This window comes from Saccostrea echinata, unplaced genomic scaffold (assembly GCF_033153115.1).
Source record: "Saccostrea echinata isolate AGI-Se365-2 ecotype Australia unplaced genomic scaffold, CSIRO_AGI_Sech_v1 ptg000007l, whole genome shotgun sequence".
NCBI classification, from domain to species: domain Eukaryota; kingdom Metazoa; phylum Mollusca; class Bivalvia; order Ostreida; family Ostreidae; genus Saccostrea; species Saccostrea echinata.
In genome coordinates, this window is record NW_026889756.1 from 5,222,148 (window position 1) to 5,294,236 (window position 72,089).

The following is a 72,089-nucleotide window of genomic DNA, read 5'->3' on the forward strand; positions in this document are numbered from 1 at the left end:
TGGCAAATCAAAATACAATATCGGGTAAATATTTCCCTTTCCTATTTCACAGGAACTTAATACATCAAAACAATGCTAAAATTTCAGGTGACAGGTCAAGGAAATTTTCAATTTTCAAGTGCGCCCAGGTTCCTGCCGAATGCCAATCAAAAGCGCCCTCGTTCTTTACAAACACCGATAGATAACGATAAGATAATCCGTGTCAAACACTTTTGCCGTCTGGATTTATCAATATAACTTTTTTGGACTCAGAACATTGTTTTAGTGAGCTCAGATTTTTTTTTTAGAATTTCATTCATATCAGTTTGTAATTAATATTGTTGATCAAGATGAGTATGACATAGAAAAATATCCAAAACTTATTTTTGATCTATTTTTTTTTTTTTTACCTGTTTTGGTAGTGAAGTTGTAAAATTTATAATAAAAAAACTACATATATGCCCCATCTAACCCACCTCCCCTTTGTTTTTGTTTTGTTTTTTTGTTTTTTTTTTTTTTTTTTTTTGGGGGGGGGGGGGGGGGAGACATACCGGTACAACAAGGAATGTGTTTAAGAGAGATTTGACAGATATATCACCGCAAGAAATTGACTGATTTACTTTTAATTCGTTCAGAGGTTTAAATGCCGTGTTTATTTATCTATTTATTTATTTTTTGTTTTAATTTGAAATTCAATATTCAGAAATTATTCCGTATTGAAAATCTTCTCATGTTAAATCACTTATTCCTCATTTAATTCCTGAGTGGCACTGGTCGGACAACAAAGGAGCAGAGTGATAATGTCCAAAGACAGTGCTTTTTAAAAGAACTTTTCCCCAAAAAAGTATCATTATTTTTCTGTGTTTTTTATGTCCATGCCATCAAAACATTTTATAACTTTACCTGTAACACTTTTACTCATTATTACCATATGCCATTTTTAAATCTGTTCAGTTCTTCTTAAATATGTAGTAGCCTTGTCGCATTTTACTGTCCCTCGTTCCCCTTTACGCTCTTACCATTTCTACTGAACAATTTGGAGACAATGGCCGCATCCGACTGGTTACTTGTTGTTTCATGTTAATCATTGCCATCGCTGGGACTTGTTAATAAATTCGAAAACCACATTCCTCGTTACTTTGGACATTTCACTGTCAACATTCTCTCTTTTTAGTTCAACAACATATCTTTTTATACCAAAACTACGGATACACAGCCCAAAGTATGTGATCCCATTATATCACACGGACATATAGCTCTTTTGAAACATTTATGAGAAGGCAAGAAATATCGATCGGTGAAATTGACACCCAGTCATCTTTCCTCAGAGGTCAATATTCGTCGTCACAGTGCTATATATGGGCGTATTTGACATGTGATGCACAGGAATCGTGTTTATGAAACATTTAAATAATTAATTAAAATATCCATAATTTGGTCGGCTGACCACAGCTGGACAGGCTTTACAGAGTTACACACATAGGAAAAAGCATTGGCGCAAACAATGCACAGCCAAAATTTATAATCCTCTCCCATGTTCGAAGAGAGCAAAATGCGGACTCCGGTGTAACAACGAAAAGTGACCCCCGTAGAGTATTGACCAAGGTGTCATTTTTCTACGAAGAAAAATGACCCAGGTCAATATTCTACGACAAGAAGGGTCATTTTTCGACCGTAGAAAATCCTTCCAGGCCAGTAATTCTACGACTCCGGACCGTTGCTCGAGACGATAAGGAAAAAGTTGCATTTTCATTAAAATACCTCTTCAGTTTATCATTTATGTTCGCTTATCTTAATAATTACGATAACATAGTAACACTGCAAATACATAATAACACCAGTAAGATAATAGGGTATAGTCAAATGTATTTTCATCTACATGTGCAAGTATATCAAAGTTTCAAATTGGTTTCGCTCTCAGTGCTACTGAACTTATACATATTTATCTACATGTATTTTAGAACTTTCATAAACCAGTTTAATAGGTAACATTTTGAACCACATGACTCATTTAGCCAATTTTCAAGTTATTCTTCAGCAAATCAGAACAACAATATTTGGAAAATATTTCCTTTTCCTTTTTCAGAAGAACACAATACATAAAAAGAATGCTGAAAGTTTGACTTTCAAATACGCCCAGATTCCTGCCAAATATCAATCAAATGCGCCCTCATCCTTAATAAGTTTAAGGTATATTTACTACTTTGTGACCACGGCCTTCAGTTTGAAATTGCAAAACTCTGAAGAAGTTCAAGAGAGAAAACGTGTTAAATACTAACAGGGCGTAGCTTCCATTGTAGTACGGAAGCACGTGCTTCCACATTGTTCGGTGGGAAAAATGAATTCATAAAAAGTTAAAATGCTTTTCAAAAATAAATTTAAAACACTCTCCGAAGAAAATACTGAACACTGAACTGTAGTAAAATTTGGCATTATTTGTTTAATGTTTTAATTTTTCAATTTATATTAATTTATGAATATCATTTCTATATACAATTTATAAGACTCGAGTTCATGAAAACATGCATGTATGATTGAAATTTCAAAAGCATTACATGTATATAAAGGATAATACATACTTGTGTAATATTGAATACATGTAAATTGCATATAGGCCTATAACATGCAGTCTAATAATAAGGACATCAGGGAGAACCAAGATTTTTTTTCTCGCTGAAAACGCATTTATGACAATATATATCATTAATAATAACTACAAAAGGTATTTAGAAAAAAAAAGTATTGATTAGTCTTTAACATTTTATGGTTTAAAATGTTATAAATCTTTTTAAGTCTATCGTCACTTATCTAAAATGTACTAGCTTCCAGGGGCTTCGTACCCAGAGTCCCCTGGACTTCGGCTTGGTCCCATCGGGGCCTTATGCTCCCCCCCCCCTCCCCGCCATTTTATGCTTCCACATTGATCGACCCCAAGCTATGCCACAAGATGCTAATTTGGAGTTATAAAAGGCCTGTATGTACAAGTCAACCAAATTACAGAAATTCAGTGTATAACAAAAACATGTATATCTATGGCCATATATGGCACGAAAACAGACACCAAATAAATAAACACCGTGCGTTTCATAAGTCTACCCAACCCAAATTTTGATTTATAAATTAGGGTCCCCATTTTTCTCTGTTTGTGTATGAGGGACTGAGTTTAGGTCCCCAATTCTGTTTGCTTATGAGAAGATGGGTCCCCTAATTTTACACAGAGTCCTCAGATTGGCACTTCCGGGTCCCCATTTTCTAAATTCATGGAAATATCATTCAATCTCAAAGACTCACTCCATCTACTTAAACCAGGATACCTACGAAGTAAAATGAGTTAAACAATACCAAATATGTCATGAAATCGCTTAGTCCCCATTTTAAGTTTTTATGACAGAGTCCCCAGATCGGAGTCCATACACGTATGTGTGTGTGTGTGTGTGTGAGGGTGTGTGTGTGTGTGTGTGTGTGAGGGTGTGTGTGTGTGTGTGTGTGTGTGTGTGTGTGTTGTTTTCACATTGAAGCAAACATGACTGCATTATATTTATTTGAGCTGTCTGTCCATCATGCAGTACAAATATCCAGTGATAGATTTAGAAAAGAAATACTGAAAACAATATTCTCAAAAAAATGTGTTAACTATATCATCAATATCATCAATATTATGATTGATTGATTAATTTAATATTGTTTTACGTCCCGTTCGAGAATTATTCACCCATCAAATTCATGTACCGATGAAGGGGTTCAAATGTGAACCTAATCTCGGCAGTCAGGTCCACTGAGCAGTGAGGGATCTTTATCATGCCAACGCCAGTCGTGACACGCCTGGTCTCGGTTTTTAAGGTCTTGTCCGAAATACACGCAACGTTTACTTCAAATGGCCTAGACCTTGGCAAAGGAACAGTTGCTTCCTATTTTTTATCGAATTAGGTCAGTCGCGGTCGGTTTTCGAACTCACGATCTTATGATCACGAAGCGAGAGCTCTACTGACTAAGCTACCCTGTTGGTTCAATATTATGAAGAAATGGGGGGGGGGACACTGATGCTCATCGGGACGCGGAATTTGAGATAATCATAGAGAAGGGCTGTAAAAAAATGTATTGATAACAACTAACCATTTCTGCAGCTCTGCGATGAACAAGATCATTAAACTGCTGCCTACAATTTTGTCTCACGTACGGACATTTGTTGAGCCAACGAGAGTGTTCGACCTAAAAAGAAATGGAATAGGTAAATATATATCCATTTTTTACAAAGACATATGTACAGAGCTTCTTTTCATAAAGGAAAAATGATTTTGATCAGGTGCTTGACGAAATAAGGCGTAGTCTAGAGACTTAGGGGGCTCGAAATTGATCCCCACTGGGCCCCTCACCGGTGCTTTTAGTGAAAGATGCTCGTGATCGGAACTTTCCTCTGTTGGCGACGTTTCCACGCTCTGACAGCGTTCAGAAGACTCTATTCTCTTGTTATCAGGTAACTCGCTAATAAACTTTAGAATTTCATGAGCAGAAACATTCTGTTTACCTATGAAAAATAAAACTTTCACTATAATTTATAATGGAATAGTACATATATGACAAACCTGGAACAACTAGAACTATAAAGTTTTTTGATGATAAAAATATATATAAATGATCAAAAAAAGAAAGAAAGAAAAGCAGAATGACTATATTTTTGGTGAAATGACAAGGAAGGAAAATATCACATGTAGGGCTCATCAATTTTACTAAGTAATAAAGAATCAAATTTCAGTTTAAACCAAATAAAGTCTTTAAGCAATTTCTATATTTAATCTGAACCTGATCCCACCTCTCAAAGGTCTGTGTTTGCTATGATCACAATAAGTATTGTTTAATTGCCCTTTTGAGCTGTTCGTTACCTTCACATTTCATCTTTATAATTAGGCATTTCAGAATAGAATCTTTCCAATGAATATACAATTGGTTTTTGTTATCTTTCAATATTTCAAGTAAACAAAAATCAGTATATAAACGGTCAATATTTTTTGTACCATTTGTTTTTCATCTTAGTTGTTTTTTGTGCTTCTTATGTCTTTTATTTTCACATATGATGAACCAAAATTTCCTCTACCTTTACAAAATAGAAAAATGATCCTTGGTTTAGTCTCTTTTTGTGATAAGTTATATTGAAATCAGACTAAAACTGTGGAAGGAGTAGCCTTTTAAAATAATTTGAAAAGAAATTTCTAATTTAAGTTACCATGGCAACATCGTTCATCAAAAATCAAAACAGATATACAGAATTATGTACCTTAGTGTAAGCCTACTTGTGTGCACAGCTATATTGAAATCAGACCAAAACTGTATGAGGAATAACATTTTGAAAAATTGTCTTCAGACGGACAGACAGCTAGACAGACGATGAACACCTAAATATCGCATAACATGTATAAGCTCTTCTGGTCTCTGACCAGTAGGGCTAAAAAAAGAAAATAGGAATGCAGTGCATCGAACTTACCGAAGTGCTGGTGAGGAATAAATTTGCTTTTTTCAATATAATTTATTTCATCTGATAACTTAATAATGCATTTTAAAACGAGGGGAAAAAATCACTTAACTGAAAGCGCATTTTAATCAAAATTCTAAAAAAAAAAAAAAAAAAAAAAAAAGAAAAAAAAAAAAGAAAATTACTAAAGTAAATAGAAACTAACAAATTCGGATTAGCCGGTATCCTTTTAAGTAAGTTTTCAAAACTTAATAGGATTATCTAATAAACGTTGTGAGGCATTACCTTATTACGCAAAATGAAATTTTAAAACAAGAGGCCCAAGGGCCTTAACGGTCATCTGAGTATGATACAACAATTTAAAGGATGCATAGAGTATAAAATGAACTGAAAGGTGAAACTTTGTTGCCAAAAAGCAAGAAAAATAGGGTGATAATGATCAACAAAATAATTGGTCTTAATATTCATTAACAGTTTATAAATTATGTTCTATAAATCTGATCCCCATTTATCACTATCACCATACAGTATATTAACAAATTATCAATGCTTCTGTACTATTTTAATCCTTTGTTGAAATTTCTTACATTGGCCTCTCTTGGTCCTTGATGAACATTTAATAAGACAAGTTATTTTTGTCTCATTTTTATTTATCTACTACTTACAAGTCTATCTGATCATTAAAACTATGAAAGTACTTTTTGTATTATACAATAAAAGTTTTTGCATAATTATCTTATTCTATTTACCTTTCAAGTACATTATTTACAGTGATAAATTATCAAAAGTAAATGGCAAAGGGGAATAACTCCTCTCAGTAGAATACAAAATAATAGAGCCCTGGCTAGGACCAGAACATTTGACCAAATGGTCCAGATGTTCAAAAATCTGGTAAAAATAATCTTCCTTATTAAAACTTTTACTCTTTTTGCCTCTGATATGCCCAGGTGCGGAGAAGATTTCTAAAGAAACAAGAGGCCCAAGGGCCTTAACGGTCACCTGAGTACAATACAACAATTTAGAGGATCCATAAACTGAAAAATGAAGCTTTGTTGCCCAAAATCAAGAAAAATAGTATGATTAGCATCAACAAAATAATTGGTCTAGTATCTATCTGCCTATCTGACTTTCCAAGTCATTAAATCTATGAAAGTACATTTTCATTATACAATAAATTATCTTGCATAATTCTCTTATTCTATTAAGCTTTCAAATACATTATTTACATTGATTAATTATCAAAGGTGAATGGCAAAGGGGAATAACTTTGCTCAGCAGAATACAAGTTAATAGAGCCCTGGCCAGGACTAGAACACTTGACTAAATGGTCCAGGTGTTCAAAAATCTGGTAAAAATACCCTTGCATATTAAAACTTTTACTCTGTTTGCCTTGAACATCCCCAGAAGCATAGAAGATTTTCAAAGAAATGCATTTTCACCATAAAATTAAATAAATAAAGCCCCATCCTTACCCAGAACATCTGACCCATTGGCCACGAACTCACAATTCTGGAAGAAGCACCCTTTCTCATTATAACTATACACTTGTTTCTTTACTTTATAACCAGTAGTAGAAAAAATATTTTGAAAGAAATTATGCATTTTCACTATATATAATCAATAGAGCTCTTTCCCCCTCACCAGAACCCCTGACCCAAAGGCCATGAGGCATTCTTCCTTATCATAACCATGCACTTCCTTTGTTTGAAAAATACCCAGGCGCACACAAGACTTTGAAAGAATTCATGCCAATTCCCTATCTAATCAATAAAGCCCCGCCCTAACACCAGAACCCCTTACCCAGAGGCCATTAAATTCATAATTTCTGAGGCAGCCATGCTCATCATAACTATGTACTTAGTTTATTTAATATCCAGGAGCAGAGAAGATTTTCAAAGAATTAATGCAATTTTACTATATAATCAATGGAGCCCATCCCTAACACCAGAACCCCTGACCCAAGGGCCATGAAACAATTTCTGAAAAGGCAGTCATGCTCACCATAACTATGTTCTTAGTTAGTTTATTTAATACCCAGGAGCAGAGAAAAAGATTTTCAAAGAATTAATGCAATTCTACTATATAATCAATAGAGCCCTGCCCTAACACCAGAACCCCTGACCCAAGGGCCATGAAATTCAAAATTTTGGAAGAGGCACTCTTGCTAATCATAACTATGTACTAAGTTACTTTATTTAATGCCCAGGAGCAGAGAAGATTTTCAAAGAATTAATTCATTTTAACTATATATTCAATAGAGCCCTACCCTAACACCAGAACCTCTGACCCTGGGGCCATGAAATTCACAATTTTGAAAGAGGCACTCTTGTTCATCATAACTATGTACTTAATACCCAGGAGCAGAGAAAATTATTGCAATTCTACTATATAATCAATAGAGCCCTGCCCTAACACCAGAACCCCTGACCCAAGGGCCATGAAATTCAAAATTTTGGAAGAGGCACTCTTGCTAATCATAACTATGTACTAAGTTACTTTACTTAATGCCCAGGAGCAGAGAAGATTTTCAAAGAATTAATTCATTTTAACTATATATTCAATAGAGCCCTACCCTAACACCAGAACCTCTGACCCTGGGGCCATGAAATTCACAATTTTGAAAGAGGCACTCTTGTTCTTCATAACTATGTACTTAATACCCAGGAGCAGAGAAAATTATTGCAATTCTACTATATAATCAATAGAGTCCTGCCCTAACACCAGAACCCCTGATCCTGGGGCCATGAAATTCAAAATTTTGAAAGAGGCACTCTAGCTCATCATAACTATATACTAAGTTAGTTTATCTAATACCCAGGAGCAGAGAAGAAGATTTTCAAAGAATTAATGCCTTTTCACTATATAATCAATAGAGCCCCACCCTAACACCAGAATCCCTGACCCTGGGGCCATGAAATTCATAATTTCAGAAGAGGCACTCTTGCTCATCATAAATATGTACTAACTTAGTTCATTTAATATCCAGGAGCAGATAAGAAGATTTTCAAAGAATTAATGCATCTTCACTATATAATCAATAGAGCCCTGCCCTAACACCAGAACCCCTGACCCTGGGGCCATGAAATTCACAACTTTGGAAGAGGCACTCTTGCTCATCATAACTAAGTACTAAATTAGTTCATTTAATAACCAGGAGCAGATAAGAAGATTTTCAAAGAATTAATGCATTTTAACAATATAATCAATAGAGACCCGCCCTAACACCAGAACCCCTGACCCTGGGGCCATGAAATTCACAATTTTGGAAGAGGCACTCTTGCTCATCATAACTATGTACTAAATTAGTTCATTTAATACCCAGGAGCAGATAAGAAGATTTTCAAAGAATTAATGCATTTTAACTAATGTATATAATCAATAAAGCCCTGCCCTAACACCAGAACCCCTGACCCTGGGGCCATGAATTTCACAATTTTGGAAGAGGCACTCTTGCTCATCATAAATATGTACTAAGTTACTTTATTTAATACCCAGGAGCAGAGAAGAAGATTTTCAAAGAATTAATACATTTTCACTATATACTCAATAGAGCCCTGCCCTAACACCAGAACCCCTGACCCAGGGGCCATGAAATTCACAATTTTGAAAGAGGCACTCTTGCTCATCATAACTATATACTTAGTAAATTTATTTAATACCCAGGAGCAGAGAAGAAGATTTTCAAAGAATTAATGCATTTTCTCTATATAATCAATAGAGCCCCGCCCTAACACCAGAACCCCTGATCCTGGGGCCATGAATTTCACAATTTTGAAAGAGGCACTCTTGTTCTTCATAACTATGTACTTAGTTACTTTATTTAATACCCAGGAGCAGAGAAGAAGATTTTCAAAGAAATAATGCACTTTCCCTATATGATCTATATAGCCCCACCCTAGCACCAGAACCCCTGACCCTGGGGCCATGAATTTCACAATTTTGGTAGAGGACTCAATGCTTATTACAATGATGCCAACAGTTTGACTGCTTGATGTCCAGGAGTAAAGAAGAAGATTTTTAAAGATTGCATTATTTTTGGTGGTTTTAGCCCCACCCCTCAGGCCCCAGGGGGGCAGGGACCATGGAATTCACAATTTTTGTTCCCCTTCACCCATAGGTGCTATATGCCAAATTTGGTTGAAATTGGTTAAGCGGTTTCAGAGAAGAAGCTAAAAATGTTCAAATGTTAACACACGACGCACACCGCACGACGCACGACGCACGCCAACGGACGAGAACGGATAGCAATAGGTCACCTGAGTGACTCAGGTGACCTAAAAATGCATTTTTACCACAGATTCACTATATTATCAATAGAGCCCCCCCCCCCCAACACCAGAGCTTCTGACCCTGGGACCATAAGTTTGCTCATCATAACTAATCACTTTGTTTATCTGCTTAACACCAAGGAGCAAACAGGATTATTTAATAGAATTAATGCATTTTTACTATATTATCAAGAGCCCCACCCTCACACCAGCACATCTGACCCAGGGGTTATGAAATTCACTACTCTTGAAGAAGCACTCTTGCTCATCATAACTATACACTTAGCTTCATTGCTTTTTTAACCAGAAGCAGAAAGGAATATTTTCAAATAAATTTTGCTTTCTCACTTTATAATCAATAGAAGCCCCCCCCCCCCCCCCTCACCAGAACCCTTAAATCTTGGGTCATAAAATTCACAATTTTGGAAGAGGCATCCTTGCTTATCATAACAATGCACTAAGTTTGTTTAAACAATACCCAGGGGCAGAGAAGAAGATTTTCAAAGAAATAATTCACCTTCACTACAGGATCTATATAGCCCAACCCTAGCACCAGAACTCCTGTCCCCGGGGCCATGAATTTCACAATTTTGGAAGAGGCATCATTGCTTATCATACCAATGTACTTAGTTTGCTTGAATAATACCCAGGGGCAGAGAAAAAGATTTTTAAAGAATTAAAACATTTTCACATTAAATCAATAGAGCCCCGCTCTAACACCAGAACCCCTGATCCAGGAGCCACGAATTTCACAATTTTGGAAGAGGCATCCTTGCCTATCAAAACTATGTATTTAATTTGTTTCAATAATACCCAGGAGCAGAGAAGAAGATTTTCAAAGAATTAAGGCATTTTCACTATATAATCAATAGAGCCCCGCCCTAACACCAGAACCCCTGACCCTGGGGCCATGAAATTCATAATTTTGAAAGAGGCACTCTTGCTCATCATAACTATGTACTTAGTTACTTTATTTAATACCCAGGAGCAGAGAAGAAAATTTTCAAAGAATTAATGTATTTTCACTATATAATCAATAGAGCCCCGCCCTTACACCAGAACCCCTGACCCTGGGGCCATGAAATTCACAATTTTGGAAGAGGCACTCTTGGTCATCATAACTATGTACTTAGTTACTGTAGTTAATACCCAGGAGCAGAGAAGAAGATTTTCAAAGAAGTAATGCATTTTCACTATATAATCAATAGAGCCCCGCCCTTACACCAGAACCCCTGACCCTGGGGCCATGAAATTCACAATTTTGAAAGAGGCACTCTTGCTCATCATAACTATGTACTTAGTTACTTTATTTAATACCCAGGAGCAGAGAAGAAGACTTTCAATGAATTAATGCATTTTCACTATATACATGTAATCAATAGAGCCCCGCCCTAACACCAGAACCCCTGACCCTGGGGCCATGAAATTCACAATTTTGGAAGAAGCACTTTTGCTTATCATAACTATGCACTTAGTTACTGTAGTTAATACCCAGGAGCAGAGAAGAAAATTTTCAAAGAAGTAATGCATTTTCACTATATAATCAATAGAGCCCCGCCCTTACACCAGAACCCCTGCCCCTGGGGCCATGAAATTCATAATTTTGAAAGAGGCACTCTTGCTCATCATAACTATGTACTTAGTTACTTTATTTAATACCCAGGAGCAGAGAAGAAGATTTTCAAAGAAATAATGCACTTTCACTATATAATCTATATAACCCCTCCCTAGCACCAGAACCCCTGACCCTGGGGCCATGAATTTCACAATTTTGGTACAGGAGTCAATGCTTATTACAATCATGTCAACAGTTTGACTGCTTGATGTCCAGGAGTAAAGAAGAAGATTTTTAAAGATTGCATTAATTTTGGTGGTTTTAGCCCCACCCCTCAGGCCCCAGGGGGGCAGGGATCATGAAATTCACAATTTTTGTTCCCCTTTACACATAGATGCTATATGCCAAATTTGGTTGAAATTGGTTGAGCGGTTTCAGAGAAGAAGCTAAAAATGTTCAAATGTTAACGCACATCGCACGACGCACGTCGCACGACGCACGCCGACGGACAAAAACGGATAGCAATAGGTCACCTGAGTGACTCAGGTGACCTAAAAAGTGAAGTATCTCGTCGTTGGGAGGGTATGTTAAGGCTTCGCCCAAAAATTCCACTAACCTAACAATAGGACGTCATAGTAAGCTGTATGACGTGAAATTTAGAGGTAACATAGTCTTAAAATCTGTATTTTAAGGAGGGATTCTTGTCTGGTTTCTGACTAAATGAAATATTCAAAGTATATTTGCTTATATGTTTTGTATATTTAGATGTAAGGGATTTAAAAGATCATATTTTTCTTTCCTCGACATAACTGTACAACTTTAAATAGAAATGGTAAACTGAGTTTGAAATCTAGCAGGGACAATTTTTTGGCGGAACGGCGGCGTATGAAAATATTTCCTTTTCTGCTTCTCAAAATTACTACAGAACAATGAATTTAGTTTTAAAAAATTTTAAACAATCAAAGACTTAAAGAAAATTTCAAATGTAAGTAAAATTAATTAAAAAGGACTGAAGTTTTAAAATATAGTAAATAAATGTGATTTTCCTAACAAACTACAATTTTGTAAACTCTTAAAAACTTCCAATGTAAGTACAGATTTGAGCAAAAAATCCGTAAAAAGTGGTTTTTTTCTTTTAGTAAACGGTCAAAACTTTTTGTTTTTGTATCAATTTGTATCTTTATATGACTACTTTATCAAATGTGAAAATAAGAAAAATTTAAACATTCGAAGCATATCGAATTAGCTAAGATAATTTAGAAATCTAACAAAAATAGAGGAAATTCGGATTAGCCAATATCTATTTGAGTTAAATTATTTATGTCAGTTTGGTAGTATCATCTAATACACCCTACACGTTTATTTCTTTTTATGCATAAAGAAAAACATTTTATCTTTTGAATAGAAGTAGGCATTGCATGATTGGCAACAGTAATTTTTTATTCTTAAAGTCAAGGAAAAAGAAAATGACCTTGACCTGACCTTGCTATCAAAATAAAAGGACCAAATTTAATCTTATTGATACTATTACTTAATGATAATGTCTTCTTGAATCTATGAAAATTTCATTAATTTTTAAATACAAGAAATATAAGAAGAATCCCTCCTTAATTTTTTTTTCAATTCCTGAAAATAGATGAAAACACGCAAAACAAGAAACAAGCTAAGCTAAATCTGGTCATTTTTGGATAATTTAATTTAACGAAGTATTTGTCAGCATTTGTTTTTGGGAGATATTAAGCATATACTTTAAATAGCATGTGTGATTCATAAGGATTTAAAGTTTAAGAGTCAGGTCAGATTTATTTTCGTCATTTTTAATCTTACAATGAAGGCAGTGTTTGAAAATCCCGATCAGCCCTTCCTATGTTATTCTTAACAACACTACGCCGCATATTTTGAAACATAATAAATCTCGATATCGGAAGCTTGTTTTCTACAGTACTTAGAAAGTGCCACTTGAATAGTGTGTTTAACATGGAATACTGATAATTCTTCGATCGAGTGTACAAAAATTAAAAATTTTGGTAAGGTTGCATTTGAAAGTGTGGAAACATAATTTCTGTGAGAGAGAATAGGTTCCTAGTGCCACTTTTAATTTTACATGATTATTGTAACAAACAAAAATGAAGTATCCTAGGAGTAGTTTAACTTTTCACTATTTCAAGAATTCCAAGGCATATTTTTCTATTTAGACATCACATGATAACATCGTAGTGGTGTGCTTCTTTTAGCCTACATGTAAGACTCATTGACTACAACAAATAATAATAGGAAATGTTTTATCCGTGTCTTTTCTAATTTATCAATTTTATATATCATAAAAAGTGTAAATTTGCCGTATAATGTCCTCGGTGCTGCCTGAACATACCTGCATGACCAGTAACTTTTCATCCTTAATGTTGAGGTAGATTGATTGATTATATGTTAATTGTTTTACGTCCTATTCGAGAACTTTTCTCTCACATAGAGACTTCACCAAATACCGGTGAAGGGCTGTACTCGGCACTCGGCATTGAGCAGTGAGGGTTCTTTATCGTGCCAACGCCTACCGTGACAAGGCGCTTGGCGAAGGAACAGTCACTAGTTATGTTTACGTCTTAAGTTTTACGCGGCGCGGCGAACGAGAATCGATCCCGGTCCTCCGATCACGAAGAGAACGCCCTACCACTAGGCAACCGTGACCGGTTCTTAATGTTTAGAAAAAATATAATGACTTTAATCTAACCTTGCTACTAAAATTAGTTGGACAATTTCATTTCAACTGACATCTCCTGTTATTCCTAGTGATATTGTCTTCTTAAATGTGTTAAAATTTAAAATATAATAAATATCAAAATACACCCTAAAGTGGTAATGATGACTAAAGGGGTTAATATTCGGGCTTACCTTTACGTTGCCTGGTCTTGATGGTGTTTATTGCTGCCTTTATATTTTCAGCACTGTACTTTTTACCTTTTACAGCAGCTGAATTCTTAATTTTATTTTCTTTAGAATTGGGATCTGTACCAAGATATAAAAATTTATTACATGGTGTACACTATGTTTGCTCACTTACTATATATATATACTTCAAATGACACAGAAAATGAAATCACAGACCTACCTATGAATGTAGTATGAAAAAAAAAGTATTTCGTTCTACAAACACACTGTCTGGCTACTCTGACGTTCAATAACTGATTTTTTGCTGATTTCTGTAGTTGTTTTTGGCAAATACGAGACTCCTTTTCATTTCGATCCATTGTTTTCCCTACTTTCCATTTAAATCATAATTAGCCATATGTTGGTACGATATTTGGAATAAATTTGATCAGGTTTGGTATTTTTTATGCTATGATATTTATATAAACAATTACCTCCTTTGACTGGGAGTCTGTGCAGTGCTACGCGATCTAGACTGTCAGGGTAGCCAAGTCACAAAAGTAAGTTTAATGCTTATATTGCTTTTATTATTTGTCCTAAACTTTGTTTGATTTTATATCTATACATACGCAATGTATATGCAAATGTATTTTTTAATTTATTCTTACGTGTAAACATTTATAACCTTGTCCTGTTTGCTTAGGTATTTAAGTTGTTGCTTTTTATGCTGGTGAAATGAATTAATTTGGTGATGTTAATTGAACTTGATATATTTTTGAGATGTGAAACAAAGTATTTAAACAAGTTATTGTTAATATGTAGCTTCTTAGCATTAACAATAACTATCATTAAATGATCAAGAATTGGTCTAGACCCCTTCTCCTGAAGTGTGAGTTCACCTCAAAATGAAGTATTCGGGTTTTCCCCCTTGAACAATCATAGAATTGCTTACATTTTTTCGACCAATCAAATTGGGCGTTTTAAAGCATGTGTCGTTGTGAATGTGAACAAGACACAGGCTAGTACCGAAGAGACTTTTCTCTTGTATTAGTAAATAGTTCAGTATTTATTGTTTTATAATATTGTTTTCCATTTTACACAGTGGTTAAACTGTTGAAATGTAATTGTAATGTGTTGTTACAGTACCTATTATTATGGGTGTTTATTTTTGTTGGAGACAAGAACTAAAATCTGAAAGTATTTTAAAATTCCTGATTATTTAATAAAGCGATTATTGACATTTGAGTTCAGTCTACTCGTGACCATAAGGAGTTGGTCTTCGGCCTCAGTCAACCAATACCTGACGAGGTCCTTATAATCACGAGCAGACCTCATCAAAAGTCAATAGTTGTATAATGTAGACCTACTTTTGTTCAACAACCACTGTACAACATGCAATACATTCAATAGTAGAGGGCATGGTTTTTAAAGCTGTAAAATATGCACAGGGCAGAGTGTTTGTTTGCGTATTTACATTGTTCAGCATGTTCAAAACTATACATGTAATTTGATACCAAATATCTAACGCCATGATATACATTACTATAAAATAAACCAGGTTAAGATAAAAGAAAAGAAAAGTGGCAAATTATGTATGCAAATGTATGTTACCATTGAGTAAGCCATGCATATTTTGTGAATTTCAGAAACGTTGCACAAACATGTCATCCAATCTCTCTCTCTCTCTCTCTCTCTCTCAAAACAATTGTTTGAAAGGATTTCCGACATATTATGACATTTAAAAAAACGTGCAGATCCTCTAGCCATTCGAATCACATGAAAGTACAATTATAGTCACTTTCCTAAAAAATCAGAAAATATGAACTTTTGCAAATAGATTCTGTATTTACCATTTTTTGAGTTGGATATGTTCTCTGAAGACTTTGATTTTCTCAAACTCTCTGTGATGGGGCCTGAGACTTTGGTTTGTTGTTGTATTACAGAATGAGGAGGCTCGGGACTTTGTGTGTTGTCTATATTATTGTCTTCCAGCTCATTGATAACTTCAAGAATCTCTTGTGTAGATACTTTTTGCTTTTCTGCAAAGGGGTATTTTGATTTTAACTATATATGTATTTAATAAACATTTTCTTTTAAATTAAAATCCAATGTACTTAAAAAACAACAACAACAAAACGTGTGCACCTTTCGAGAGACGTTGTTTCAATGTGTTGACAGCTTTCATGATTTTTTCTTTGCTATACCCTAGCTCGGTCAGAGTTAGTCCAGCACGGGATTTCATTATCTTTTCTTCCTCTGCTTTCTTGTCATCGGTAGTCTCTAAAAGTTGAACAAAGATAAAGTATAAACAAAGCTCGTTGCAAAGCGTCAAGTAAGTCTGATTTCAAAGAAAATGCTTCATTTTTAACTACTGCCGGTTTATACCAGAAGGACTTCCTTTAGATTAGTTATATCGACGAAAGATTATATGCTTTTATTCATTTTTTAGAATCTCAATTTTAAATCTCTTTCGGTGTCGACCAAAAATGATACAAAAAGCTTATTAAATAACCCATTTAGAAGTTCTATATCCTCTGAAGCTATCGTGATTTTGCGTTTAAGAAAACATAATATATCAGAGATAACAGAATTCACCTCAACGGACGTTGTTTTCAAGTAAGGCAAAGTCCCACACTAGAGTAGTTATATATAGTGTGCATCCATATATGCAACAATTTTGATATGTTAGTGCTTGGAGTTACTTTGGATTGGACTGATATAAAAACGTTAAACTAGTCATTTATCAAGAAAATTTCACTCAAATCCACCATCTGAAGGAAGTTTGAAAATGTTCATTCAAAGAATAAATGCAGCTTAATGATAGGAATATCATTAAGCGTTGCAATTGCAACGCTTATTGCCATAAATTATTGCATTAAAAGTTGACATTCTCAACCGCTATTGCTAAATCGCCACTTAGTGATAGAATTACATCATAAAGGTACTTGTTTACTCGCTATATTTTAACAACAACGGGTCGCCGTAGTTATAAATGTCGTAAATTTAACAAGTTGTGTGAATGAATAGTTTTATATGTTAAAACTATATGTAAAGGTTACATATAACATATACTACTAATATTTGTGTCTTTGTTTTTTTTTTCTAATATTTATGATATATCGGAAATATACTGTTTACGACAAATGCCGTTTATAAGCGCGGTTAAATGTAAACAGTCGACTGTCATGTCACCGATGCACCCACTGAAAGAAACAAGGTTTTTTCAAAGAAAATCTTTCAGTACAGAAAAATTCTCACTCTCACAAATCGCTGGGCAGTTAGTAGGATTGGTTTAGATCATCATCCCAAGAAATCCCTTCCGTTTTTTTTCTTTGAGCTGAACTCAGTACAAGTGCTACTAACGCTAATCACCGATGATTCTAGACAATTGATAGCAGAATCTTAGAGAGGTGGATCTAAGAAAAAAATTACTTTTACAAATATTTTCTTCGGATGTCATTGATAATCATAGCATTCATTTCCTTTAATATGATCAAATATTTTGCTAACGTGTTCTTCTACTTTTTGTTGCATGTGAAATTTATTTTAATTTTGATTTAGAATAAATTAAATTAATCTTGGAATTAAGAGATTTTTTGAATGATAACCTTAAAATAGTTCTGAATCTAGGGAGAATCCATAGTGTGCTAGTCCCTCTCCGACACCGCGAGTTACCCTTTAGATATCACAGCGGTGATTGTCCAATCAAAATGAACTCAGTCAATTGTAGTTCAATACATTTAAAATCTTTTTTTTCTTTTGAGAATTTTTTTTATTTTCTTCCAGCCCATTTTTACAACTTTAGTACCTGTGCCTAGTAAATTTTATGTACTTTGTAAATAAAAAAGGGTTTTGACAGAAACTATTTTTCTTAGGGCATAGGAGGCTACTTCCTGAGGTGCACTCGAGATGTTTATATACAAATTGAAAACACGTGGATGATCAGCCTATTCCACCCGTATCATCCCAAGACCTATATTTATGGGGAAAAAAACCTGTGTTTTTAATTGGCACTACTTGCGTGCTCAATGAAATGGGGTAAAATTAGTAACCTATGACATACTTATACTTTCTAACATCAAATTAAGGGTTACAAATTCCAACATTAATTTCCTTTTTTTATTTTACTTTCTTTATTGTTTAGTCCTTTACTTTCTATAATTATATGTTTCATTTTAAATTCATTATTATTATCGAGCACGTAGGATATTGAAATCATGCCCCCAACTCCAACCCAACCCCCCAACCCCCCCCCCCCCCGAAAAAAAATTGAAAGGTCTCATATTCATCGCTTTGAAGCTTTAATTTTAAATCTGAAGAAGTTCTGGATCCTTCCCAGTACTACAAACATCATTTGTCTCGCATCACTCTAATGGGTAATATAAAGATTAGCGTTAATTGCACTTTGATTGAATTCAGTCTCAAGCTAAACCGGAGAAAATCCACAGAATTTCTTCCCATGAATTATGTTGTTAATCGATCAACCGAGGATGAAACTGGACATGATGACAACATACGTGTAATTGTTCCAGAACCGGCAGGTAGGGACGTTCCCGTCTCCATAAGTGACTCGGAAAATTCGAGATAATGCTTTAGAACATAAATTATTAGAAACTTTTTTCTATAAGTGTTTATTCATAAATCTAACGGCAAAAATATCATATCCTACATAAAGAGTTCGAGGAATATAAATAACCGAATCCATCAGCTGTTAATCAAGTAACCTGCACAACTGCTGAATCGTATTCACTTTTAATGCATAAATAAAGTATAGTTTAAAATGAGTTGAATTTGTAATAATTGCTTTGACTGCCATATATTTTTATTTCTTTTTATAGGATTATAAGAATGATTCAATATTTAATTTCATGATTGATCAGTGCATAATTGTTATTGATCATTTAACTCATTGCAAAGAACACTTTTTCTGAAGATATGACACCGCGTGGAGAGAAGGGTGGTTGAGTTAGCATGGTCTCTCAGGTTGTGAAGTTTGTGGCATTCTTCTCCATCTTTCTCATAGCATGGGAATATTAAATTGTGGATTGGGTTCTTTTCTAGAAGTCCAGTTCAAAACACAACATGTCAGCATGTAAATAAAATAGAAACTGGAAAACGCCGTGTAAAAGATATGGGATGCAAATACCAAGCTTGCCACAGGTACATACATGTATTTTGTATTGATTATTCAATAACAGTGCATGTATATTATGAAAGGACCAGATTAATTTCCTGTCATGAATGTATTTTAATTTTCATAAATACATCTGAATTATATATATTAGGAATGGTGCATACAAGCATGGGGCCTTCTCAGGTGAATGCACTTTTAACATCATTGAATATCCCCCCAATCAGTTCTAGGACACTGCAAAACAGACAAAATGAAACAGGAACAGTTATGGAGAAAATTGCAGTAGAAAGTACCAGAAGCAGCCTTCATGATGAAATTCAGGCAACTGTAGAGTATGTACATGCAGAAAAACACATCCATTGTAATAGGAAACTTTGGGTTTTGAATATTTAGGATACTAAAATATATGTGCTTTAAACGAAGTTCCAATGTGTCTTTTAGAATGTAAATGGATAGATGATTTCATTTAAAATTTTAATATCTCTACTCTCAAATATATGTATCCTTAACCTATTACATATGTATACATGTAAGCAGTAAATCATATCATTTTCAATTAAAGATTTTAGGATAGTCCCCAGTCTTCCTTAATATACACTACACAGTAGCCTATTATCATATAAAATGTACATTTTAAGAGATTTAACACAGTTAGGTAGGGAAAAACCAATTGCTTCATGTTTCTGATGGCTTTTCTGTGATTTTTAATGTGTGAAGGTACAGATAAGCTAAAAGTCAGTGTTGATGCTAGTTGGCAGAAACGAGGCAGTGGGCAATCCTTTGACAGCCTCTCTGGTATGTTGTTCATATTTTTTAGAGGAGTAAAATGCTTAACAAAGTTAAACTTCAATTGCTATTTAGATCATTTTGAATTATAATTTTTATACCTATTTTATACAATATTTATATATTTTATAACAAATATATTATATAACAAACATATTATTTATATATTTTATAAGAAATTCATTCCTTGCATGACTTTTTATTGGAAACAATATTTTTAGGTCATTGCTCAATGATTGGATCTCAGACAGGCAAAATCATTGATTATGAAATACGCAAGATTTGTGAGACTGCTGCAAGAAATGGAAAAGACCCCAAGGATCATGACTGCCGAAAAAACTGGGAAGGTATTTTATTTTATTCTCTAAGAGAGAGAGAGAGGAGAGGGAACTGACCCACTTTTCCTTTTCTCTCTATTATTCTCACTCTCAATAATAAGAAATCAGCATGCAAATGCTTAAAACTACTTAAAAAACTGCTAGAAAACACTTGTAAAACCAGATAGGGTCATTTACAAAAGCTCGCCAGTGATTTCAGAAAAGCACGCCTTTGCGCTAACAAACAACAACACATCAAGCTAACACAACTTCTCACAACATGCAATCACACTAACACAACATGTCGTCGCGCTAGTACAAAACACGCCATCGCTCTAATACAATCTGGAATCCTATGGAAAATCTTGATGAATTATGCAAGACATTTAACCTTTTCTACCAGCTTTTATACATTTGTTTAATGCCACAAGCAGTTTGATTTTGAATTTTTGAAACACTACAAATATTTTTTGCATTGAATTTTGTTATTAAAAATACATTAAAATGCATTTTATGAATGAATTCAGTTGTTACCTTTGTTATGCAATATAACATAACAGTACTTTGGGCAGGTTATAAAGCATGAAGCTGTTTATAAAAATGTGTAAACTGTCACAAGTTATATTTTACTTGTATAACATAGGTAGCTTTATTTATCAAATTACTTTTATTTGATAATCCCATGCTTGACTTTATTTGAGGAAATACTGAAAAATAACCCATTTAAAATGATCCCAGTTGTAGAGTTTATGTTGTTTAATATATAAACAGTTCTAGTAGCATATAAAATATTTTACTTACAAAGAGAATTTTATCTCAATTAAGCTTTACTGGTCTTCTTTTATATAGGAAGCTCTAATGATATGGGGGCTAAAATGGTTTCCAGAAAAGTGGAAGAAGGGGTGAACATATAACAAATGAGGTTGCGGATGAGGACACCGCTACCTTTTGCCATTTGAGAAACGTCCACAAAAACATTACAAAGATTAGTGATAAAAACCATATAAGGAAATTTTCTCTTCAAATTTGTATGGTTTACAATTAAAACATAGATCACTGAGTACTTAAGTTATTCGGTACTTGGTAAAATGTTTTAATAACATGATATCACAAAACAAAGGGAATCCAGTGGAGAGGGATGTAAGCACTAAGCAGACACCCTTTTGGAAATCACAGTGCTTGCAATGAATCTTGGTGTTCCCATATGAACAATCCGAAACAGAAATATGCTGCATTACCATATGGGAAACCACTCAAGGACAGCCATCTTCAAGAGTCCATTCAACTCATCTGCTCCAAATTGCTGAAGGACACTTCCAAACTTTCAAGGTTAGGAATTACACAAGCAAATGAAGCCTTCAACAATCTGTCTCCCTAAAAGCTCCAAAAAATCATCACTTTGGTGGATCTGCAAGCCTCAGTTGCAGAGTTGCAGCAAGTGTTGCAGAGAAAAATACAGGACAGACCTATCTGGTTGAGGTAAGTTGTATATAGTTATGCAGTTGAGTGATGACCATAACTTAACATTTCACAGATTGAATAGTAAGGACACCAGTGAGTCAGTGATATATTATTTATTGAGCTTTAACATTATAAAATCATACTTTTAATAGATGAACAGAAGAGTTGGTCTCTCTCCGGGAAAACACACCAGGCAATTCTGCTATCTGCGTATTTCTCGATGCAAAAACGAAGAATGCAAAGAGAAAAAGAATGCAACTAAAAGCCATGAAGTGAGATTTTTAAATTAAATTTATTATAAGTATTAGTCCACCTCCAGCCTCTTGGTGGGGCTTGATTGTGTCAGACTCCTCCGTCTGTCACATACCTAGAGCTTTACTATATCATACTTTTTGTAAGGTGGATATAATAATATTATTAAATGATGTCAAAAAAAAATTAGTTGTGCAATTCATGCATACTTATATTTACTTACTTTGCCCTGCTTGCTTAAGTTTTGAAAATGAGTTTCAAATAGTTCAGTTATTGATATTTAATAGTGTTGTCAACGAGTACCCGGTTAACCGTCGAATGATGCGAGTATCGGTTAGTAAATTTTTTTATTTTTAATGACCCCATTTTATTTACCGTTATTTAACGTTAGTCTCGACCTAGCGTTTTACAAATGCGATCGATTTGTTTTGATTAGTATTTCACACTTTATCTAATTGATGGCTTTGATTGCCAAGGTGTATACAAGAAGGCTTGATTTAATTATAATTACCTCACATAAACCTGTGCTAGTCTGCAGTACAAGATTAAAGATGCCGCCACATGCATCGAAATATTCTTAAAAGAATGGCTGAATTTAAATCCGTGAAGTGTAAATTATGTGAAATGGAATTAACGGGTGGGACAACTAATATGTTTAGGCACCTCAGACTGAAGTTTAACTGTGAAACCAGCGACATATAAAACGCAAAACAGCCAACGATTACGGGGTGTTCGAGAACAAATTTATTTAGAAGATATTGTGTATTCGTAATTATAAATAAAGTTCATGTGCAGTGCATTTGTGTTTTGTATATACTGATATATAAATGACAAGATAAATATAGAAACTGTAACGACATCACATACAATATACTCAGTATATAACAGCTGAGTATATATACCGCGAACAAGAATGTTTCGATGTCTAAAGAAAAATCATCCGAGTAACCAGTTGCTCGATCGGAAAAGTAAGCGAATAACCGGTTACTAAAAATCGTCCGATTTGACAATACTAATATTTAAAATTTTATTGTCTTTATAGATGCCAGACTAAATCATGTAAAGAGATAAGAGAGGGTCTTACATATCAGTCTGGAGATGGAATCTCTAATTCCAATACCGTAGTTGATGAAATTCCACCCATCTCAGTTTAGCACATTCTAGAAGTCCTGATGGAATTTATGATCTATTCACTGAGCAGTGTGACAACAAATCTGTCGTAGTTACGAAGTGCAAGAAAATTATTGATATTGTTACACAGTTTTTCATGTCTTCAAATGAAAGTTAAATGTCTATATGTGGAATCCCTGAAGTGTTGCATTCCTGTATTTTCCTAACAAACATTGAGATCATACGTACAAAATATATGAAAGGAGCTGATTATTTAGTTACATGTATGTTATATGAAACTTAATATGTTGCGGTGAAATGACCTATGTTAAGTCATGTAAGAAAAAAGTACGTAATTTTACTTTGTTCATGTAGTAATTCGATTTTAATTTATGGATCATTATATATATAATTCACATTGAAACGCATTGCGTAAGTGATGGATTAAACAGTTTTCAATGTAATACACTATCAGTTGGCAGATCATTTGTGTATGCCATTGTGCTACTGAATATAATAATTATTGAAGTTTTTCTAGCCTAGAGAAGTTCTTAAAGCTCTGGATATTTGAGAGAGAGAGAGAGAGAGTTAACTTGTTCCGGTCATTACTCGATGTCAAAGGACAAGATAAAGTAAGACCCCTTTTTGGCCCATGGTTTAGGATTTCTCTTAGCAATAGTCTATCATTTAACACATGTTGTCATCTCTGTTACAAAATGAGAACTATTTCCAGGTTATGGGATACATGAAAGTCCAAGGAAGGTCGGTCAAAAAATATGACAATTTCCAAATCTTCTCATTTTAAACTAAATTTTCATAAATTTTACAGCACATTTTTTTAAAGAACTTACAAAGCACAAGCTTTCCTGTCAACCAAATTTATATATTTCACTAATATCAGATGCGTTTTTTTTTTTTTTTTTTTTTTTTTTTTTTTTTGTATTAAAACCTCAGATAGGCAAGCTTATGTACTATGTTTCCCGAAGTGAAAAGAATCTCAAATATGACGACGTTACATATACATGAGATTGGAGGAAATTTGGAAAAAATGTCCTACTTTGGCACCGTCTTTTAGACTCCATGTATACGCTTTAAATCAAAATAAGTTGTTTTAAAACAAGCATCATTTAAAATTCTTAACTGCAAAGTATCACAATTTTAACTACTCGTATGTTTTAATTTTTTATCAAAATTGGCGTCACCATATCTTGTCCTTTGAAAAAGGATTGTGGAGAGGGACTCGATTGTATTTCAACGACATGGAGAAATATTTCTCTGGAACTTTTATTTTAAAATATTAAAATTGATTGATTGATTGATTGTTGGTTTTTTTACGTCCCGTTCGAGAATTTTTCACTCATATAGAGACGTCACCAAATACCGGTGAAGGGCTTCAAGTTTAGACTTTTACTCGGCACTCGGGGCCATTGAGCAGTGAGGGGTCTTTATCGGGATAACGCCTACCGTGACACGGGACCTCGGTTTTTAAGGTCTCATCCGAAGGACCCGCAACTTTCATTTCAAAGTGCCGAGCGCTTGGCGAAGGAACAGTTGCTACCTATTTTTTATCGACTTAGGTCAGTCGCGGCCGTGATTCGAAGATTCAGGGAGCGAGCGCTCAACCGACTGAGCTACCGTGAGGGAAAAATATTAAAATTAGTTTTATGATTGATTATAAGCATAGAATTTATAGTAATCAATCAGTTCACACAAAGCCTCGTAATATTTTTATACAATTAAATAGCGCCATGAAAAGTGCGGGTTAAAAATTTTCATGTCATGTGAGAAAGTACTTGAAATGAGATCAATGTAAATCGCAAGATGAAAGAATTTCACAAAAAACAACATCCAGACTCCACCACCACACCAGTACTTCTCAAATATTTCGATTAGAGGTTTTCAAGGAACACAGGTGTCCCCTGCCGTACCATCATTAAAGATGAAATAAATTTAGGAGTTGCCAGTTATCTATTTGCATTGAACAGCTTTAATCATAAAATATGACAATCAAATGGAAATATGACTCCTCCACCCTCAAAATTAAAATGAATAATGAAATCTAAATTATTAGAAATAATAATGTCTTACTTTATTCAAACGTGTTTAATTCGATTCATGACTAGAAAGATTTCAGTTTGCCTTTACTGCAATTATCAGTCTACAACGATCCATTTCGGTATATCTTCTGATTTCTTAAATTACAGTTTTTGTGGTAAATGTATATCACACAGTTTAAAATTACAATGTCTTAAGCTAAAAAATATGCTAATTATCGAAGCACTGCCTCTAAAAATTCAAAAGACATCAATTAAATAAATTTACCGACTGAAGTATTTATAAAAATATGTCAAAGGTCAGGGTCAAGAGACCGTGACGTTAACGCTGGTATTTTTCATAATATGTGTATCTTATGACAAACAGACAAACAGTGCACATGCTAAACATTAGTGACCTACCTAACAAATGTATAAATATACTGTATATCAGCTCCATTTTCTATTGAGAAATAGGTCAAAGAGTCAAGTTCAAATGTCAAAGTACATACAATGTGGGAGATGTTGTACTGAAAATTGATTCAGCTACAAAATTGGGTCAAAGTTCAAAATTAAAGTCTCCTTGGAAGGGTCCATATATCATAACTGAGCTCAAATCTCCTGTTTTATTTAATATCATTGATAAGAAAAACAGAGAAACTGTAATACACCATGATCGTATCAAACTCTGTAAAGATCTAGATCATCCCGGCTGGGTAAAAAGATTCAGGAATAATTTTTCAATCAAAGTGATGGGTCTTCGAAGCAGACTAATCGTCCTTCCCCAACTACAACATCTGAATCTGACGATGTGCTCACGGATGTTGTAAATCTTTTTAAGGCTAGGGATGATGCGTCTGATATTTTACAAAAGCCAAAGTACCAGCAAAATATCAATTCAATACTTCTTAAAGTTCTCGAAATATAAGGTATGACAGACAGCTAGACAGACAGACGCCGGGTAGTTTCCTAGGTGTCGTTCTGCTCTGCAAGCGACACAAAAAATTTTGGGTTTTAATACGAGAATATCAGTAAAATTAATGGGTTTTTTAAAAATTGATAAAATTATATTGTACATGTGTGAAGGTGTGAATATTAAACTCATTAATTTCAACACTATTTATGCCCTTTAAAATGTACTCATACAAAAGATACGTGTCGTTTGTTTGTTTGTCTGTGAATAGTGGATAACACACTGTAAACGTGGAAATTTCCGGGGGGGGGGGGGCAATTTGACCTAAATAATTAAAATAATTACCAACTAACTGATTAACTAACTAACTCATCACTAACTGGTGATTCATTTTTAGAGAAACATCTTTTATAATGCGACATGATACACACGCATATTGGATTCGCATATTTAGTAACACTCTTATATGAAACTCCTGCTGATGTCAGTATGAAATGTTTTACAGACGGACAAACACACATAAACTTTGTCTTCAGAGCGTGTAACAGGAAGGGAGAGAACATCATGTAGGTAGCATCGGGTGGGGGGGGGGGGGGGGGATTTCTATCATTAAGGATGCAACTGTAACGCTTAATGATGCCTAAGTTTGTATCATTAGCGGTCGATCATGTAGATATTTGCTTGACAATGTTTCATTATGCGTTGGGGCTGCACTGCATTTTTGACGCTGAATGATTTGATTCTGTCATTAAGCAGCGATTTAGCATTAGCGGTTGAGAATGTCAACTATTAATGCAATAATTTATGGCATGCAATTGCAACGCTTAATGATATTTCTATCATTAATCGGAGTTTTATCATTAGCGATTGCTACAGGACCGACAAAATAATATTTTATGTTTACCTAGAAAATTTCATATAAATTAAAAAATTATTAGAAATAGATATACGTGCTGACCAACTTTGGATGTACTTGTATTAATTATTGCTCAAAATAAATAAAATAGTGACTCACGAGCATTAATCCGAAGCTGTCGCCATTTCTGCAACAAAAACAAGAGGCCCATGCGCCACATCGCTCATCTGAGCACTTTAGTAAGAGAAATGCAGACATATGTTCAGTATTGAAAAGATAAACTATATGTGGTCCAACCCTACCCCGGGAGGGGTAGTGGGTCATCTATTACATGTAACCAAACTAGAATCTACACTACCTGAGGATGCTTACATATAGATATGATTAGTCATAGCTTTGCTGTTCTTAAGAAGATTTTTAAAGATTTTTCCTATATATTCTTGTATAAAACTTAAGTTTCCTAATGTTGCCTCCACCTAACCCCGGAGGCCATGATTTGAAATTTGCATCAACTGTATGAAATAAAGATTTCACTAAATTTTCATTTTTAAAAAATTTAACTTTTTCTTAAATATCTCCCCTTGAAAGTGGACGTGGCTTTTTGAACAAATTTAAATTCCTTTACGCAAGGATGCTTTGTGACAAGTTTGGTTGAAATTTGCTAAGTGGTTCTTGAGAAGAAGTCAAAATTGTGAAAAGTTCCTTTATATTCCTTTATATTCCAATGTTAAACTTTGGTCGTCCATCATGGCCCCGGGGTTCATGATTTGTACAAACATGAATTTACACTACCGGAGATTGTTTACATATGAATATGAATAATTTTGACTTCGTTGTTCTTGAGAAGATGATTTTTAAAGATTTTTTCTTACAGATTGATATGTAAAACTTAAATGCCATCTGTGGCCCCACCCTACCTCCGGACGTTATGATCTGAACAACTTTGATTCTACACTACCCTACCTAAGGAGGCTTCCTTATTAATATGACCAACCATGGATAAGCTATTCTTGAAAAAAGTTTTTTCATATATATTCCGATGAGAACTTTGATCGCCCATTGTTGCTCTGCTCTAGCCTCTGGGGTCATGATATGAATAAATTAGAATCTTTACTATGTAATAAAGCTTCCACATAATTTTCATCTTTTCTGGTTCGATGGCTATTGAGAAGAAAATTTTTTTCAAAGATGTCATTAATTTTTCACTAATTCTTAATTATTATCTCCCTTGGAAAGATTACGTGGCCCTTCATTTTAACAAACTTAACTTTCCTTCACCCAGGGATGCTTTGTGGCAAATTTGGTTGAAATTGACTCAGTGGTTCTTCAGAAGACGTCAAAAATTTGTTAAAAGTTTACAGACGACAGAGGGATACCCGTCACTCTTCGATCGGAAAATCTTAGGATCTAAAATCTTAATATTAAAAAGCTTTTAAAATTGGCATGTGTCTTATAATTTGACATTCTTTTTTTTCAAGAGTTTGTAAATACTTACCTCCTCTATAGCGTCTAAAAACTGTGACCCACGATGATCATTTACGAACCGACAATTAGGGGACCAGCGAGCGTGCTCCACCTGTTAATATTTAATGCAAATATAACAACGCGAAGGTAACACACAGAGAAATTATCCTGTTGAGAATATAATATATCGTAGTTCTATGTACAAAATAGAATGCTGTTCCCTTTCAGTTTCAATAATTCTTCAGTTATAATGCTTAATACCGTTGATAGTATTTAAAAAGTACATTATCAAAATGCATCTTAAAGAAACGTGTATATGATGACTCCGCTCAATTAGAATTTGTTTCTGTCCCTTCTTCATTTACATCTGATACAATGTAGCAATTTCATATAAGAAAAAAGGTAAAACTTTAATGAGATTGGAAAGTGCAATGGAAATCTCGAGGCGACTTAGAACAGAAATATATTGTTTAATGAAGATGTTCAATACATCAACACAAGAAACATCTTAAGCCAGTAAATACACTGTACTTGCATATTAGGTTTGTAAACTGTCGAGCAATACTTTAGAGCATTTTGGTATTAACCGGGTACAATGACGGGAAAACGAGTACAATAAACGATTCACTGCAACAGTTCTTGCATTAAAAAAAATGTTGACTTATTTATCAGGTAGTTTTCAGTTTCAAATATTTATTATCTTGCAAAGCATGAGTAGTATATGACTTACCCACGGGTCATCCTCGGCATCCCAGTTTCTTAACCCCACTCCACAGTCAAAACAGCGGGTAGAGTCCCCGTCACCAGCGTAGAAGAACCCCGCCAAAGCCAGATCACGAGGGGTCTGCGTCTTAGATGCCGGCCAATCAGTGAAGGAACCGATTCTGTCCTCTAAGTTGGAGTAAAATGGATACTTTAAACGGCAAAAGTCTGTCCAGCCGATATCTGTCTTTAATTCAAAATTGAGGGATTCTCGTGCAGTACTTGTGTTTGATTGTGTCCTCACGATTGATGGAACAGTATCCTTCTGGTGAAGGCTGTGTGTTTCAGGAGCTTTTCTGTCATAATCTGGGTGATTATTGCCTCTACGTGCATCGGGGGTTGATCCATGAGAGAGATTAATATTATCAGTTTCCTCCGACGAACGCCTTCTTACTTGGGTGTCAATTGAATTTCTACGAGAGGTAAATGTTGATGCTCTTGTGCGTGATAAATGAGATATATGCTTATTTTCATCAGTTATGTTCTCTTCTCTGTCAGATGATGGAATGGAAACAGGTATGGCATTGCATTCAGCTATTAAATGGGGTGTCTCCTCTTGGATAGGAACAACATCCGTCATCTGTATAATTACATTGTAAAAAAAAAAAGATCGATCACTAAATGTTTTTACAAATACACTTGACATACACTCAAACACACATCCTCTCACACCCACCCTCACACACACACCCATACAATACACACACACATCCTGCCACACACAACCTCATCCTCACACACACACACAGAGATCGAGAGAGAAAGAGAGAGAGAGAGATCAGTTCCCTCTTTAATTGAGAACTGGTTGAGTTGTGATATCTTGTGCTATTTAGATTAAAGGATGCATAATTATCATATACTTTGACATAGATTCAAAACTTTCCTCGAAAAGTTTTAACATTTTTTGTATATTTTTAGACACCGTCAAAGAAAGGAATTAAAGTATAAACAATAGAAATGATTTAAATAAAAATGATTTTCTAAAATCATACTGTGAAAATTCATAGGTAGGAAAAAATGTTTGTGTTTCATGGATCCATGTACCATGGTTCAGACCATGTATTTTCGGGATTTAGAAAATTTTGACTCATCTGCCTTAAGCTTGTCCATGAAAGTTTGTATCTATTTTTCAATACATGTATGTCATTATTCAAAATATCAATACATACTTGTTGCATGTTGTCATTTTCCATCAGGACATTTGAAACGGACCTATTTTCCGAGAAGTTGTAACTCTGTCTGTTATTCATTTCTTGATCTATAGAGAACATTCTACAAAAAAAATCAATGCTTCAAAACCTTGTCCAAAAATTATGAAGAGAATCATTGCTTTCTTCCATGCACAAGAATTTAAAATTTTATCTAAGTGTTACCATATTTGTTATCAGACAAATGAAGTAATGTTTTTATACTTACACACACTGATGATTATGAAACATTCCAGGGTTATCCCCACGTCTCCATCCATTATGCAGGGCCTGACAGAAGTAACACCTCGTCGTATCATTAATTCCAGTGCTATACCAGCCATTCCGAGCAAGTCTTGTGCTCAACATATTCCCAGGAAAATTGACAAATGTTCCGAATCTAAATGCGTAGCTTTGTTGGATAAAACATTGATCATCATTATCTGTGGGTTGTTGAATCCTTAAAAGTCTGGATAAAGGTTGTTGGTCAGTCTCATCTCTTTCGGAAGTCACTGGTAAGATAGCATTTTCTTCCTGGTTATATCTGCTGGATGGTATTGCAAAAACAAAGCAAGAGCCGCGTTGTATTTCACTTGTATACTGGTATTTGGATATCTTTTTTGGAGAATGTCGGGAAAAATCATAATTTATTAAAGACGTTTTATAACAACGTTTCCTTTTTGTTCTTTTTGTCATTTTCATACTATTCTTAGGGATATTTTGTTGTTGGCTGTCACTTTTAATGTTTATATGACTCATCTCTTCTCCTGAAAGTCGCACTAAAGCTAAAGGTAAAAATAATTGAATTTAATAACTTTCGGTATCCAAACGTGTAGAACAATAAATAGTTAATGACTTACATATCCAAATCATTATGTTTTATAAGTCCACACACAGGCATGAAAAGTATATATTTCTAACTTTGTTTCGTATATCCCCTCCTCAGAATTCGCTGTGGAAGTAACTTGTTTTCCTCGTCACAATCGAATTTCCCAAATATGTTCCGATAAATTTATTCTGTTTTACCAGTTTTTACATGTGAACAAATACAGTTACAAATTTGAATTCCATACAATGAATTATTTTTAATGTCAAATGTAAGGTATTAAATGTTTTTATACATTGTATTTGTTAAATATATGTTTGAAGAAATATGCTTCTATAAATGTGATATCACCCAATATTTTTTTATTGGTCGGGAGGAGGAGGATATGTCATTATGCTCAGTTTTAACTTACACCATTGTCGGAAACCCAGTCTTTCTTCTCTTGTCGCACAAGGGAAACAAGGCTGAAAGTTTCTCTCGACCCATTCATATGTGTAACCTAATATGCCCTCTTGAGGGCCAATGAAAATCGACGTTATCAAATACAGAGTAGACAAACAGTAATGGCGGCGATGGCGCCCATAGGAAAATCATATGTTGCGATGATTTGATATGTTTGTGGACTCTGCCGGCCTCAGCACTTGTAAAAACAATATTCCTTTAACCTAGTAAGTACCATTACGAATCGAGGATGTTGAGCATTATCCTCAAAAACATAAGCCATATCATAAACGAGTAGTACAAAAAAAAACAATGTACATTTTTCTGTAGTTGGAAAAAATGATTGTTTGATATACTTGTCAATTTTTATAATAAATAAAAATGTCAATAAAAAGCAACATTTACATGCTTCTAATAAACAGTTTTAAAATATTAAGGAGGTAGTAAACAGAGAGGAAGGTGATAGCAGGTTGACATGGCCATTAACCATGTTAACTCAATTTGTTTATTTAGACTTCCAAGTGATATTAAAGTAATCAACTAACTAATATATGCTTTGAGAAAGCCAAATCTATTCAATTGTGAATTTCACTGTTCACTGCAGGGGATGCTCCCTTCTCTGTGACACCTGTTCCCACTTCTAAATTTTGAGGTCCGTGTTTGCTTTGCTCCAAATTTGCATCGTTTCATTGGACTTTCGAGATTGAATACTGTTCGCTATCTTCATATTTCATGCATAATGGAAAGTAGAGATGAGACGATCAAAACCGAGATCGGGTTGTCGTCGTTAATACTAGCATTATAGACGTGTGAAAACTCTTGCAGCAAATACTTTTCCCTCCTCCAGTCTTGATAGGATTTTAGAGAAACATGAAATTTGGAGCAGAGCAAACATGGAACTCAAAATTTAGAGGTGGGATCAGGTGCTATGGAGGAGTGAGCATCCCCTGTCGACCGGTCACACCCGCTGTGTATCCTTGTCATGATCAAAAGAAAAAACGGAAAAATCCGTGGACAGATCAGTGTATAAATAATGGCCTAACAATAAGTATGAAAAAAGTCAGTCAGCATTTGACTTAATGATGAATTGTATTTGCTAACAAGGTCATTGTATCGACCATAGAACTTGCCAAATGATGACTTCAAACGAGACTGTTGATATCCTTGTTTCATCAACTTGTTTGTCAATAGATTGTCGCGTTTTAGGAATTGTTCTTAAGTAGAACATGCTCTTGCGTATCGAATCAACTGAAAGACATAAACCTCATTTGCAGGTGATAAGGGTATATTGCTACATAAGCAAGGGAAGTTGACGATTGAAAAGTAAAAGTCATCACGTTTATCGTAAAGCTTTATTGTTAGGTTACCATTAACGTCTTTTTCAAGTAAAATATACAAATATGAAACAGATGCAAATGAAACCCTTGATGGAAAAAGTTCCACCCACCCAATGTATTTCTTTGCAAAACATGTAGAGGAAATATATTATCTTTTAGGGCAATTAGGGTGTAACTCTCATTCTTCAGATGTCTTTTTCATACAGTCTTTATGAATATAAATAATGTATTTTAATGAGATTGTGATTTTTTTTATGTGATTTGAAATGTACACTCCAGGATGGTGGCTGAAGCTCTGACATCTCCATGTAAACACCTAAATGCCAAGTCTGGACTTCAAAAACAGATTCTGAAAGTTTAACCAGCATTATGGTAACACTCTTTAAAAAGAAATCAGATTTTCTGATCCCATTGCTTTTAGACTTGCAATTACATATATCATGTAATGATGTGCATTATATTTCAATCGCTAGAGGAGAAAATGTTAAATGTTACATGTATCAGTAAAATAAGTAATTTTTTTTACCTCAAGGACAAAAAGTATACACTTCGAACAGACACAAAAACATATAGGTCCATGCCAAGCTATGAAAGATTTATACTGAGGGTAAGTTCTATTATTATTATATAGAATTTAATTGTCAGACATATGGTTATGTCTAAAATTTTACTGTTGTATTTACATAAGTGATAAGCAATATTTTGCACCTGAGCTGATTTACACATAATCACAATTTTTTTTTAACTAATTAGGTAACCTGAATCAGTCATGACCTATTGCTATCTGTTTTTAGCTCACCTGAGCTGAAAGCTCAAGTGAGCTTTTCTGATCACATTTTGTCTGTAGTCTGTCTGTAAACTTTTCACATTTTCGACTTCTTCTCCAGAACCACTGACCCTATTTCAACCAAACTAGCCAAGAACCATCCTTGGGTAAAGAGGATTCAAGTTTGTTCAAATAAAGGGCCACACCCTCATTAAAGGGGAGATAATAAAGAAATAGTGAAAATTTAGTGGGATGTTTTAAAAATCTTCTTCTCAAGAACCACTGGGCCAAAAAAAGTTGAAACTTATAGGAAACCTTGTATGTCAAAGTGTAAATTCAAATTTGTTTAAATCATGAGCTCCGAGGGTAGGTTGGGGCCACAATGAGGGGTCAAAGTTTTACATAGGAATATATAAGAAAAAATCTTTAAAAATCTTCTTCTCATGCAAGGACAGCAGAGCCTTGTTTAGTCATATTGATAAAGAAGCATCATCAGGTAGTGTAGATTCAAGTTTGTTCAAATCATGACCTCCAGGGGTAGGGAGGGGCCACAATGGGGGATCAATATTTTACATAGGAATACATAGGAAAAAACTTTAAAATTCTTCTTCTCAAGAATAGCAAAGCCATGAATAGTCATTTTGAAATGGAAGCATCCTCAGGTTGTGTATATTCAAGTTTGTTCAAATCATGATCCCCTGGGGGTAAGGTTGGACCATAATGGGGGATCAAAGTTTTACATAAGAATATATGGGAAAAAATTTTCTTCTCAAGAACAGAAAAGCCATAAGGCCTAAGGAATGGAGCTAAAACCATCAAAATTAATGCAAAATTAATGCAATTTCTTTAAACCTGGACATCAAGCAAACTGTTAGCATGATTGTAATGAGCATTGAGTCTTCTACTAAAATTGTGAAATTCATGGCCCCAGGGTAATTTAAGTGATTCAGGTGTTAGGGCAGGGCTTCATTGATCATATAGTTTTATTATGTATCAATCGATTCATTGAAAATCTATATAATGCTCCTCCTGAGTTTAAGGCAAACAAACAAAGTTCATACCTATGATGAACAAGTTTTATATTTTCTGAGTTCACTCGCAATACTTCAATTTTAAATTTGTCAAGTAGAGAATTATAAGGTAGATACTTGAGGATTCTGAAAAGTTTAGTTTAAATGACCAAGGTTATTAATACTATAATAAACTGTAGTTGTTCGACTCTATATTTTAGTTCTGTAGGGAATCAACAAGGAGTCATAATTATGTGGAAAATAATATTGATTAAAAAATTGTGTTTTTCCGTATGCAAAATCATTTAATATTTTCTTTTTCTTTACAGATAAAAGGGAATTGCAGAAGAATAGATTGATGTTAAAAACAATTCAACATTAAATTTGGCTTAGATTTGAATATGTCTTTTGTTGTGATTGCCTTAAGAGCAAGAAGGATCAGGAAATTTGAGGTGAAGGATATCCAGATATGTACCTTCAAAATGGGGATCAATCAACAGATGAAAAGAAAATAAGCCTTTGAAGAAAATTATGTCAAATGCATGAATTGAATCATTTTTGTTTCACTTGTGAAAAAAAATGTTTAATGTATGGTATTTATACATTTATCATATGAGCACTTCATTTAACAAACACGTTAAACGCATGTTTCTCAAAACATGCGTTACACACACATTGCACACATGTTATTCATACGTAAACCGTATGAATAACGTACGTGTGCAACGTGTGTGTAACGTATGGTAGTCAATACGTATGTTTAACGTACGTGTCACGCATGATATTCATACGTGTGAAAACATACGTTTAACGTACTTGGTGCTTTTTTCATGTGATACGTACGTGAAGTCACATACGTATCACATACGTTTAACGTACGTGATACGTATGTGGCACATTTTGCTGTGTAAAATATCTAAATATGAAAGAGATGTGCCAGAATCTGTGGTATCTTTTATTTCAAGCTCACTGGGATATATCGAGTCGACATATGAATGAAATTAACTATTGTTAATTGATAATACATCTCTTTTCTTCCCAAGCGCTGCCAAGGACACACTTTGAATGCTTTTTAGCTTGTTTATTTGTAGGGTGTTTTTTTTTTCATTTCACCCCAAACGTCCCAATATTGTTAGAAAACACCTACCAGAACAATAGATTGCAACGTTGCTTCTTACTGGGTAATGTATAGTTATATGCATCCCAATACGGAATCGTCATGTAATCAATGAAAATGTGGTATTTATAAGAGCGAAAATGACAGCCTTGTGTCCCATAGGCGGTAAGAGAAGTGAGACCAATTTGGGTTTCCGACGATGAACTTACACGCAATATTAATTCTTCTACATTCACAAATACAGAAAATTGGCTCACTGTCCCCAGAAAAAATTGTGACCGACGAGAGAATTAATACGGTATAGATTAATTTTGCTTATTCATAGATTAAATCAATGCTCTGTTAGTATGTGTTTGAAATACAACCTGTTACTTACCTCGGTATATGCGATATAGTTGCAACATGATGAAAATCTGCAGAACAAACTGGCTGTGGAAAAATATTTCATTTACACTATTTAGAAGTTTTGTCTGACTACATGTTAATTATAATATACAGTACATTTTTTTTAAGTAAAGGTCAGATACTCGTTTGGCCCTGTCCAAGAAATGCTTGTGTAGTGGTATTCTTTAATTAATTTTATTGCTGGGAATTCTGTGTCGTTGTTTTTCCTTTTAAAGGAACTTATTTTTAATAGCAAATATCTGCCCTGAAAATCAAACTTCGATGGGAAATCTTGTTGTAAGACAGGTTGATATATATACATGTATATATACATTTAACATATACAGCCATTGTGACGTCAAAATTTCACTAAATTTGAAAGTTAATAGTGCATTCTTCGCCGATAAATTAACTGAAAAATGCTAGGAATTCCTCTTTTGATATAAAATGTAGAATGATTATATCAATAAAATATGTGAAAAAGGTTACTAAGCGAATTTGAGTTTTATAACCACTAAAATAAAAACTAAATAAAATGTGTTCATTTTTCTCTCTTAAAAATAAAATAACGGAAAAGCTCAATAGTTTTAGACGTCAAAGGACAGAAATGCAAACATTTTCCCCCAAGAAATAATGTATTTTATTAATTCAGATTAGTTTTACACAATATATATATAATGCACATTTCAAGGTATTTTGAAAATTTAATTCTATGGAGGTATGGATATACATTCACAGTATATATTTTTGGGGTAATATTTGTATATTTAGCGGTATAATTTAATCATATATTCTTACCTTAGCATTGCTACAAGCAATATGAAATAATCCATCTTCTTTCAATTCTGTTTTCCTGATTAAAAAATAGACAACAGACAATAAATACATGTAATATATTTTTACTCTAGCATTCTTTACATTTGTTAAAATGTTTCAAAGAATCCTTAAATCAAAAGAACAAACTATCATTTCTTGAGATTATATATGACTGACAGAAATTTCCTCCTAAACTAAAGCTAATGCTTAAGTTAAACTATAAAATCAGGCCTATAGAAACGGAGATGTACTCTCAGCTCAACCTTGAAATGAACAAACCTTGATATAAATCCAAGATTAAAAAGTTATTACGTGAGAAGATTGAAACAGCTGACACAACTAGAAAGTATCTCCGTCTGAAGAACTTTGCAATCGGTTGGCGTTTTTATAACGCATCTCTACATTTCAATTTCTAAATGTTTAGGTCTATGAAGCACATCTGAAATCACTCTTACAAAAAATGCGATAGTAAAATAGTTTACTATAGTAAACTGTAGTTAATTATAGTTTACTATAGTTAACTATAGTGAATCAAAGTTTCAAAGTTTTCACTATAGTAAATCAAAGTTCAAAAGTTTTCACTATAGTAAATCAAAGTTTCAAAGTTTTCACTATAGTAATTATAGTAATTCAAAGTTTCAAAGTTTCAGAAAAGTAAATCAAAGTTTCAAAATTTTAAACTATAATTTATCAACTTGTTACACTATTTTAATAATTTATTGCTTATTTTGCCGTTTTTCTGTGGAGGTAGGTTGATGGTTGTTGTATATCTTAATTTAAACTTACAAATAAGCTAATTCAGAGAAACGCTGTCCCCCGCTCAAGGAAAAAGAGTATGTGGGAATCTAGGGGAGGGTAAGGGGGCACTTTAAGAAAGGCGGCCGGGGCCATAGGGAGTAATGGTATTAAATTTTATTGCAAAAAGCTCAAAAGCTTCTTGAGATATCGCCCGGAAATGAAAGTTTTACACACATACACAGAATGTTTGAATTTACGACCTTGACTTTCGACCTTTTCATCTCTAAATATAAGCGGTCTTCCTTGGGCCAAAGGCAGTTGTGGTATAAAATTTTACTGCAAAAGTTCAAAGGCTTCTCGAGATATCGCGCGGAAACGAAAATGTTAAAACAGACAGAATTTATTAATTTTTTACCTTGATCTTTGACTTTTTGACCTCAAAATCAATAGGATTCTTATTTAGGCCATAAGAATTTTTTTTGTAAAATTTCATTTCAAAAGCTCAAAGGCTTCTCGTGATATCGCGCGGAAACGAAAATGTTACAGACAGACAGAAATACAGACGGACGGAGGACAGAGAGACGGACGGAAGAGCAGACAGACCGAAATTAGTATCCCCCACCTTTAGTGAAAGCGGGGGACAATTAGTTTATTCAATTGCAATATTTAGATTTAAAGTAAATTATTTTCCTTTCTCCATAAAACAAAACTTACATTATATCAGCATTAAATTTAAATACATTTGAATAAATGTTGCTTATCTATCGATCTATCGGCACGAGAGACAACCTCACATTAAAAATCATCTCATACTATAATTTTTCAAAAATTCTCTAAAGCTTTTATGAATTTAGACCATGATATATCATAAAATGTCAAGAATCCAAAATAAAATTCCAAGGTATAGAAGCGTTCAAAGTTTTCACAATAGTAAATCAAAATTTCATAGTTTTTACTAAGGTTATTTAAAGTTTTACTGAAGTTAATCAAAGTTTCAAAGTTTTTACTATAGTTAATCAAAGTTTTAAAGTTTTTACTTTAGTAAATACAAGATTCAAAGTTTTCACTATAGTAAATCTAAGTTCTAGAGTTTTCGCTATAGTAAATTAAAGTATCAAAGTTTTTACTATAGTAAATCCAAAGTTTTTTTCTATAGTAAATCAAAGTTTCAAAGTTTTTACTTTGATTCTATAGTTAACTATATTAAACTTTAGTCAACTATAGTCTAGTATAGTATATTTGCTAGGGTAATTACATAAAATAATGGGGGAAAAACAAAGTGTTTATCTTTGTGACATTTTTTCGTTCATTAACGTATGGATAACTTGATGCTTATAACATTTTGCCATTTTCTTTTATAGGCTTTTTGATATCATAGACACCTGCTTCTTTAAAATTAATAAAAATGAAACTCGGAAATTATCATATCTTGTGATTGGTCCCTGCATTGTAAAAAAAAAAGCCACTCTTCTTCTACACACAAGTACTTTAACATTGATATTTTAAGGCTGCTGGGGTTCCTTAAAATTTATGTAGTCTTTGGAGGCTAGGTCTTCCAACAGTCTGTTTGAATTCGGATGAGCTCATTTATTTACCGGCCCGTTTCTATATTCCAAAGAAGCAGAATTTATTCAAAAAACTTCTACATGAGAAGGAGAAAACACTTGCTGTAGCCCTCAACTCGATATTCAGATATATCATCGACGTTTTTTTTTCAATTAACAACAGTTACTTCCATTCGTGAGACAACTTGACATATGTCAGAGAACTCGAAAGACATCATTGAGTCTGCCACCTCTATTTCATATTTGGATGTTTTTATAGGCTATAAATGATAATGGTCAACTTAATTGTATGACAAAGGAGACACTCTGTTTTTTTCTCCATCGTCTACTTCCCTTTTTGTAATAACGTTTTGCTAAACAGTGTTTATATCTACCAACTTATGTGATACCTAAGAGCCTTCTCGGAGTACGATTTATTCTTTAACCAAGACATTTCAACCACCACGTTTTAAGTCAGCATTTTATTTTGGTCGTTATGATGACCTTGTTAGCAAATATAACCTATCATTGAGCAATATTTTGACTGACGTGTTTCATATCAATTGTTAGGTTTTTGTTTTTGTTTATTTACTAAATGTGACTAAATGTGACTAGGGAATATTCCGTCTACCTCATCAAAACATAAGGCTCACGGCGGGTATGACCGGTCGACAGGGCATACTTATTCTTTGTAGGCACCTGATCCCACCCTTGAATTTCCAAGGGTTCGTATTTTATGCCCTGTTCATAGATTTGTAGTCTTTGTAGGTTTTTCGAGATCGTTCGTTATCTTCACCATTTTCAGAGATAAAAAAGAAAGCAAATTTTGGTCAGGTGAATAACTTCTTTCTAGGATAATAAATTTGATAGAGTGTGTAAGCCTAATTTGACAGAATGATATCAAATTTACTGAAAGATAGCCAGTAGAGTCAATAATAAACAATTTTTTTCCCATAGACTTACAAGAGTCTATCATGATATACTATTTTATTGCAATTAAATTATTCTTAACGTATACTAAAAGGAAAAAGAAACGCAGGGTAACATACTATGCAAAACATTTTTCACCGCATGACCGAAAATTACGAAAACTGGCCAGATGAGAATCTTGGTTACTGTGCACTAAAATCAGTACTCAGAATCACTCAACCGTGAAATGTATGACGTCACGTAGAGAAAGTGGTGAAAAGTAAAAACACGTGCAAATTGATGACGACATGTTTGTCAACGATTTTGTTGTAGAATTTGATGCACTTAAGGTATACATATTGTTTTTCAATATCTACAGACGATATGAGTTTCTTGCAATCATGGTACACTTCACGGAAGTTCCATGTGATCTGGCATTTACATTGTCTAAGTAAGGACAAAGGCAACAACGAGTTGCTGTGATGTTTCTTGTAAATTTTTCCACCATAGAACGTCTTTACCTCGTCAGAAAGGGCCTGGAATGGTTTCCAACCAACCCTGACGATGACGTTGACGCGTAACAGAGCCACGTCAAGATCGGATTATTCATCCTTACACCTGTTTAATCGCAACCCAACTACCACTAAAACTGCTATTAATACAGTAAGCTATCATAATCATTACATTCACCCTAAAAATGAAAGAAACAGATTGCGCGATTTGGGTTTTTGAGCTGCACGGTCAACTTTACGTTGGTGTTCCTCTCAATGGCGTATGTGCTCGTCGTTTGCCTGATTTTGTCGGCGTTTTTACCCCCGGCCCAATGTAGCTAGGGTTTGTCAAGACTTTTCTCGCAAACAATCACATTTACCCACTCGACTGCTCTCCATAAAGTCCATTTTTTCTCATTAAATATTTGTGGGACTAAGTGGATGATAAGGTTCGAAATGCCCTAGTTTGTCTCTTTCAACTAAGGGTTGTCTTGTTGAAAGGGTTGAATAATATCTCTATTTGAAGGATAAACACACTGATGACCTCCATGCAAAGGAGAATCAAGGCTGTGGCAGATGCGCCAGGGAGACCTTGAAGATAATGAGAATTTTCGATTTTGACTTTTGGGGATACTGTCATATGAGTTTCAATAAATCTGAATTATAGAACAAAATCAAATGAGATTTTGGCTACATTTTCATTAAAGATGATTTGAAACGTTTGATAGGAGTAATGAAAAATACATAAGGAAAAATAAAATTATTTCACCTCAAAAGTTTACCCTGCGTTTCTTTTTCCCTCCAGTATATAAACTTTTTTAAAAATATTGTACATGACAAACGTGACAAAAGTTGATAAAATTTGTTGATCGACACTGTACATGAATTAGGAAGTCAATTTAGGACGGGGTTGTGATACCAGGATATTTTTTTTATTTCTCTATTTACATTTCCAACTGTTTTCTTTTTAATAACTCTCAAAAAGTTAAGCATGTTAATTTGAATATCAATCTCTACTTTTGTAGATGTGTGCTAATTTTTTACCTGTAAAATTTGAAGAAAAAAAAAAAACAAACAAAAAAAAAACATAATTCCACCCAAATGAAAGAGATGACTTTTGAAAATTCCACCAAAAAAAATGACCAATTATAATTCTGGAAATTCTGAACACATGATACTGTGTTTGCGTCGAGGGGGTGAGGGTTGGGGTGTAATTATGATATGTAAGCATATCCTGATTTCATAGTGATGTTATTGATGTCTTAATGGACTTTTGCTAGAAGCGCTGACTTTTACAGTGGACGGCTTACTTTTACACCAGTATATGGAAGCTCTTTTGCGATATAAATATTAAGCTTAACAGTTAATTAAACAAAAATGATGGGCCATTTCAAAGCATATATTACGTTGCCTAGGACGGGAACGGAAACCGATCCCCTCCATTCCCACACTGACCAACTCTTGCTTAGTTTTCCTTCCGGGATGTTTTTTCTTCCTTGTTTGATTCCTTCAGAAAATGAGATTAAAAGAAGGCACTAACCCTCACAAATTAGGTAATTTAAGCTATATAATTCTGCCTCCCTTCATCTCTTGCATTGATTGCATACCAGGTAATTATGTTAGTGCCCAAACAAAACACCTATAACCACTATTAAGGTTTTCTTATCTATTATCAATTCCGTACCTCCGTACATAAGACAGGTTTAAATGTCAAAGTAAGCCGTCGACTGTAAAAGCAAAAGTCCAGTATTGAATTCCATCATTAATAGCTAGGGAACGTTAATAAAATTGAATAACTTCAAAAGATAATCAATTCTTACAACAAAATCACTCAAGTATTAACCTACAATATTTTTAATCTGTCCCTTTAATGCACCCAATATTATTAAACATGTAGTTGCAAATTTTCTGCTTTGTTTGGATTTTTTTTTCAGGACAGGTGAAGTATGAAGATCAAATGAATTTGTGAATAAGAAAACCTTTATTGTCTACATGTTTTAGAAATAATGAGAAAATTTATGTAGGAAATTCAAGGATGATATATTTTAATTTCATTTAGTTTTAGTCTGATCCCACCTCTGTTTTCAAAGGTTGTTGTTTACTTTGTTCAAAATTTGGTTTGACTTTGCCCAGGATTACTGTTCGTTATCTTTATATTTTAGTTCTGTCATTCAATTCTGTTAAATTTCAAAAAAAAAAAAATTATAGAAAGACTTCTAGGTGTTCTTTTCAAAAATCCAAACTGTTAACGCAGTGTGTAATAACTTTGCAATATTTATATTTGATTTTTTTAATACCTTTTAAAATAGAATATATTCATTGAAAAGAAATTTCGAGATAAAGAATCGAAAGTATAAATACTGGCGGTAAGCAGCAAGATGTTGATTTTATTTTATAATAAATTCAAAATTTTTATAGTTTCCGAATTTCATAGACTCCACTTTACGCTTAATTTGCGACTTCTTGTAAATTACTGTTACCTCCGAATAATTTCATTTCTAATTCAGTAACTGGCTTTCTTTCATAGTGGCAATAGTGGATTAAAATTATTTTTATGAAAAAATGAAGATAAAGAACAGTGATCGAGCTCTAGAAACCTACGAACAATACTAATCTGTGAACAAAGCCTAAAACACAGACCACCGAAAATTTCAGAGGTGTGATCAGATGCCTAGAAACAGTGAGCATCCCCTGTCGATTGGTACAAGCGGCCTATCTGAATCTGAATATCTGAATATAGAAATGCAGTTTAACTTGTATTAAGAGGCCTTCCAACGGAGAAAGTGAAAAGGTCGCATATGACAAGTGGTCTCTTAATACAGATCATAGTCTATTTAAACAATACAGATCGGAAGTAGAGCAACACGGACATTCAAAAACATCAGAGGTGGGATCATGGGCTATTAATGAGGAATCAGGAAATTAATTCAGGCAAGCTATTGTCTAAAAAGTTGATGAAACAAGGATATCTACAGTCTCTTTCGAAGTCTTTATTTCGCTAGTTTTATGGCTGATACAATGCTCCCAATTAAGTATCTTCTCTTACTGTTTGCTAGCATATTGTTTTCAGACAAAATCTCCAATTTTTCTTTCCTTAAATTTCGTATGAAATATATGGAGATAACGAACGGTATTCGAGCTCAAAAGTCCATTAAACATTACAAAATAAGAGCAGAGCAAACACGAACCTCTAAGACATCAGAGGTGGGATCAGGTGCCATGGAGCAGTGAGCGTCCCCTGCCGACTGGTCACACCCGACGTGTGCTCCTTGTCATGATCGGGAAATAACGGGAAAATCCGTCCACAATTTAGTGTGTAAATAATGCCCTAACAATTAGTATGAAAAAAGTCAGTCAGCATTTGACTTAATGATAGATTGTATTTGCTGACAAGGTCATTGTATCGACCATAGAACTTACGAAATGATGACTTTAAACGAGACTGCTGATCTGTGTTTTACCGACACCAAGTCATTCATTTATCCATACTTTATTTTCCTCATTTGAGGATAATGTGAAAACATAAAGTTACATGTATACAGTCAAGGGTAAACACATAATAAATAGAAAACACAAAATAACATGCAAATAAATGGCAAAACGAGCAGAATGAAAGGGCAAAAAAGAAAGATAAATGAAACATTTAAATAACAAATAAATAAATAGCATTGATATACACATATTTATAAGTTGATTGCCTCAGCTGTAAATTGTGAGTGTGGTCGGTTGGCAAATTGCTACTGGAATTGAAGGTCCCTGTTATAACACCTGGCAACTTTTCGTATGTATTGGTCATACTAAGTTGCCGGAGATCTTTTCAAGATAGTAAACGAACAGAATTATACTTTCAAGAAGAATAAGAAATATGCCGTCGTCTGTCATTGCACAAATTTCTGCAGAGAGGTGGACATCAAAATTAATGGAAATGTCATCCCTCCAGCAATTACGTAAACCCGTCAGCGAGCAAGAGGATGGTTGTGCATTAGTATATCTAGAAAGAGTTTTGCCAAAGAATCTGCAGATGTCTGGAATCTGTTCAGGAGGACTTGCTATGATTTTACAAATAAATTTACTTAGCTGAACTTCGTATGAGTTCGAAAGAGCTGACCATATGAAACAGGGGTTCTGATTTCGGGTTATAGAGAGAAAACGGTGAAAATCACAAACCTTGGCAACTTTATAACCAGGATTCCCGGTGTCTTTAAAAAGTTCTTTTTATTGAAATAAAATACATTCGTTATTTATTCTGAAAAATGTGTTGTTTAATAAATTTATGTATATCTTCATACAGAAGCAAACGTATATGTTTGAATTGCATATAAACAAATTTGATGAGTGTTAGGAAGAATAACTCATGCCAGAACCAAGAGATGAGCAGAAAGATAACTCTCACAAGAACCAAGATCGTCTGAAATCGAAAGTAGGAATCGGAAAATACAGAGACTCTATTCTCTATTCACAATCATTCGCCATGTTGTTCCCGTTCTCATAATGAACATAAATAATGAACATAAATTTAAATTGAGGGCAGACTCAGTTTAAGTTATATCATGTTTTGATCTGTTCATCCTTTTCGAGGCGGAATCGGGGGAAAATATGACTAATATATATTATGTAAAATTCCACCAAAACAACCGGAATCTTTAAGCATTGATTTATTGGATTACAAGAAGAAAAGAAAAATTTCTCTTTTTTATTAAATCATGCATGTGGTCCTGAATATTTACTTCGAAACTTTATTTCCAGTCAATGACAAATTAAACAAGTTTATAAAAAAGAGAGTTCCAGGCATGACAAAAAGCTTGAATATTTGTCTAATTTGGGGCTGAGCATCCATCAAACAAAACACGGAGAAAAGAAAGACAACACATGCAAACTCTCTCTCTCTCTCTCTCTCTCTCTCTCTCTCTCTCTCTCTCTGACCTGAATATAGTCACAATGCGCGTAGAGTAGAAGATCCTCTAGAAGAAATAAGTAAACCTTTCACAATCATCATATATGGCTGCTTAAAACTTAAATTCGGAAAAAGAAAAGAGTTATTAGTTTTCTCAAAACTGTCTCCAGTCCCTAGATACATGTAATCCTCATGCAGCTTTGTTCACGGTTCAGACTTCACCTGAGTGACGTTTCCTTCATTGTCATTTTTATATACTTGGGCGCGGCAGTAATGTCTTCTGTATGCCTCTGCCACGTCAGGAGAAAAGTTTCCAAAGTTTCCAAGGATATTCAATATCAAGTGTCTGGGCCGATTTTACAAAGTGAAATGAACACAAATGCACGTTCAATGATATATAAACCTTAAACAAAAAGACGATATACACGCAGCACAGAGCAGGTAAAAGCAGTCACGTGTAACGAATAATAAGGGTATATATACCCCAGTGTGACGTTTAGAGGGGAATACCAAGTACATGTTGGTAAACTTTCAACGAGTACCATGAAATTTGGTGCCGAGCGAAGCGATGGACCAAATCGAATGGCGAGGGAAAAATTTAACAATATACTTAGTACATGCTTCACACGAGAAATTAAACCCTTTGTGTCTCTATTTCATTGCAAATCTGTATGTGTTACATGTTATTTAATCAAGATAACGATGATTTGATCCTGACTGTTGCCATCAGGAGTCATGTGATCATTAAGAGAGATTTGTTTTTAGAGGTAAAATGGATAAATTGCTCTTGAAAAGCACAGATTTCAATGGAAAACGAAAACAGAAAAAAGGGAAAAAAAATCTGTATATGGTTGGATTGTCTCAGCTATGACTACAGGGAAGGTTTACACACTAGTTGAGCAATATAGGACTGTCCCTGTGTATTTGAACTTTGTAAAAAATCATATTTTGACTACTTGCTGTGTCTCTTAATCTGTTAATTAGAATTGAAGACATGTGCAGCCGATATCTCATCCATGCAATCTTTAATAAATAGCATTTTAATTGAGGTCGTGATGGTAGTATGTTATTGATTATGGCTGTGTTATTGATTCTCTTTCCTTTTCTAGTTAGATGCACTTGTATCCGTATATTTTGAACAAATTTGTTATTCAGATGCAGATATTGTTTGTAGAATGTAGTCATCTCAATCTTTTTACAGTTATTATATGAAAGAAGCTCAATTAATCAAACCTTGAATTTATTTATTTTTATTATATCAATTTTCTCAGTAATGTTTGGACATGCAGATAACAGTTTTCATATTCACATGTTGATTTAAACTCCATACTCCAATAGCCGTAAACATTCTGGTAAAAGTGACAGATTTCAAGTTTGGAGGGGAGTTATACTCCTTAGGGTTATTATTGTGAGTGAACATAAGGCTTCTGAGTGTCATTGTATTAATTGCACACACAATTATTGAAAGCAAAGATCACGTCTCATTATCAATTTAATTTGGATCGAGAATTTGTCTGACGTCACTTGTTTTTTCAAGATCGATTTTACTATATCATTGGTTGTCATGCGTGTTAAAAATTACCTTAGAATATCCTGCGTGTTAAGGCTTGTTGTAAAAGGCTGAATCTGAAACTTCCACTTTACAGAGCCGGGGTGCAGAGGGTGGAGCCTGTTGTGTTAATTACTACTTCAATCTCATTTGATCTGCAATTTCAATTTCATTATCAAAGGTATGGGTCGTTTGAATATCATATTCACCAGTACAAATATAAACATATAATAGAAAATCAAAAACAAGATTGAACTTCTGTTGGGAAATACTACTGAAAGTAGTCTGAATGCGTTATCCTTGAAAAGGTTATTTCTTTACTTGATAAAAGTTCGTTCGAACAAGAAACTCAAGTCCACTGTTTCTAGATATATCCACAACTATGCTTTACTTTATGTATTTTTTAATGTTAAAAGATCGACTAATTAACCTGTAAATAGGAATTTACAAGAACAAGCACACCTCAATTTTTATTTATGTATTCTGCTAGGTTAGTAATGATAGTCAACGATCATAATCTTTCGATTGTTCTCCTGGGTTTATTTTTATTCTTCTTTTTTTTTTACATTTTAATCTCTCAAAATGTTTGTAAAGAATATCTAGCAGTGTTATGGGCAAAACGCTTCGTGATAAGATTTAAATCATTAAAAATCTGCGTATTGAATTTGACACAACAGGCTCAACCTCCTGCACCTCCAGACTTTCTAAAGTCACTGTGTATGAACTTTAAATCAATGTATTTAAAGATTTTATACATGATGTCTTTAAAATGCAAATTTTACAATATTATGTATAAACATTGTGTTACTTTTTAAAAATCTTCAGCGTTTGCCCTGAAATTCAATATATCTATTGAAAACATCTGGAGATGCAATTCAAGATAAAGAGTCACAGGTTTAAATACTGGCGGTCAAGTAAGCAGCATGATGATTTTTTTCTTCTAAAATTAATTCAAGACTTGGACAATATGAATACCTAAACTCCTCTTAAATTTTATACATGGATATATTGTCTAAGTTAATATTGGTATTGTTTACTTTTCAAAAACGAAACGTATAAGTTTACCAAATTATCATAAAACTTGAAGCAGGTGCTTTATTGGATATTTAAAAAATGATAGTATGTGTCTATAATTCTTATCCTAGAATGACAGCTTTTTTTAATAGAATGACAAATTATAGACTAACAGGCGTGACTGGAAAAACTTATGCTGTCTCTATCTTTTTTTTTTTTTTTTTTTTTTTTTTTTGGTCTGATCCTATACTGGGTTCATATTAAACAAGTGAAAAAGAAAAATAACACATGAAAGTTTCTCTCCGACACAATAAAAAATACATTTGATAACTTACCTATAATGAACATTCAACCTTTGGCCTGAAAATAGTTACAATGCTAGTGCTGTAGTATATCCTCTATAAAAATAAATTAATCCTTTCAGCAGTAACATTTTTCTGTTAAGTATCCATATGTAATTATAATGAACGTATCCTTCATGCTATTGAACCACTATATGTATATGATATGCAATCGAATTTCAATGATTTCGTAGGATTCATTGATGTAGATTGTACATGAATGACTATTCGACATGTATGAAATACAGTGATGAATACGTCTGTAGATGGACTTCCTTAATCGAATTAAACAGCTTATCTCACACACTCATACACTTTAAAAAAAAACCTTGTCACTGCATGATTGTTGGAAGAGCTAGTATGTACTGGCTATGCATGTTTATTACTGATTACTTTTTTTATTATTTAGTTATTATATTTAAAAATTCTACCAGATATTTATTATAATGAAAATTGCAAAGTGATTGGATATCTATCCGTTCGCCCTTCCTCCGAAGGTCTGTAACACATGGGGTACACATCCCTTATCCAACTCTCCTCTAGATCTTGCACCACTGAGTGCAATTTTCTGAAACTTTCAACAAATCTTTGTTACAAAGTGGCTTGTGCACCTTCTATTTTACCTTTCGATCAAACAGACATTTGGGTTTTCCCAAAGCAAAACATGGACACTACCGTTCTTTCTGTAATATGGGGGGGGCATCTCTTTTCCGCAACTCCTCCTATATCACTAATTAAAAATAATTAATGAAACTTTCACGGAATATTTATTAATTGTGCCATTGTGCACCTCCTATTTCTTGTTCTGATTGGAGGGATATTTTGGGGTTCCCATCGCAAAACTTTTATTTTGTCATTACTCTCATGTTGGAGCAGGGGGTATCATTTTGTGAGCTTAGTGCTCACAATATCTCTTTTTTTTTTTTTTTTTTTTTTTTTTTTTTTGATCATATAATGACATACATGTATGGAGAGGATTTATATAGACATTTCTTGCTGTCCAATTCATAACAAAATATTGTTTAAATTACATACATTCATATTCTTACATTCATATTTTTACATCTTAAATCGCTATATCTAAATGTCGATTTGAAGGCCATAGCAAGTGATTTATTCAGAATCTTCTACATGAAAAAAAAAGTCATTGGTTTTGCCTTTATTTCGACATTTAAATAATATATCGACGACATTTTATCAATTAATTATATTCATTTCAATTCTAACGTTGATTTGTTGTTGTTTGTTTGTTGTTAAACGTCCCTCTCGAGATTTTTTCACTCATATGGAGACGCCACCACTTGCCGTTGGAGGGCTACAAATTTTGACCTATACTCGGCGCTTAGGGCCATTGAGCAGTGAGGGACCTTTTTCGTGCCACCACCTACTGCCACACAGGACCTCGGTTTATACGGTCTCATTCGAAGGACCGGTCTCCACATCCCGCAGTGGAATTCGAACCCGCGACGTAAGGATCAACTCCCTACTCCGCGACTCTAGAGCAGACGCTTACGTTGATTTGATATATCCCTTTGAACTCGAAATAGAGACACCAGAGAGTCTGACACATATGTTTCATGTTTGAATAGTTTACTAGAAATACATTTCAACATTTACATCGTCAACTTCCCATATTTATGGCAATATATCATTAGCACCTGCCTATGGAGTTTATGTCTCCCAGTTGTTTCGATATATCAGAGCATGTATTACGAACGAACAATTTCTAAAAAAAAAAAAAAAAAGGCAAGCTATTGGCAAATACGTTTATGATGCAAGGATATCAACAGTCTTGTTTAAAGTCAACATTTCGTAAAATCTATGGTCGTTATAATGACCTTGTTAGCTCAAAATTATCTATCGTCAAGTCGCATGTCGACTGACGTTTTAGTGAAATTGTTAGGCCATTATTTTCATACTGAATTGTCTACAGATATTTCCGTTTGCCCGTTCATGACAAAGAACACACAACAGGTGTGGCTGATAAACAGGGGTTGCTTATTCCTCCATGGCACCTAATCGCATCACTATGTTTTTAGAGGTCCGTGATTAATTTGCTCCAAATTTGTACTATTCAAATTGACTTTTGATCTTGATTACTGTTCGTTATTTTCAAATTTCATGGTTTCATAAATCAGAATGCTTATTTACAGCACGTCTTTCTCAGAAAGCCTTGGCATAAGTTAAGAGAAGGAAACGAGATTTTGCTGCAGTACTTATGATGACCAGAAACAAAGTCTTAAAAATCAAAATTATAGTCTTTGTTTTGTTTGTTTGTTAAACATCCGGAAATAGGATGAAAATAATTCAACTATTAAATTACTGATTACACAAAGTTTGAAATAAAAATTATACCAAATATCTCATTTTTTTCACTTAAGATTTTGCATTTCTTTTTCAGTTTATATTTTGTTGCTAACTTGCATCCAAAAAAAAATTCCTCTGATTGATTTAATCATTTCTGAAATAACCATATATTTTACTAATAAGTTCACTTACCTTTTCCAACCGTTCTAAACAGCCCTATATTTCCTTGGAATGTGAATTTTCACAATTTACATTCAGACGAAACATTCATCCTAGCTAACCTGGAAGTTTAAGGATAAATATACATTTTATTTGTATTTGAAATATTAATACGTTTTGTAGTCTTTTTCAACTTTTTTCAGTTAAACAACCATTCCTTGGCAGAAGCAAACTTAAAAACCTTCTCAACACATCCAACGATCACAAAATCATTTTCACAAGCTTTTTGAACATCATACCCTTCAGATCTTTTTAAAAATTGAAGACCACGTGGTTTAAAAATGCCGGGTACGTAACAGAGACGGATTTCAAGGTGAGTCAATTCTCGTTTAGTTTATGTCCCAAAATACTAATGAATGTCATTGTTAAAATACATGTACGGATTTTGAAAGTAGAACGCAGCTTTGTCTATTTATTAATTTATTTTGATGGAGTATAAGTTTGGCTCGTTATATTCATAACAGATGTCACTATATGTTTCTCTATTCGGATTTAAAGACCATTTGCATTCGACAGTTTGTGCTCATAATGTGTATGAACTTAAAAAACATTGTATAGAAAGCCTTTAATCATGACGATAAACATATTATACAAGTTGTTCAAAACAGTCTGCCAATAACATTAGGTGACTTATTTTAAATTTTTAACGTGTATCTTGAAATTGAATATATCTAATGAAATGAATTTGAAATTGCAGGATAAAATTCAAACATTCAAATACTGGCACACATATCGAGGCAGCAAAGTGGGACAAATTCAGTTCAGCTAGTAAACACATGTTGTTAGGTAATGTTTCAAATCGATTGTTACCTCTGAACACACACTGCACCTAACACACCCGGCCGGTATTCGTTTTCCTTTCATAGAAGCTTTATTGGTTATGAATTATTTTAACTAAGTATAGAAATATATATCTCATGAACTTTATATGTAACTCTTCCTACATTGATCAGTATTCTTCAAAGTCATTATTTAAGATGGAAATATATTACAAATTTATCGACCATAATCGACACCCAGTTCTATTTGATGCTTGTTTTGACTACAAGGCAATTTTTAATATTTACAACCACTGAATATTATCTCCTTTATTCCGTAGGAAAACCATTGTCGTTTATTAATCGGTAAATGCCACTAAGCATACTACAAGTAAAGATAGTGGTCTTCCATCAATTAAACATTAATTAAACATTAATTGTTCTTTAAATGATTATTTATACATACATAAATGTAAACAATAAAATGTCTTTCTTTGTTTGTTAGTACGAGAATTAACGTTGTAGCTATTGCAGAAAAATTACATGACCCGTTTACGCGGGTAATGTATTTTTCTGCAATAACTGCAACAATTATTCCCATACTAACAAATTTTAAATAACACATATCGATTTATTTTCTCACTCAAAAGATCAGTGATCGCCATTTTGTTCGTAAGTTATGACGTTACACATTTTATATCCTGATAATATTCTGAGTAATTACAGATGTTATATATATATATATATATATATATATATATATATATATATATATATATATATATATATATATATATATATATATATATATATATATATATATATCTGTTTGTGTATACGTACACTTCATAGAGCATTTATTTGTATTTTACTCATTGATAAACACAAATTGAATTGAAAGACATATTCAATTTAAGAAATATATCATGTTTAAACTAGTGCTTTTAACGAGTACCCGGTTTACCGGGTAATTGTTGAACGTTTGAAGTATCGGTTAGTAAAACTGCCACTCGACTACTCGGACATATATACATTTCATAAATAAACAAGAGGCCCAAGGGCCTTAACGGTCACCTGAGTATAATGAAAACGGTCAAGGACCCATAGAAGTATAAAACAGAATTAACTGATAGACGAAGCAATGTTGCCCAAGAATTTCAAAAATCTGGTAAAAATACACTTCCTTATTGTAACGTGCTAGACCCGAGTGATCTCCTTGGGATTACGGGGATGATAATGAATGCAAAATATATACAGATACAATGGACACTTGCCTATTGTGTATGGTATTCAAAATATACAGATATGTTTTTGTCACTTGCCTATTGCTACAATTCGGTACACACAGACTTGGGTATACAACATGGCTATTTGCCACTTGTCACTAGTTACAATAAGTCATCTGGCTCTCTATGATTCTTTGTTCACTTTGATAAAGTATAAAGCAACTTTATCCAGTCTCTTATCCACTTTGACTCTTACCAGTGACAATAACTTAGATCACCACAATGTAAATATACTGTGTACAGTTACAACTTTTGTTAAATATATAAATTATCTTTATGTCAGTCTTTTATATATTGCTTTTCAGGAAAGAATCTGACTTTGAGCATGCTTTACTCATTTAAACCAAACATTCATTTTTATTGTGTTTCTTTTTTTATAACTTTCTTGCATTCTTATTAATTAAATAACCTGTTAATTAAATTATATACACGGATTTCTTGATTAACAACATCTAGCAAAGGGGAGTAACTCTCACTTCCTTCACTTATTACAATTGTGTATACTCTGTTTGCCTCCTAGATACCAAGGAGCAAAGAAAAGGGCACATTTACTTATATGTATATTTAATACATTTTCATTATATTATTGAATTTAGTTTGTTTGCTTAGTACTCATTGGGCAGAGGATACTTTCAAAACAATAATGCAATTTTCCTAATTAATCAATAGAGCCCCACCCAAGCACAAGATCCCCTGACCCAGGGGCCATGAAATTCAAAATTTTGAAGAGGCACCCTTTCTCATCATAACTATGTATTTAGTTTGTTTGCTTAATACCAGGGACAGAGGAGAAGATTTTCGAAACATTAATTTATTTTCACTATATAATAAATAACCCCCCACGGAACCCCTGTCCCAGGGGCCATGAAACTCACAATTTTGAAGAGGCACCCTTTCTCATCATAACTATGTATTTAGTTTGTTTGCTTAATACCAGGGACAGAGGAGACGATTTTCGAAACATTAATTTATTTTCACTATATAATAAATAACCCCTCCTACCCCCACGGAACCCCTGTCCCAGGGGCCATGAAATTCACAGTTTTGGAAGAGGAACTCTTCCTCATCATAACTATGTACTTAGTTACTTTATTAATACCCAGGAGTAGAGGAGAAGATTTTCAGAGAATTAATGCATTTTCACTTTATAATCATTAGAGCCCCGCCCTAACTAGAATCCCTGACCAGGGGGCCATGAAATTCACAATTTAGGAAGAGACACTCTTTATTATCATAACTATGTACGTAGTTCATCGGCTTAATACCCAGGAGCAGAGGAGAAGATTTTCAAAGCATTAATGCATTTTCACTACATAATCATTACAGCCCCGCCCTAACACCAGAACCCCTGACCCAGGGGCCATGAAATTCACAATTTTGGAAGAGACACTCTTTCTAATCATAACTATGTACTCTGTTCATACTCAGGAGCAAAGGAGAAGATCTTTGAAGAATTAATGCATTTTCACTATATAATAATTAGATCCCGCCCTAGCGCCAGAACCCTTGACCCTGGGGCCATGAATTTCACAATTTTTGTAGAGGGCTCAATGCTTATTACAATTATGCCAACCGTTTGACTGCTTGATGTCCAGGAGAAAAGAAGACGATTTTTAAAGATTGTATTAATTTTGATGGTTTAAGCTCCACGCCTCAGGCACCAAGGGGCCATGAATTTCACAAATTTTACTCCCCTTCATCCATAGACTATATGCCACAATTGGTTGAAATTGGTTCAGTGGTTACAGAGAAGAAGCTAAAAATGTTCAAAAGTTTACGACCGATTGACGATGAACGACGTACAACGAACGACGACGGACGAAAACAGATAGCAATAAGTTACCTGAGAAACTCAGGTGACCTAAAAAGTAAAAAAAAAAATGTTTATAAATGTATTCTTACATATCCAAGATTTTATTTTTCGTTATATCGTTAAATTTGATCTAGGAATAAACAAGAGAGGGGGGAAGAGCGGTTTGGGGTAGGGGTAAAAATGTTCATTTAATTGATGCTAGATATGGAAGGTTAGATTATCGATCTTGAATGACTGAATGATTTATCTTCTCAAGTTCATAAAAAACCTATATAGATCGGTGAAGAAGTTAGCTCTCTCTCTCTCTCTCTCTCTCTCTCTCTCTCTCTCTCTCTCTCTCTATATATATATATATATATATATATATATATATATATATATATATATATATATATATATATATGCCAGTAACTTGGGTATAGCTATGAAATCAATTTCTTAAATACATAGGATATAGGTTTGATATGTCGATCGGCAAGGCTCGTGGATAAAAACACTCAACTCGTTTGGATAAATAATCATATCTAACCATTAACTATATATATATATGGGAGATTATTTTTATCCCATGTTTTACACATAGCTATTACATGTTTTACAAGTTGTTTATATATGTAAACCCACTATAATTCAAGCAAAAACCATTGTGACTCACAATTGTGGATTTAAAAAAACGATATCCTATGAGCTGTAAAAAGGAGTAAACATGTGGTAAATTTATAGCAATAAACAAACAAAACAAATATGAATGCTGACATTCCTCTGTCAAGTATCCAAACGTAACAATGTACCTCTGTATGCTATTTTCCTTTTAATCTCCAATCTTCTGTGATATCTGCTTTGAGAGCACTGTTTTATACTAACCTGATTTTTTCACGTGATTGATTGCGTAACTGCAGTATATTTAATTAAACGTCGAATAATTGATCGTTTTATTCTTCATATGCTGAGTATATCCTATATAATAACACACAATTGCAGTTTGTTTAAAAACAATAATGAACACATGGCCCTTCTAAAAATAGAATGAACCGGCTTATCTCACAAAGTTTTAAAATAAAAATAAAAACTTCCTTGTCAATGCAAGGTTGTAGGAAGAAAACATTCATAGGTATGGGTCAGTCATTACTATTATTCAATTCTGATTGTTTTCTTCTTATATCTTGCTATTCTAAATTATTGTTTTATTAGGTCATCTGAGTCACTCAGGTGACCCTTTGCTATCTGTCTTCGTCCGTCGTCGTGCGTCGTGTGTTAACATTTGAACATTTTCTTCTTTTTTGGAACAACTGAACCAATTACAACCAATTTTAGCATATAGCATTTATGGGTGAAAGGGGGCGAAAATTGTGAATTCCTTGACCCTGGGACCTGGTGGGTGGGTATAAAACCATCAAAATTGATGCAATGTAAATCACATACGGTACCAATTTTGATGCACTAGATGCGCATTTCGACAAATTATGTCTCTTCAGTGATGCTCATACCAAAACTTTGGAAATCCAAAATATTTGAATTAAAAAAAAAACCAGCAATTAAATATATATCCGTATTTTCAAGCTAGAACCGAAGTACTTAGATACTGGGCTGTAGAGACCCTGAGGGCCTTACAGTCCACCAGCATAGGCCTCGACCTAGGGGTCATAATGTTAATCATATACGGTACCAATTTTGATGCACCAGATGCGCATTTCGACAAATTTTGTCTCTGCAGTGATGCTCATACCTTTTAGCAATCTTTCTTTACTCCTGGAAGTCTCAAACAGGATGTAAAACAACACACAATCAATTAATCAATATTCCTGGACATCAAGCAGTCAAACTGCTGGCATGATTGTAATAAGCATTAAGCCCTCTAAGAAAAATTGCGAAATTCGTATGGCCCAAGGGACAGGGGTTCTGTTGCTAGGGAAGGGCTCTGTTGAGCATATAGTGAAAATGCATTAATTAATTCTTTGAAAATCTCCTTCTCTGCTCTTGGGTATCTAGCAGAAACACGAAGTGTATTAATTTTACTTTGTTAATTTGCTTTTTAATATCCAGGACCAGAAAAGACTTTCAAAGCATTCATATTCACTATATAATCAATAAATCCCCACCCCAACCACTGAACCCCTGACCCTGAGGTTATAATTTCGGAAAAAGCACCCTTGCTCTTTTTCATGAAATATGCTGGTGTGAGGAGTCATAATTCTTGTCCTCATGAATTTTCATTAATTAAATACATGTCTTAAGTGAACTTCATATAATTACATTATATTTAAATGATATGCCAAATACAGTTCTGTATTATCTAAATCAGACTGTTTTGGGTCAATTTAATTTTGCACTTCCTCAATTATTTCTCTTGCCTAAAATTTAAAAAAAAATAACCAGGAAGAATCCTATTCATAAAAATTAAGAGAACAATTACATTCAGCCCAATAATATATAGTCTGCATATCAGACTGCTTCGTAGTATTATAAGTAAGTACGTAAATTTTATTTAAAGTCGGCATTTTTTACATAGTTTAACAATGAACATGAGCTCTGTAGAGCTCTTAAACCGACTATCACAGCTAAAAATATCACAAAGAAAACATTTACAACATAAATTAACATGCAAAAAACACATGTACATATATACACACGCATGGCAGATAAAACAAATTTAAGAATTAGAAGAAAAAAACAGAAAATTGAAAAGCAAAATGATTGCATTAAGAAGAACAAAAATAAAAAATAAAAATAATAAGCATCATCATAATAGCAAATTAGATAAATTACTACATTAAACACATAGAATCAGATTAAAAAGCACTAATTGTATTAATAATAGAAAAATAAAATTGATAGCGTAGAAACTTAAAAATTCAAGCAGATACAGCTTAACCAAAATAAAAAACAAAAAATAATTGAAGTTCCTCACCAACACACATCCTGTCTAGTGATTGGGTCAGTCCTTACCTACATAGACAGGATATGTATTGTTGTGAGGTTAGGAAAAAGCAGACATCAAAAGCAAAAAATAAAAGAAACTAGGATCCTGGAGAGCTTACACTTTTGCCATCATAGGATGTTACTGCAAAAGTTTCAGTCCCAGGGTCCTAATTATTGGAAATTTAAGTAAATAACAAAGTTTCATATATAGATATAAAAGAAACTTTAGTTAGAAAACTAAATAAAATAAAATGAGGTGGTATCAGTAAAGCAAATGAAAGACTTCAAAAATAAATGAAAAACTGCAAAAATATAAGACTGTGACTCTAAAATAAATAAATAAATATTGTCTCATCAGCTACGCTGCCCCCACGCTGTGGTTTCTGCATGCAGGAATTACACTTGCATCCCCCCCCCCCTCCATGTGTCAATGAATGTTCTAAACTGGTTGAGGGTGGAAAGTTCCCTAGCATGGTTTGGTAAAGAGTTCCACAACGTAGCAGCCGCATAGCTGAAAGACTGTTTTCCATTGTTTTTCCACTGTTTTTTATCAGTCCTCTAGATCTACAGATGATCATCAGACAATGAAAAATGAACAAAAGAATCTTGTCACATTATGATTTAATAATCATAACTTTAAAGAGATATGTGTTTAGTTTTATTCTGTTCAGAAATCACACTTGATTTGTTTAATGGGTTTAAGAGCCTTTTTGCTCTTATAATACTTTTATTCATATAATTTTATTTTCTTCCGGGAGATCGAATGATTTTCGTATTTGATAAATGTTTAAGCCAAACACATAGAGGGAAGTTATGATTTGTCAAGTTGGCAAAATTCCATAATGTGTATACTCACTTGTAACTTAAATATCATTTGCTGGAACTCGAAAATCATATATTCGTATATTGTATGAGTATATAGAGACTAACATATGTACATTAAATGCAAAGCAGGTTGACAGTTGCATTTTCGATAGAGTTCAGTTTTCTTCTAGGCAAATAAATTCATTACTGCATGTTCTGGGTATTTATTGCCATTTAGTGTTATCACCTATTCGATAGGTGATACCACTCATTTGAATCAAATAGGTGATCATGTATTTGAATACACGGTGATATCACTTACTCGAATGGTTGATATACCTATTCGAAATAAAGAGGTGATATCATCTATTCGAAATTAATAGATGATATCAGTTATTCGAACTGAGTAGGTGACACCACCTATTCGAATTGGTGATATCATCTATTCGCTTTGAATGGGTGATATCACTTGTTCGAATGATTGATATCAGCTATTTGCATTTCTTACAAAATCAAATATGAATTGTCCCTTCTTCAAGGCGATCTGACCGTCACTGTTGCTACATGTAATTTGGTAGAGCGACTGCTCCTTAAGCATGATCGGAAGGTCCGAGCCTCAGCCGCGACTCACCCAAGTCTATAACTGTTCCTTCCCCAAACGTTCGGGTCTTTCGGATGAGACCTTAAACACCGAGGTGTGTTCCCCGAACGGCTACTCGCCAAAAACAACAAGTAATTATCACACTCAATTAAGGGGCCCTCTAAGGGGTACAAGTAGACTTACCTGTGTTTACCTGGATTAGCAATATTTGATAAATCAGATAAATCCATTCAATTCAAAGATTTCTTTTTAATTTTCAGAATTCTACTATATAAAAGGAAAAAAATAGATAAAATTAAGATAAATCAGATAAATTCATTCAATTTCATTTTAATTTAGAGATTTTTTTTTAATTTTCAAAACTCTAATGTGTAAAAGAAAAAAAAATAAATACACAAAATTAAGATCCTTTGTATGATTGTACTTCAAATAAAATAAAAATATTGTACCTTTAATATTATTTTTTCCAAATTATTCAGTAGTATTGATGGAAAATTTACATATAATTATTTATAATTATATTTTTAAAAAAATCATAAATTATTTTTTCATAAAATTAACACACACACACAAATTATCTATAAATTTCTCTATCCGAGAAGTGTTTCCGGACATCACAACCAAGGGATGTTTTTTTTCACCTCACCCAGGCTATTTGGCGAAAAGCTCAACAGACAGGACTACAGATCAGTGCTTTTTTACTTATAATGAAATATGAAGTTTGTTAAATAGTGCTGTTAAACAATAGAACTTCAAGACAATTTAAAGTAAAAAATCTGTTTAATTCTTAATTTTACTATGTTTTGTGCTTGTGAAATTATTTATTTAAAAATTTGTACACAATATATATATCTAAACTTCTGCTAAAACAAAAAATAAACTTCATTACAAATCCACTTTCTTTTATTTTGTTTAAAGTAACTTAAATTCTGGCAGATTATTCATACAGGTATGTCTACCTGTACCCCTTAGAGGGCCCCTTAATTGAGTGTGATAATTACTTGTTGTTTTTGGCGAGTAGCCGTTCGGGGAATAAGCCTTAAGCCAAAACCGAGACCCCGTGTCACGGCAGACGTTGGCACAATAAAGATCCCTCATTGCTCAATGATCCTGCGTGCCAAGTAAAGGTCTAAATTTGAAGCCCTTCACCGGTATATGCACTCTCTACCATCGGCTCATACATTCACCTCTATCGTTGGCTCGCGTATGGTATATATCACGGTGATAAGCACGAGAAATAGTGCGCCTCTTTTAATTCATTATAATTAAATGTCTGAGCTAATGATTGTCCTTAAAGATAGATATTTACTAATAGATCTAAAACTATTAGTTTAAGTTGAAATAATCCTTTAAATATTATGTTTTTTACGGTATGTCAAAAATCTTGACGCGAGTCCATTGCAGAGGTGTCTGAGAGAGGAACGAACAACTCTGCATACGAGATTGCGGTATATGGCGACGTCTCTATATGAATGAAAAATTCTCGAACGAGACGTAAATGTAAAACAACGTACAATCGATCAATCAAGGCAATCTTGCTTAAAAGCAAAGTAAAGGATGAAATTGTAAAGGTTTTCAAAGAAAAATTTTATTTTCTCAGAATTATTTTTATTAAAATTGATGAAATAATTTAAACAAACTTTTTTTTAAAATGATTTTAAGAGATTCTCTTGACTTGTTGAACTCAATTTGAGCCAAATACTCTACTATTTCGGCATTGCATTGATCAAATAAATTGAAGATTCGCTGTAAGATTTCGTTTTTGGCACAAAAGGGGGGAGGCTGGGCACTGTTCGTACATGTATGTTTGACGTTTGCATATTTTTTCTTGCAGTTTTGCAAGTTATTGATTTAAATCAGATTGCATAAAAGTTATTGAAAAATGTCGGAAGTTTGGAATTATTTACAATTTCGATATTTTATAGTGTTAAAACATATTCGATTAATTTAATGATTAGTCGCACAACCAAAGCTTGACAGACAAGTGCATCAATCACCCCCCACCCCACCCCACACACACACACACACGACCCACACCCATGCACCTCCGATAAGTGCATGTTGTTATATGTATGATTGGGACAAAAAAAGTTATATCATATCGATCCTGTATATAAATTATAATTTATCAGACACTATATATTGAAGGGTCATGCAGAGAAAAACTCCGCAGCTAGATATACGTGACAACGCGGGATAGAATCGCTGCGCCTTCTTAATATATTTTGATGAGACCAGATCCGTGGCTATTCTCCTTAGAGAAGTAGATAGATTTTCGCTTACATCTGCATGGATGAAGACAAAAGCCTGTCCACTTCTCTAAAGAGAATACCATAGCAATACAGTGGCGGATCCAGGAATCTTGAAAAGGGGGGTGGGCCGATTTGGGGTCGGGGTATGGGCCCACAGCCACACACAGAAAAAAATGATAGGCAAAAAAAAAAAAGGAAAAAAACGTAAACTGTCCGAACTCGAATATTCTATTTCGTGAGATTTAAGTCGCATGTTTACATAAATATGTTGCAATTCTACATAATTATCTCGCATGTTAGCATAAATTATTAGCTCGCATGTCAAGATATATTTATGTTGCATCTTGCATGTTTGATGTCAGATACTGGCGTCAGTAAGTAAATTTTCCATCTTAAAATCAGATTCTCTATAAAAAAAAAAAAAAAAAAAAAAAAAAAAAAAAAAAAGATTAGTAAGCTGCATCTCATCAAAATTATCTTGCATGTAGACATAATTATCTTGCATGTAGACATAATTATCTTGCATGTAGACATAATTATCTTGCATGTAGACATAATTATCTTGCATGTTCAGGTACTTTTCTCGTATCATGTTGGCATAATTATTTGTAGAGCTCTACATGTTTTAAAAATAATTTTTAATCGGATTTTTAATGACGTTTGTGATGAGTGCAAGGTATTGGTAAATATACAAAATAATAACTCTTGATTGATTTGTTTTTCGAGAGGGTAATTATGGTACGCCGATCGCTTCAAAATTATTTTCTGCACAACGATCACGATTTTATACACGAGCTTGATGAAAAATATACACGAGTAAAATAAAAATGCACGTATCGGTAAAAATTGCACATAGATTGGAAGATTTTAACACAAAATAACGGAAAATACATGAATCTGAAATTTTTTACACGATTAAGGGGTATAAAATGCACAAACGTAAAATCAAAAACTGCACGAGCAGAGGAAACTAAAAATTACACAAACAATTTTACTGCGCATATCATTATTATGCACACAGAATATTCATTGTGTAATCTTCATCTCTTCATGAATACTGGGTGTAATGGAGAGAAAATGGCGTTGACGATGATATGCATGTTTGTTTGCTTCTTTATTTCTTTGCTAAAACTCGATCCGATTTTTAGCTAATGCCAATCGAACGAATGAAATGTTTTCTTGTGAACTGTGTTAAAAAATTTAAAAGTTGTTCGCAGATATTATATTTTTTATATTGACCGAGATCCTAGCCAAAATATGGAGGTATAATGCCGGACATAAATTGTGACAAGAAAGGAATCGCATGTTTGTGTTATAATGCGGGGGAAAAAAAGTACCATTCCATATGATGCACTCGACTCCGAACTAAAAGTAATACGCTCTATTGTCTTTTAATATTCTCTAACTTATAGATACAACTTTAACGGAAAGTACTTGTATAAAATAAAATTAACACATGCGTAATAAAACGATTAATAAAGTGGATTCTTCATGAAAATTATGGCAGAATTATTGCTGATTATAATCATTAAATTGTAGAATTTATTTTGGTACTTCTCATAAACCTGACCTTACATATACAGTATGTATTTAAAGTCAAACATAAAAAAATATTTTATTTCTAATTATACATGTACACTGTATCTTTACTTATAAAATATGAGGATATCAATTTTGGTTGGATATCTGTAGCCTACACTGTTATGAATTCCTTAAATGATATTTTCAGTCATAAACTACTCAATAAAAAACAAGACATTCCTAAGGGTAAGCGTTACCCTCATTCGTAATGGCGATAAATGTTTTCACTTTTAATAAAAAGGACCCAGATAAAGGGAAAATATATATACTCTATGTGCTTTATGTACATGCGGTTTTGTGTTTTGTTACTTAAAATTTGTCCAAATGAAATAACAAAACTCTACTCAGATAATCCTGGCACCGATAAAACATATCATTAGTGGCGGATCTGGTTCGTGGATTGATTGAGTCGCAACATCTGAATCTATGTATTTATTAAAGTTTCAAATCGTTGGACCATAATGACACATCAGAAATTTTAAAACATAGTGAATTACGTAAAATGTTACAAATAAGAAAATGGGAATGGATATCATAATAAATAGAAAGAACATAGCACGTGTTTTATCACTCTTGATAAATGCAAATAAATCATGTTCTTTATGGATCTCGAGGTTTGACAAATATTTTCCAAGATAGCAAATTCTCTTTTCATTTCGAATTCGTATGCATAAAATTTTAATTATTTTCCGAACACTAATTTTTTGTTATAACACTTTTTTACCCAAATCTATAATCACTATAAAAAGAACATGACTTTATAGCAATATTGTACATGTGTATCGATGGCATCAACCAGGTGTTTTAATTAGAGCATGACTACGAATAAATATAAGAAAACATATAATGAATAGAAACCTCAAGAAATCTTTGTTTTATTACGTAACCGTGTGCAAATTTATTATTGTCAAAATCTGCATTGAAAATAAATATGCATGTGTAGCCAAGTCCCAGCTAATTAAGTTTATCTTGTATGTCTTCTTGAATTTGGTTTTACAATATCGTTACAGTTCAGTTGAATTGCAATCCAGATTTCGATTGACTATTATATGTACCCTTAAATTCTTAAAAAATATTTCAGGCACGAAGCATCAGGAGGTGCCCCCACTTTTTTTTTTCAAACATAACCCACTTCTATTGTAAATGTCCCCTGAAATGCTGCCCCCCCCCCCTTTGTTGTAGGATAGTTTAAATCAAAGTAATTTGGTATTATAATGTGTTTCGAAAAGAAAGTGGAAGGTGGAACACCCCCCACCCCACCCCCGAAATAGGATTTTCGAGTTTGGACACTTTACCTTTTTTGCTTGTCAATGTTTTTTTCAGGAAGTTTGTCCAAAAAAATTTCTGGCTGCCCCCCCCCCCTTCAAAAACCGATACTACGTGCCTGTACTTTATAATTTTTAAATTTTCTTAACTCCTTTATATGCATTTTAACTATTCAAAATAGACTACCGCCGGTACATTAAAAACAACATAAATAAAGCTTTAATTCACATAAGTAAAACGACTTTATATTTTTTCTACATTTTCATGGAGTTTTATGAAATCACCACATGTTGCTCAAAAGTTAAAACTATATGTACTACTTTGTTACATACATGTATAAAAAAGCGAGATATGCTTTTCAATATTAAAATTTAAGTTGCACGATTATTTACTCGATTTTCTTTACTGTTGACTTCCAAAAAATTTTCGGTCAAATTCCACAACCCAGATGATCGCAACATTGCTTCAAAATCTTTGTATGAATTGCTAGTAATCTTTAATCAAAAGGTATTATTGGTGTGTCAAAGAGCTATAAATCGATCAGCGTACAGGTGTTTTTCGTTCCAGAACATGCAGAAGGGAGATATCTCTGTATGAAAAGGTCACGCATGCACATCCTTGATTATTACCAAAAGTACACACAGTGGGTGGTGGAGGAGAATAGTGTGATTTGTTGTTAACTCTCCTGTATTATATCACATGTTGTTTTTATTTAGGCCTATATGTCATTGTTTTAAACTTTCAAAAGAAATTGCTATATAGAGGAATGACATACTTTAATAAAAAAAAAAATCCAACAATTAAACACACAACTGGTAATATGCATCCCCCTTTTTTACGTTATCTATACATGTATTCTGTGTAGAATGTTTTTTTATTCGGGGGTGTTCATATACTACAAGTTTAAGACTGCGTGCCTGTCAATTTATCTACATGTATAATATTCGTTGTACATATTCTTGAGAGTCTAGCGGAATTTTAAAAGAATCTTTTCTTTTAAAAGAATACTCGTTACTTATAATATGTTTCAAGCATCCAAACCACATTGAGCTGTTCTCTAATGAATATTAATGAAATGTGCGCAATGAGGATGATTTGCATATTATGTCGATGTTGTATTCTCACTCGTGCAGTTTTCATTTTTACGTTTGTGTAATTTCCTCACTATATCGTGTAAATATTTTGTTGATTGTGCAGTTTTTCTATAGTTTGTGTAAATTTTAAGAACTTCGTGTATATTTTCCTCACTTTGTGTAAGTTTTTACTTACTCGTGTAATTTTTGTTTAAGGTCGTGCAGAAAATAATTTTGAAGCAATCGGCGTGCCATAGGTATTTGCTAGTAACTATCACCGTAAATGAGATCGGGTTCGCTTCTGACAGTCAATCGCAACTTCTCGGGTCTTTCCGGCAAGCCGTTCCGGTTGTGGGAAAGGCCCGAGAAGTTGCGATTGCGCATGCACGTAGGGGCGTCATCTAACGGTCAACCGAGGATTGCCGATTGCCATGTATTGATGTAATTTGGATTTCCAGAATGAGAATCGAAACAGATGCCACAAGATCAAGAGTAATGGTACGGAAAAAAATTAAAGGTTCTTTCAGTTTCAGGAATGTGGTAATTGAAATGCCCAGCAGAGTTTCCTTTAAGTTTTTGAAAGTATATTGTGTTAACCATCTTAATGTTTTTGTTTATATAAATCCTTTAAATTCATCTTCATCCTGTATAAGAATTGTAAAAGAAAAATAATGGCCTATTCTTTGGAGTGAAACATCTGAATGTGGGCAGCTGATGGATAAAACGTGAAATGAAAATGGTGTATGAGTGTAAAAGAACATTTTTATTGGGTTTGCTTCTGAAGGTCTGTGAGTGTTAGTCATACAACATGTCTTGCTACGTAAGAGAGAACTCAGACTAGAGAGAATTCAGGCTATATTTAGTCGTTTATAGTTTTATTAATTATACAGTACAAAGTTCATAATTGCTTAATAGAGAGAAGCTCTCCCTATAGGTAACACATATGTATGTAAAATATATTGAATTCTATTGTAAACTATATTCTTATTACAATACCTATGGAATTGAGAACCTTGTCGCCAATATGGCGTCCATAGTCTTTTCCATCTTGAATCTTGTGACAAATTCCCGCATAAACGAGATGCTAGAGAATCGTAATTTTAATTCCAATCCTGCTTTAATGAAGTTTTATCACTTCTAATAATCAAAAATACCCTTGTATTACACATCCTTTTTACTTTAGTTTTCAACTAACTTGCTCTCGATCGTCATAGACTTGACGTAACGTCATTCACTGCCTGAATCAGCGGAAACTGTTGAATTTTTAACAACCTGTAATAATTGATATTTCATATGCGTATCCTCTTCTTAAAAAGAGATTTACTCACCTTTTAATAAACCTTACTATGTTTTTGGTGAAACAAAAAAAAGCTCAGTTTAACGAATTCCAGTGATGTCACTGTCTAGACTGTGTACTACACACTATGGAGGGGTGGATCTTTCTGTGGCCCCTTTCAGCAGACTTTAGGGAAAAGAAACAATTAACTCTAATTTATTTGTTGATAAAATTTATTAATTACGAATGTCTTCAGGATTATTTTCAATAAACAAACTAGAAATATAAGATTTTTTATTGACATAGTAGAATTTTCCTCTTGAATAATACATTATAAAACGTTTTAGTGGTAAAATATTGCATGAAAAACTTTATTGAATTCTGGTATGAACTCAAGAAGGGGGAAGGGGTATGCATTTCAATTTTTTATTCTATTTATTTATGCATTTATTTACTTATTCATTCATTCTTGTCTTTGATTACCTGCTTGTTCCTATATACATTTGCTGGTGGAGGCCTGTGTCTCATTTTTGTTGCGATTTTTTTTTTCTCAAAAGTTTTATAATTTTTTTAAGTGTCAAATTTCAGTTTCATGAAGCTCACCATCAAAAGAAAAATCTTTGGACATGTCTGAAGCTCAAACTACCACATCAAACACATGTTCCATTTATACATGTGGATACGCTTCAATGGATAGAATAAAATGATTTCTAATTTTTATTTTAAAAAGTACTTCTAGAAATATAGAACAGACAATTTATTCAGCCAGTTGGAACCTATGGTGGATTATGATAGTGTATAAAGTCCAAAATCATATGAGAAAAACTAAGTTAAACAATACATAATCATATGAGAAAAACTAAGTAAAACAATACATGAGGGACTGCAAAACACATGACATGTATTATTAATAAAGTTGAATGTTCTCTTCAGACTTGGTTAAAAAAACAGAATCTTCATTTGACATTACCCATGGTAATCCATGTAAAGAGGTCAATGTTGTTGAGTAGTACTAAAATATCTTTTTTTAAAGCTTCCATATATGATCCTTTTTATTAATTATGTGGTGGATAGGGATGTCACAAAACATCAATTACTGATGCTGAGGGGGGATGTTTCGATACATCAATAGATATTCTATTCGATACTTCACAGAAATGTACCCTATTATTCACAAGTTTTGGTTTTAAAATTCTAATAGTTTTTGCATAAACAATTTAATATCTGGAAAAAAAACTTTTATTGAGTTAAATTTGTTTCTCCAGATATTAAAAAGAAAAGATTTTTACCTTGCTTTTATGTTATTTTTAGAAAGCACTAGAGACTATTCGAATCAGGTTAGTTTTTAAAAGATGCAGAAACGTTAAATTTTTTTTCTACATTTTTTCCATTAAAATTAAGAAAATAATTCTCAGAAATTTTGTGATGCTGATACTTTTAGCCCTCACGATACACAGCCCTAGTGTTGGTCAGATGATCAGTTTCCAAGTGTCCTGATAACCCAGGAGTTAGAAAATCTTTCTGTAGTTTGGGTCCCAAGTTCGACTTCCGATGTAGTCCCATACAATTGTCCTTTATTTGTATTTGATGACATGACCATGCATTGGGGGTAAAAGATGAGAATTAATTAAATGACTTGATGTTTCTGGATTGGAGTTTTTTAAATTAAGTCGTGAAAGATAAAGAAATGATGCAGATTGCTCATGCAAGTTCACGTATTAATTGTTGGACAGATACATAGATGAAAGAGTTAACGTTTAAGAGTTCTTGGGCCTTGGTAGGTTGAATCCTTGGCTCGTCCAGTGCATGCCCTTTCCCCGTTATGGTGCTCTGGCTAGACATGATGAAATATCTTAGTAAAAGTTTTCCAGATTTATAAGACCAAATACCCTTAAATTTCTTTATTTGAAATGAAAAATATTTGAGGTAAGAGAACTTAAAGCTTTTATTAAAAGGACTGAGGTCTTTGTTATGATTTTCTGACACTAATTACAACTTGATTTTATAAAATGTAGAAATGTTCACTTGATGGCTCCGCCCTCACCAACAGTCGCACTGTCTAACATATTATCACTTAAATGAAAAGACAATATTTAAAAGGTTTAAAATATCTGTTATGAAATATTTTATGTCATCTCGATCCCGATTGATTTTCCATATTATTATTGTCATTTTAAACAAATACAGGTTGGAAGGTCATGGAAACAAATCGTATGAAGCAGGCAGGGATTTATGGTAGATTTGATCATGTACCAACCTATATGATACCTTATTACTTGTATTTAAGGACATACCCAACGTACCTTACCTACTGATAATTTTTCAAGATATTCTTAATTTAAGATTATAGTGCCATCAGATGTTCGTCGACAAAAATCAGCTTGCATTACCAGGGGGTTTGAAAAGATATCAATTGATGAAAATTCTTGTATTATTTAAAGAAAAATACACAAAAATTACTTAACATATATTCTAGATGTTTTGTTTATCCAAACTTGTTTTAGAAGAAGTGTACAACAGCATATATAGACATAGAAATGTAGCACACAATTCCTTTAAGTAGTGGAACTCTTCAACTCCAGGGAAGAAGACAATAAAGTTCAAACTACGTTGCAAATGTCCTTAATGGATTTGTGACTGATCATACATACATGCCAACTTTTGAAAAATCACTTGAGGGAAGAAAAAGGTACAGTTTCAATACAAATTTTGCCCTGTATTTTTCTTAAATATGAAAGAGATGTAAGAAAATAAAATTCAGGCCTTTTGAATCATTGAAATTCAATGCAGTAAGAAGATATAAATCGTTTTTCTCACATGACCTCCTAAATGCTAATTGTGACGTCATGAACTTGTGCATTTTCCCGTATTTTCTTAAAAAGTAGCAGAAGGCAACAATTTTCAGTAAAATTTTCTATAAAATAATATAGAGCACATGCATCGCCCACAAAGATTTTGATAAATGTGATTTTTCAAAGGATTTTACACAACATATCCAAAAATTAAAGTGGGCGTAATTATAAGTCACAGATATCTGTTCACCTATTGTTGCCAAACATACTTGAAACATCGATACCAAAAAAGCATTTCTATGCTCTCAGGTCAAATCACCTCACATAGAACTTAGTGGCTTCAAAAATGCTTACCCTAGTGAGCAAACTGAAAATGGATGAATAAAAGTGGTAGGTATGAGATGGAGTAGAAAAAAGTGGTAAACTTCCACACAAAGCAGTAGAGTTTACATGTTTAAAAAAAAACAATGAGTTTTACAAACAAAAATTACCAAACATCAAGTTTTTGCTGGTATTTCCTCAGAAATTGTTTAAGTGCATGGCATCATTAGGCATACTAAAGTTTGACAAATGTTTTTCATTTATTGTAACTTTACAGGAAATAAGATAAAAAAAAAATCAAATCTGTTGTGTCTGTCCTTAATAATGAATTTTTTTGTCATGTGACAAACATGTATTTTTATTCAGACTTAAATACACATTGCTCAAATAGTCTTATATAACATGTGTAAGGGAAAACATTTGCAAATCTAAAAAGTGCAATATATACAAATATTTAAAAAAAAAAAACATAATGCTGTGTAACGGTACTGTATCTTTATTGCAGCATTAATTCATATTTCCCTTGGGGCTAGATTTTGATCCACAATTTGGAGTTAAATCATGTACATATTTTTGAAATTGTTAAGAGGGAAATGTATTTTTTTTTTTTTTTTTTTTTAAATTAGCTCAAGAAGAATAAAAGGGCTAAAGTGACTCAGGTGAGTGTTGTGGCCCATGGGCCTCTTGTTTCAAATTTACTGATATAGCATGTACAGTTGATGTAAATCTCTTAAATTATGTTCAAAAGCAGAAAGGTAAGGGTACTGTTTTTTTTTTCTTTCATTTTATTTTAAAAACCAGTGATGGCAGTGAATACAATAGACATGCAACATTTTTTCATCCGCATTTGTTTTATTTCAGAAGAGGAAATGCACATATCTGAGGAGTTGAGATACAACAGATCTAGCTAGCAGGAAATAAAAGATGCGAGAGGTAAACATCAATCTTAGGCCAAAAAAAAAAATTGAGTTTCACCAGTACTTTTAAGTAGCCAAGTTTATGGAGTATAGTTTTGTGTCACCTGTAGAGCAGAGCAACACTTTAGTTTGACATAGAAAGAAATAGCCTTGCTTGATAAAAAAAAATACAACCAAAACCTTTTGAAATCTTTGACCTGAGAAATAACAGATTTTTTTCTTATTTTGGCCTTATGTACTAGTATCATGTTTTAAGTAGTCCTAGGAAATTCCTACAACTAAACAGGATGTTTATTACAATGCACAGTGTGTATCACAATGCTTTAGTAATTGAATTGAAGGTCATCAGTAATTCCTACCAAAAGGTTATTTCATTATTAGTTAAAAAGCAGTACATATTATAAAGAGCTGACACAAAATAAAAAAAAAAATCGCCATTCTGAAATTCTAAGCCAGGGTTTTGGTTGACTATTTTTGGGGCTCTTCAAAGGTCCCATTCCCAATTCAAAAAATGTACCTTTTTTCCCAATTGATGACAAGTTGAACATGTTGAAGATAACGAACTGTGATCAATCTCATAAAAATCTATGAACAATACAAATTTGTGAGCAGGGCATAAAACACTGACCCCTGGAAATTCTAGGAGGAGTGAGCATCCCCTGTAGATCGTTTACACCCGCTGTGCTCATTTTCCCAATAGTCATACCTCCCCCCCCCCCCCCAAGGTTTAAGAACATGAAGTAAGATATATAATAACTGAACTTCTTTTTCATATATTAAAAGAATTTTAGTTGATAACAAACACCAGAAAACCAATGTACATATAAAATGATTTTCATATATAACAATTTTCCTAAAATTCCCTTAAAGATGGGTAACTTTCCTAATTTTTACTGCGCCAGTTCCAAAACGTGGTGTGAAGGCCCTGTAAGCACAAGCAAATTATATCAGAGTACAGTAAAGAGATGAGCATGATGTAAAAGACAGTAAATTTTGTGTAATGACCTTGACTGTTTAAAGATTGTACCATTGTTACTCTACACCACTTTATATTTAATTTGTACTTTGATCTAGAAAAAAATATTTATCTATATCCCAAGTATCAAACTTGAGGGTCCTTCAGACATTTTCAGCTTATGATGTAATATTAATGAGTATCACAATGAGCATGCATACTAGCCATTAAAACATGATTGTTAAGTGAAATCTGCAGATAACAAACAGTATTCAAGCTCCAAGGCCATTTAGACAATACAAATCAGGAGCAGAGCAAACACAGACTTCCAACAACATCAGTATGATCAGAGGATGAATCAGG

At 33.5% G+C, this 72,089-nt stretch overlaps 1 protein-coding gene and 1 long non-coding RNA gene across 2 annotated transcripts; one reads left to right on the top strand and one right to left on the bottom strand.

Annotated features, from left to right (window-relative positions):
• Positions 1–13,504: 13,504 nt before the first annotated feature.
• On the bottom strand, positions 13,505–30,778 carry LOC133180677 (inhibitor of apoptosis protein-like). Its single transcript, XM_061315144.1, has 9 exons — positions 30,639–30,778; positions 30,392–30,494; positions 29,191–29,802; positions 28,492–28,572; positions 27,156–27,183; positions 16,280–16,414; positions 15,985–16,173; positions 14,159–14,272; positions 13,505–13,524 (listed from the first exon to the last, which is right to left on the bottom strand). The coding sequence occupies exons 1-9, from the start codon at positions 30,776–30,778 to the stop codon at positions 13,505–13,507; spliced, it is 1,422 nt and encodes a 473-aa protein (XP_061171128.1).
• A 1,044-nt stretch (positions 30,779–31,822) lies between these two features.
• LOC133180767 (uncharacterized) lies at positions 31,823–35,189 on the top strand. Its single transcript, XR_009720372.1, has 4 exons — positions 31,823–31,903; positions 33,293–33,385; positions 33,546–33,620; positions 35,119–35,189. It is a non-coding gene; the product is annotated as an uncharacterized LOC133180767 (long non-coding RNA).
• Positions 35,190–72,089: the final 36,900 nt, after the last annotated feature.

Bases quoted from the DNA above. Each gene is read 5' to 3' on its own strand.
- LOC133180677 (XM_061315144.1), bottom strand. From the start codon at position 30,778: ATGTTGAGCACAAGACTTGCTCGGAATGGCTGGTATAGCACTGGAATT. The intron at 16,415-27,155 runs GTGAGTCACTAT...TTCAACTTTTAG, and splicing joins ACAGCTTCGGATTAATGCTC to AGACTACCGATGACAAGAAA. The intron at 13,525-14,158 runs GTAAGCCCGAAT...TATTTGTTGTAG, and splicing joins CAAGACCAGGCAACGTAAAG to TCAATGAGTCTTACATGTAG.